The sequence below is a fragment of the Heterodontus francisci genome, chromosome 10, assembly GCF_036365525.1.
Source record: "Heterodontus francisci isolate sHetFra1 chromosome 10, sHetFra1.hap1, whole genome shotgun sequence".
Taxonomy (NCBI): domain Eukaryota; kingdom Metazoa; phylum Chordata; class Chondrichthyes; order Heterodontiformes; family Heterodontidae; genus Heterodontus; species Heterodontus francisci.
The window spans coordinates 27,614,175-27,686,263 of NC_090380.1; the positions used below are offsets into that span (position 1 = coordinate 27,614,175).

Here is a 72,089-nt window from a genome sequence, read left to right on the forward strand (position 1 = left end):
AAACCCGAGGATAGAAAGTGGGAGAGTGAAAGTAAGGCAAGTAGCCGGGGACAAGAAGGAGCAGCTGGGAATGCCCCAGGATCTCCTCCTAAGGCCAGAAAAGAAGATGCTGAGGGTAGGTGAGGTCCACAAGTTGAAGTGTTATCATTGCCACAAGGTGGGATATCTTCGTTCAGAATGCTGGAAGTTGTGAGGTAAACCCATGGGACTTGTTGGGGTACACAAAGTTAATGCAGAGAAAGCAGCTCTGACTGAGAGTACAGCAGATCAGGCTGTAGCATTGATGGCAGGACTAAAACCAGACATAAAAACTAAAGTGAGTGTAGAGGTTGATTATAAGATACCTGAAAATTATAATGAATTCTTGTCAAAAGGAAAAATAACTCTATATCCCTCAAGTAAAGCAGACAAACCTATCATTATACTTAGGGATACAGGAGCAACCCATACTCTTTTGCTAGTGAAAGGTATAACATTTCCACCAGAGAGCACACTGAACGCTAAAGTTTTAGTTAATGGTATTGGTGGGGAGTACATACCTTTGTATCGAGTGCACCTAGAATATGACCTAATGTCTGGGATGGTAACTGTAAGAGTTGTCCATAGTTTGCCAGTAGAGGGAATTGACATACTCCTAGGGAATGATTTGGCTGGAGCAAGAGTATCAGTTTCTCCTGTAGTCACAGAGTGAAGTTAAAGAAACAGAACAATTACAGGAACAAGTTCCAGAAATATTTCCTGCGTATGTAGTAACCCGAGAAATGGCTAAGCAAGTTCCATTGTCGGAGGTAAAAGTGGCACCATAAACAGATAGCTGAGTATCTGAAACTTTCCTTGGGGATTTAGATAATCCAAATGAGATGTATAACAAGTCTTCTTTAATTGCAGCACAACAAGCTGATCCAAAGTTACATGGAATAGCACTGTCGGCTCTGACAGAAGCTGAGGCAAAAAGAGTTCCAGAAGGCTATTATGTTTAAAACGTGGTTTTGAGGAGGAAATGGAGACCGCCTCATAGACCTACGGACGAAGACTGGATGATTGTTTGACAAGTAGTGGTACCACCTAAATATCACCAGAAATTATTAAGGTTAGCACATGACATTCCTCTAGCAGGACATATGGGAATCCGGAAGACCAAATCACATATAAGTCAACATTATTACTGGCTAGGCCTTACAAAGGACGTGAAGCAGTTTTGTAAGACATGCCATATGTGCCAAATGGTGGGAAAACCGCAACGTACCATAAAACAGGCACCCCTAATTCCCATACCAGTTATTGAGGAACCATTTAGTAGGGTATTGGTAGACTGTGTAGGACCCTTGCCAGAAACAAAAGCAGGACATTAATATATACTCACTATCATGGATATGGCTACTCGATTTCTAGAGCCCATTCTCATAGAGAAGTTAACCCAATTCTTTACAAGATAAGGATTACCACTTGAAGTTCAATCAGATCATGGTTCTAATTTTTTGTCTAAAATATTTCAAGAAGTCATGAGTAATTTGGTTATCGAACAGTTAAAATCTTCAGCATATCACCCACAGACACAGGGAGCTTTAGAAAGGTACCATCAAACTCTCAAAACAATGGTTAGAGCTGTCACGAATATCCCCATGATTGGGAGAAAGGGCTAGACTTTCTTTTATTTGCCACTAATGATTCACCGAATGAGTGTACAGGTTTTAGTCCTTTCGAATTGGTTTACGGACATGAAATAAGAGGTCCTCTAAAACTCATCAAAGATGGGTTCTTAGAGCAAAGGAATCAACCTTCGATACTAGACTATGTATCTGTGTTCCAGAAAGGCTCATGAAAGCTTGCAATGTGGCTCAGGAACACCTTAAAGCATCCCAAGCCATTATGAAAAAATGGGCAGACAAGAATGCAAAGATCCGAAATTTTCAACCAGGGGATGAAGTATTAGTATTATTACCTTTACAGGGTGAACCATTAAAAGCACGGTTCAGTGGTCCATATAAAGTGGTCAAAAGAGTTGGTAAGGTAAATTACTTGATTGACACCCTGATCACTGGAAAAAGAATCGGCGGTGTCATATCAATATGTTAAAGCAATATTATCGCAGGGAGAAGGATAAGCCAGTACAGGTATGTCAGGTAATGGAGACTGTTGAGAAGGAAAAGGATAGTGAGGATAAGGCAGAAGGAGGCCTATACAATTCACAAATTGAACCTATTATCCGGCTAGCTAATACAGAATGACTAGGAAAATTGGACGACATGCTTTTGTACTTAGATGCAGAACAATGAGAAGACCTAACAAGGCTGCTCACAGCTTTAAAAAAGTCTGTAGGGATAAGCCAGGATTTACAACCTTCGCCACACATGATGAGGATGTAGGGGAATCCGTTCCTTTAAAACAGCATTCTTACTGCTTAAGTTCAGACAAGCAGGCCCAAGTAAAAGCAGAAATCCAATACATGCTGGAAAACAACTTAATTGAACCTAGTCAAAGCAGTTGGAGTTCACCAATAGTATTAGTGCCTAAACTTGATGGGTCAACCCGACTTTGCATAGACTACAGAAAAGTCAATACAGTAACAAATGCAGACTCATTATTCATTAAGAGATACAGCACTGAAACAGGCCCTTCGGCCCACCGGGTCTGTGCCAACCAACAACCACCCATTTATACTAACCCTACAGTAATCCCATATGCCCTACCACCTACCTACACTAGGGGCAATTTATAACGGCCAATTTACCTATCACCTGCAAGTCTTTTGGCAGTGGGAGGAAACCGGAGCACCCGGCGAATACCCACGCTGACACAGGGAGAACTTGCAAACTCCGCACAGGCAGTACCCAGAATTGAACCCAGGTCCCTGGAGCTGTGAGGCTGCGGTGCTAACCACTGCGCCACTGTGCCGCCCTACCCAATTCCTCGCTTAGAAGACTATATTGACAGCATGGGCAGTGCCATGTGTTTTACAGAGATAAATTTGTTAAAGAGATACTGTTGAAGTCCTTTGACACCCCAAGATAAGGAAGAATCAGTTTTTGTCACACTGGACAGGGTTTTCCAGTGTCAAGTGATACCACACAGATTAATGGATACTCAAAAAACTTCTCAGACACTAGTGAACCCTGTAGTGGCCAGTGTTCCGAACTGTACAGTTCACCTTGCTGATGTACTGGTCGACAGAGACACTTGGAAGGAACACATGAAACAACTGGGAGACAATGTTAGAAAGATTGTAATTGGTTGATGGGAACAACCTTTGTGGAATATTCAGATGGAGCTTATTGTTACAGCCTATTCACTTGAAGATTGTACACATTTCATGAAAAAACAATGTTAAAGCCGATGCTTTGTCACAAATTTAACCTTATTGAGTTACATGGATAACGATGGTACAGGGCAAAATTGTGTTAACTAGCAGTGGAGTGAATGATGGGCATGAATGCGAAAATATGTTTAACATGTTTTTTCAATTGCTAGTTTACATTGTAATGAAACACATTCAAGAATGGCGTTTCATTACGCCAAGGGCGGAGCTGTCACAAGGGTTTGGTTTTTTAATTTGAAAGCTTAGAATTCTGGGCTGAATTTTATCCGGGCACCGCGCTCCGTGGCGGAGCCCTTTAAACTCAGTGGGATGCCCGCATTTAGCGGCCGGCGAGGCGCCCCAACGATATTTTGCGTGGGGGCTCATTTCAGTAGTGAGGGCGGAGCGCCCGTCCCCGATGACATGTATGGGCAGCCTCCGCGTCCCCGGCAACGGCGAGATTCTTTTTTTTTATTCATTCAGGGGATGTGGGCCTCGCTGGCTAGGCCAACATTTATTGCCCATCCCTAATTGCCCTTGAGGAGGTGGTGGTGAGCTGCCTTCTTGAACCACTGCAATCCATGTGAGGTAGGTACACCCTCAGTGCTGTCAGGAAGGGAGTTCCAGGATTTTGACGCAGCGACAGTGAAGGAACGGCGATATAGTTCCAAGTCAGGATAGTGTGTGACTTGGAGGGGAACTTGCAGGGGGTCATGTTCCCATGTATTTGCTTCCCTTGTTATTCTAGTTAGTAGGGTCGCGGGTTTGGAAGGTGCTGTCTAAGGAGCCTTGGTGCGTTGCTGCAGTGCATCTTGTAGGTGGTACACACTGCTGCCACTGTACGTCGGTGGTGGAGCGAGTGAATGTTTGTGGATGGGGTGCCAGTCAAGCGGGCTGCTTTGTCCTGGATGGTGTTGAGCTTCTTGAGCTGCACCTATCAAGGTAAATGGAGAGTATTCCATCACACTCCTGACTTGTGCCTTGTAGATGGTGGACAGGCTTTGGGGAGTCAGGAGATGAGTTACTCGCCACAGGATTCCTAGCCTCTGACCTGCTCTTGTAGCCACAGTATTTATATGGCTACTTCAGTTCAGTTTCTGGTCAATGGTAGCCCCTAGGGTGTTGATAGTGGGGGATTCATCAATGGTAATGCCATTGAATGTCATGGGGAAATGGGTTAGATTCTGTCTTGTTTGAGATGGTCATTGTATGGCACTTGTGTGGTGCGAAAGCTACTTGCCACTTATTAGCCCAAGTCTGGATATTGTCCAGGTCTTGCTGCATTTTTACACGGACTTTCAGTATCTGAGGAGTCGTGAATGGAGCTGAACATTGTGTAATCATCAGCGAACATCCCCACTTCTGACCTTATGATTGAAGGAAAGTCATTGATGAAGCAGTTGAAGATGGTTGGGTTAGGACACTACCCTGAGGAACTCCTACAGTGATGTCCTGGAGCTCAGATGATTGACCTCCAACAACCACAACCATCTTCCTTTGCATTAGGTATGACTCCAACCAGTGGAGAGTTTTCCCCCTGATTCCCATTGACTCCAGTTTTGCTAGGGCTCCTTGATGCCATACTCAGTCAAATGCTGCCTTGATGTCAAGGGCAGTCACTCTCACCTCACCTCTTGAGTTCAGCTCTTTTGTCCATGTTTGAACCAAGGCTGTAATGAGGTCAGGAGCTGAGTGGCCCTGGCGGAACCCAAACTGAGCGTCACTGAGCAGGTTATTGCGAAGCAAGTGCTGCTTGATGGCACTGTTGATGACACTTTCCATCACTTTACTGATGATTGAGAGTAGGCTGATGGTGCGGTAATTGGCCGTGTTGTACTTGTCCTGCTTTTTGTGTACAGAACATATCTGGGCAATTTTCCACATTGCCGGGTAGATGCCAGTGTTGTCGCTATACTGGAACAGCTTGGGCGCAGCAAGTTCTGGAGCCCAGATCTTCAGTACTATAGCCTGGAATGCTGTCAGGGCCCATAGCCTTTGCAGTACCCAGTGCCTTCAGTCGTTTCTTGATATCACGCGGAGTGAATCGAATTGGCTGAGGTCTGGCACCTGTGATGCTGGGGACTTCAGGAGGAGGCTGAGATGGATCATCAACTCGGCACTTCTGGCTGAAGATTGTTGCAAATGCTTCTGCCTTATCTTACGCACTGATGTGGTGGGCTCCCCCATCATTAAGGATGGGGATATTTGTGGAGCCACCTCCTCCAGTTAGCTGTTTAATTGTCCACCACCATTCATGGCTGGATGTGGCAGGACTGCAGACCTTAGATCTGATCCGTTGGTTATGGGATCGCTTAGCTCTGTCTATTGCATGTTGCTTACGCAGTTTGGCACGCAAGTAGTCCTCTGTTGTAGCTTCACCAGGTTGACACCTCATTTTGAGAAATGCCTGGTGCTACTCCTGGCATGCCCTCCTGCACTCTTCATTGAACCAGGGTTGGTCTCCTGGCTTGATGGTAACGGTAGAGTGGGGGATATGCCAGGCCATGAGGTTATAGTTTGTGGTTGAGTATAATTCTGCTGCTGCTGATGGCCCACAGCGCCTCATGGATGCCCAGTTTTGCAATGCTAGATCTGTTCGAAATCTATCCCATTTAGCACAGTGATAGTGCCACACAACACGATGGACGGTATCCTCAATGTGAAGGTGGGACATCGTCTCCACAAGGACTGTGCAGTGGTCACTCCTACCAATACTGTCATGAACTGATGCATCTGCGGCAGGCAGATCGGTGAGGACGAGATCAAGTATGTTTTTCCCTCTTGTTGGTTCCCTCACCACCTGCCGCAGACCCAGTCTAGCAACTATGCCCTTTAGGACTCTGCCAGCTCGGTCAGTAGTGGTGCTACCGATCTACTCTTGGTGATGGACATTGAAGTCCCCCATCCAGAGTACATTCTGCGCCCTTGCCATCCTCAGTGCTTCCTCCAAGTGGTGTTCAACCTGGAGGAGTGCTGACTCATCAGGTGAGGGACGGCGGTAGGTGGTAATCAGCAGGAGGTTTCCTTGTCCATGTTTGACCTGATGCCATGAGACTTCATGGGGTCCGGAGTCGATGTTGAGGACTTCCAGGGCAACTCCCTCCCGACTGTATACCACTGTGCTGCCAGCGCTGGTGAGTCTGAACTGCCGGTGCAACAGGACATACCCGGGGATAGTGATGGCAGTGTCTGGGACATTGTCTGTCAGGTATTCTGAAAGCTCAAGAAAGCTTCTATTGCTAGACTGCTATTTCGAAACCCAAGTAGATCTGTTGTTACACCCTTTGCTGATAGATCTGTGTGATGCCTGCTGCAGACAAAGTGCCATAAATGACCACCTGTCACAGACTGTTCATCAACCTCGACTGGAGAGATGTTGAGTGGCATCTGACTATTCGACTCTGGGACACCTCACTGACCCAGAAATATCCTACCAGAATGTGACAACCTAATTATTTTATTATTCCTAAGAAACACTTGTAATGCAAAACATCCTTTTAAAACCAGTTAACCTTTTTTAAAAATGTATTTGTGTGTGCACGAGGGTTAGGAAGAATAAGAAGTTTTAAAAGAATCTTTTCACATATAGAGTTATCTCATTATTGTTTAAGACTTAGTGTATTAGTAAATAGTTAATTTTGTTGTTGTTTAAAGTATCCTGGTTGGGTGTTCTTTATTCTGGGGGACAAATAGAGTATTTACTTTGGCTCTTTTCTGGTAGGTGGGAAACTTTACTAATATACTGTGACCTGTGGAGTCGTGGGACTGAATTAACAGTGCATTTCCCTCCGCTTTGGTTGTAACAGTAGTCACTGTTGAAATGTAGGAAACACAGCAAACTCCCACAAACAGCAATGAAATAAATGACCAGATAGTCTTTTTATTAATGATGTTGCTTGAAGAATAAAAATTGGCCAGGATACCAGCGAGAAGCCCCCTACTCTTCTTCGAAAGAGTAACATGGGATCTTTTACGCCCAGCTCAGAGGGAAGACGAGTCCTCGGTTTGATGTCTCATGATTGTTAATTATTTTCAACAACTAATTCAAAGTCAAGCAGTGTGCATTTGGACAGATGATACCACAATATATCACTACATCAACAGACACGGTGCCTCTCATTCTCATACTCCTTTTGGCTGGAACATTAGTATCTAGTCTATGGAAGTTTCTTTTAGTTTAGCATCCAACCAGGGTGGACAATACAAATGCCCTCAATCAGCACACAGTTCATCACCATGGATGGAATCTCAAACAGAAATAGTTCTGAGCATTTTTGACGGCATTTTGAAAAATAAGAATCTGAAGGGATATAAAATGGGCTGTCGATTCACTATCACCCGTTGTATACTATCACATAATGTCAAGATCTATCCCACTGATGGTGACTGACCTGATGTGTATTTCCAGCTTTGTCTGTATTTATTTTAGTCTTTCAGCATTTCTACGATCATGCTTTGAATAGTTTTCAGTTTTATACTTGGGATTGAAAAGATGACCAATGTGCATTGTTCCTTTTATTACATGAGTCTTAGGGAGTTTCTGTCTAAAAGATAAGAAACAGCGGTGATGATTATACCAACTGCACTGTGTACCTTTATGTAACCACAGAAATAATTAGATTGCCAAGGTCAGCTATGTAATTATTATTATATGCAGCAGTACAATGAATAAACAGAATGTTCTGTGAAGTATCTTAAACAGGATGAATATGGTCAGATATACATCAAGACTATTGCTGACATGGTAGTTAGCTAATACCCTAATTGCACTAAACCATAATTTAACAATACCAACGGAAAGGCTTATTTTAAAACAATGATTCATAGATTAACATTGCCTACAGACAAGACAATTTTAAAGAAATACATAAAAGCTATGTAATAAACTATTTAACTATAGGGCGGCACAGTGGCGCAGTGGTTAGCACCGCAGCCCCACAGCTCCAGGGACCCGGGTTCAATTCTGGGTACTGTCTGTGTGGAATTTGCAAGTTCTCCCTGTGTGCATCTGCGTGGGTTTCCTCCGGGTGCTCCGGTTTCCTCCCACCGCCAAAGACTTGCAGGTGATAGGTAAATTGGCTGTTATAAATTGCCCCTAGTGTAGGTAGGTGGTAGGGCATATGGGATTACTGTAGGGTTAGTATAAATGGGTGGTTGCTGGTAGGCACAGACTCGGTGGGCCGAAGGGCCTGTTTCAGTGCTGTATCTCTAAATAAATAAAATATAAATAAATATAGTAATAAAATCAAAATACTACAGATGCGTGAAATCTGAAACAAAAGCCGAAAATGCTTGTAACACTCAGCAGGCCAGACAGCATCTGTGGAGAGAGAAACAGAGTCAATGTTTCAGTTGTGGTTTTTAACTATCAACTGGTTAACTATAAAATAATGTCCTGAAAATGTTTCCTGCACAAAATTGACTGCAAGTGGAAAAATATCTTCAAGGATACAACTCTGCAACCCTCTGTTAAAACATCTATACTAATAGTAGCGATCCATTAGATGTAGTGCTGGCAATTAATGTAGAAGTATTTGCAATTTGTCTGCTGTTAATTATAGCTGTCATGGATCCCAAAAATAGAAATAACCATAGTTATATTTAAAGCTAAACTCAGGGAAAACCCTTACATACAGTGATACTTTTTCAAGAACATATGGTATGGCAAGCCAAAGAAAGGTAATCTTATAAAATATTTTCTTAGTGAAATTCCTTATTAGAATATATCAAAAATTCACAAATACAAAGGCCTAGAAATTCATTGATTGGTAAAACAAGCACCTGATCATTCAATAGGGCAAGCGGCAGCACGCATATAATCTGCGCTAAACATGGTGGTGCCTGCCATATTTGTAAAGGCTCCAGTAATGGTGCCAGGGTCTGCACCTGAAGCTGTTGTTAGGTCCTTTTCATATTCCAATAGGGGTTAGGAGAGGGTTCTCATGCCTATTTGAGGCCCCTTTCCTGAAATTGAGTTGCCCTGAACACTGTTAGTGCCGGGCTTGGGCTTGCTGCATTCAGGAAAACCATGTCTACATATGGCCTAGCCAGGAGTCCTTAAAGGGACTGATGGAGGCTGCCACCAATAAGGTATGTTTTAAATAAAAAAGATAACAATCTGGAGCTGAGAAGAGTGGGAGTGATACATTCAGCTCCACAGCAGTCCCGAAAACCATTGCTGGCTCCCAATTTCTGCTCCCGATCGCTCCCCTCCATCTTGTTTCCACGAGAACCACTTAGCTTCAGACCTCACTACGGCCTAGTCCAAGAATGGACAAATTAAGCTGAATTCCAGAGGTGAGGTGAGTGACTGAACATGACAGAGAGCATTTGATTGAGTGTGGCATCAAGGAACCCTAGTAAAATTGAAGTCAATGGGAAACAGGAGGAAAACACTTCACTGGCTGGAGGCATACCTAGTACAAAGGAACATGGTTGTGGCTGTTGGAAACCATTAATCTGAGCCCCAGGACCTGATTGCAGGAGTTCCACAAGGAAGTGTCCTAGGCCCAATCATCGTCAGCTGCTTCATCAATGACCTTTGCTCCATTATAAGGTGAAAAGTGGGGATGTTCACTGATGATTGTGTACAGTGTTCGATGCCATCTGCAACTCCTCTGATAATGAAGCAGTACGTGCCTGCATGCAGCAAGACTTGGACAACATTCAGACTTGAGATGATAAGTCATTGAATCATTTATGGCACAGAAGGAGACCATTTGGCCCATCGAGCCCATGATACTCTCCACGGAGCAATCCAGTCAGTCTCACTGCCCCACTTGATCCCCGTAGCCCAGCAAGTTTATTTCCTTCAAATGCACATCCAATTTCCTTTTGAAATCATTGATTGTCTCCACTTCCACCACCCTTGTGGGGCAGCGAGTTCCAGGGCATTACCAACCCACATTCCCCACTATGTCTTGCCCAAAACCTTTAATCTGTGCCTCCAAGTCCTTGTACCATTAATCAATAGGAATAGTTTTTCTTTGTCTAACTTATCTAAGCCTGTCATAATCTTGTACACCTCTATTAAATCTCCGCACAAACTCCTTTGTTCCAAGGAGAACAAACCCAGCCTTTCCAACCTATCCTTATAACTAAAATCCCCCATCCTTGGAATCATTCTGGTAAATCTCCTCTGCACCCTCTCAAGGACCCTCAAATCCTTCCTGCAGTGTGGTGACCAGAACTGGACGCTATATGCCAGTTGGGGCCTAACCAGAGCTTTATAAAGGTTCAGCATAACTAATAAGTGGCAAGTACCCTTTGTGCCACACAAGCACCAGGCAATAACCATCTCCAATGAGAGAGTCTAACCATCTCCCCTTGATATTCAACAATTACCATTGCTGAGTTCCCCATCCTGGGGATCATCAATAACCAGAAACTTAACTGGACCAGCCACATGGATACTGTGGCTATAAAAGCAGGCAGAGGCAGGATATTCTGCATTGAGTGACTCAAATCCTGAATCCCCAAACCCTTTTCATCATCTATAAGGCACAAGTCAGGGGTGTGATGGAATATTCTCTACTTGCCTGGATGTGTGCAGCTCCAACAACACTCAAGAAGCTCGACACCATCCATGCCAAAGCAGCCTGCTTGATTGGCATCCCATCAACCACCTTAATGATTCACTGCTTGCATCACTGGTACACAGTGGCTGCAGTGTGTGTCATCTACAAGATGCACTGCAGCAACTCACCAAGGCTCCTTGAACAACACCTCCCAAACCCACAACCTCTACCACATAGAAGGACAAGGCAAACAGATGCATGGGAATACTACCACCTGCAAGTTCCCCTCCAAGTCACACACAATCCTGACTTTGAAATATATTGCTTCATTGTCACTGGATCTAAATCATTGAACTCCCTACCTAACAGCACTATGGAAATACCTTCACCATGTGACCTGGAGTACTCTAAGAATGCGGCTCACCAACAACTTCTCAAGGATGATTAGGGATGGACAATAAATGCTGGCCTTGCCAGCGAAGCCCATATCCCATGAATGAATAAAAAAAAGTCCCACTCACCCCCTCCCGATGACTGCCCTCCCTGCTTCGTTGGGATTACCTGAGGGTTACTGCCAGGGAAGCACCCGGCACAATTTTGTCTTCGCCAAACCAATGAGTTATCTTTGTATGTGCGACTGGCATCTGCAGCTCGTTGACATTGGCTCGATGCCTAATTTTGGGTGAGCCTTGAGCCTCCAGCTTCTGCTGCATGCCACCTACTTCGGGCCTGAAAACGGAGAGAAACATATTTTCACCCCAAGAACTGTACAGATTTAAAGAATGAGTTTGTAAATGGCCTCTTCCAGTAGTTTTAATTTTCAGGCTAGTTCATTTGTATGGCAATCATTCTGCGATTTTAAGGATTACCAGCTCTCAAAGAATGGTTTCCATTTATCATTATATTTTGAGGATGTTAACAAAACAAAAGCACAAATGATTTACTTTAAGTATCTCAGAAAAATGCTGTTTCTTGCTAAATTGACGTTACCTACCTGTCATTTTAAAGACCTATACAAAAGGATAGCTATCAATGGGGAGTGACACCTAGGTAGAGGAGGCCATTTCAAGTCCTGTGTGGGTGAAAAGGAAAGTAGGGACAGTATATTAAGGATGTTAGATACTGTTAAAGAAAGAAAGACTGCGCATATATATATATATATATAGCACCTTTCAGGACCTCGCAAAGCACTTTACCGCCAATGAGGCACTTTTGAAGTGTAGTCACTGTTGTAATATAGGACGTGTGGCAGCCAAAACTAGAGTATTACACTTAAATAAATCCAATTATAAACTATGAGGGGCGAGTTGACTAAGGTAGATTGGGAAATTAGATAAAAAGGTATGACAGTAGATAGGCAATGGCAAACATTTAAAGAAATATTTCCTAATTCTCAACGAATATACATTCCATTGAGAAATAAAAGCTCCACGGGAAAAGTGATCCATCTGTGGCCAACTAAAGAGGTCAAGGACAGTATTAGATTAAAAGAAGAGACTTATAATGTTGCCAAGAAGAGCAGTATCAGCCTGATGATTGGGAGACTGTTAGAAACCATCAAAGAATAACCAAAAATTGACAAGGGAGAAAATAGAATGAGAGTAAACTAGAAAGAAATAGATTGTAAGAGGTTCTGCAAGTTTGTAAGAAGGTAGAGTTGCAAAAGTAAACATGGATCCCTTAGCGGCTGCGACAGGAGAAATTATAATGGGGAATAAGAAAATGCAGAGACATTAATCAAATATTTTGTGTCTCTTTTCACAGTGGAATGCACAAAAAACATACCAGAAATAGAGGGGGAACCAAGGCTCTAAAGAGAATAAGGAACTTAAAGTAATTAATATTAATAAAGATAAAGTACTAGAGAAATTAATAGGGCTAAAAGCCAACAAATCCCCTGGACCTAATGGTCTACATCCTAGGGTTCTAAAAGAGGTGGCTACAGTGATAATGGATGCAGTGGTTGTGATCTTCCAAAATTCCCTAGATTCTGGAACCGTCCCAGTGGATTGGAAAGTAACAATGCAACACTGCGATTCGAAAAAGGAGGGAGAGAGAAAACAGGGGACTACAGGCCAATTAGCCTGTAATCATTCATCAGTCATTGGGAAAATGCTAAAATTCATTATTAATGAAGTGGTTTCAGGGTACTGAGAAAATCATAATCTGATTATGCAAGATCACCATGGTTTTATGAAAGGGAAATCATGTTTGACAAAGCTTTTTGAGGGTGTAACTAGCAAGAGGTAGATAAAGTGGAGCAGTGGACGTAGTATATTTGGATTTAAAAAGGCATTTGATAGGGCGCCATATGAAAGGTTGTTGCACAAGATAAAGGCTCCTGGAGTTGCAGAATATATATGAGCATGGATTGAGGATTGGTTAAAGGACAGAAAATAGAGTATGAATAAATGGGACATTTTTGGTTGACAAGCTGTTAAGTGGGTGCTGCAAGAATCAGTGCTAGGGCCTCAGCTATTTATAATCTATGTTAATGACTTAGATGAAGGGACCAAGAGTAATATATCTAGGTTTTCTGACAATACAATGCTAGGAGGGAAAGTAAGGTGTAAGGAGGACGCAAAGATTTGCAAAGGGATAGAGATTGGTTAAGTGAGTGGGGAAGATGGTGGCAGATGAGGTATAATGTGGGGAAATGTGATGTTATTCACTTTAGCAGGAAGAATAGAAAACAGAATATTTTTAAATGGTGAGAAACTATTATATGTTGGGGGTCAGAGGGATTTGGGTGTCTTTATACATGAAACACATGAAGTTAACATGCAGGAACAGCAAGCAATTAGGAAGACAAATGGTATATTGGCCTTTATTGCAAGGAGGTTGGAGTACAAGAGTAAGGAAGTCTTGCTGCAATTGTACAGGGCTTTGGTGAGACCACACCTGGAGTAGTGTGTACAGTTTTTATCTTCATACCTAAGGAAGTATATACTTGCCTTAGCAGGGGGTGCAACAAAGGTTCACCAGGTTGATATTTGGAACGAGAGGGTAATTCTTTGAAGAGAGATTGACTAGAATGGGCCTATCCTCTCTGGAACTTAGAAGAATGAAAGATTCTGATAGGGCTTGACAGGAAGACGCTGAGAGGCTGTTTCCCCCGGCTGGAGAGTCTAAAACTAGATGGCATAGTGTAAGGATAAGGGGTCAGCCATTTTGGACTGAGGGAGAAATTCCTTCACTCAGAGGGTTATGAATTCTCTATCACAGAGGCCATGGACGCTCAGTCGTTGAGTACATTCAAGGCTAAGGTCGATACATTTTTGGACTTGAAGGGACTCAAGGGATATGGAGATTGGGCAGAAACGTGGAGTTGAGATTGATGATCAGCCATGATCTTACTGAATGGTGGAACAAGTTCAATGAGTCATATGACCTACACCTGCTCTGATTTCTTATCTTCTTTTGTTGTTATGTTATTAAATGAGAGAATTGTGTTAGAATGTAAACTGGATGCTTACAACAATCAATCTCATCAAGAACATTTATAGTGTCCTTTAGGATTTAGAATCAATCCCCATTAATTAACTAAAAGTAATTTCTCTTATGTACAGCCAAGAAAGCATTATGGGAAAAACCAGGTTTTCATCTTCATAAACAATAATTACTTGCAAGATTCTGGCAAGAGACACAGTTATCTTTCCACATTAATTTTCTCTAATTAATGTATTTCAAAGGAAAATAAACTTGGGTTTTAAATTATCAAATTATATTTATGCAGGACTATACTTCCTTATTTTCATTACAAATAGCGTCCAATCCTCCTCTAGCCAGCATCTGAAAATGACAAATTAAGGAAATAACCTAACAAAAGCATAAATGATTTTCTCCAAGAATCACAGAAGAAATGTTACTGCTTTACTGGCATTATGCAAAATAATAAAGAGAATGCTTTCACTCAGAGAAGTTGCAACACTATAATAGGTGCTAAGCTAGAAAGTGGTTGATACCAAAATATCCAATTTGGAAGGCTGAGTGTGTGTGCAACTTCCGTGCTAGAAATGCTCCAGCTGCCATATGATAAAAGAAGAAAAGGAAGTGTCAAGGGCCTGTACTTGAAACAGGCATTGGACCCTTTCCATATGCTTATAAGGGGTCTAATGCCTGTTTAAGGCTCCTTTTGTAAAATTAGTCTACCTCAAATGCAGCCAATACTGGACCAGCTGATTCAGGAAAACATGTAGGCTAGCCAATAGTCTTTAAAGTTTGTTGAAAAATACTGAATTTGGAGCCAGGAGGAACAGGGGTGTTCCTTCCACCTCCACTGCAGTGCTGAAGAACGTTGCCGGCTACAGCTCGGCCCATCATAATCGCCTCCCTCTCTTATCACCCCACTCCCTCCAGATTGCCTCATCCTTCCCTCTGCTGTTGATCACTCCCCCCAGACCTATCTGAGGGTCACTGCTGTACCGACTCAAGATCCATTGCCGATTTGCTGGTGGGCTGCCTGGAGATGCCCCGTAAGTGTCCGCAGCTTGCTGGTCTCATCTAAATAACTAAGTCCCAATATTGGGGATGCCTTGGGCCTACCTGTTCCAGTGCAGGAATTGTTCCCTGCACTCACCTTGCATCAACCAGCTAGCGCAAACCAATTTATGGAACGTAGGATCCTAGGATGCTGAATTATTATTAGATGACACCTGTAATTCCCAGGAGCCTTTCTGCAACAATTTGTATATTGTGCACAAATTTCAGTATCAACTGCTATCTCAGTTTAATATTCTTACATAATTATCTAACAAATTGCTTATTTGTGACGGTACTAGTTTCCACCATTAATTTTTATCTACATCTTCACTTGATGCAAGAGATTCTGTAAATATGACAAGTGAGTAGCTTAACCTTTTAATGTCCTCTCTCTCAGCAGTGCAGAATTTGCACACGGCTCCATCTAGCAGCTGGCAGATAGTGTGAAGAATTTATTTCTGACACTAGAAGTGACCTTGTGACCAGCACCCCAAAGACTCAAATCTGTGATCATGCATTTCAGAAGAAAGTGTACTATCCTCTGTATTACAAAACCGTCATACATACCCTTTATCACCACAAACACACTTCATGCAAAGACAGCTCCCTTTAACTTACAGAATCAGTTAATTTTGCCCTGACACTAACAACAGATATGAGTGAGGTTCTGCATGGGCACTTCGTTTGTAGCACCTTGTGGCTCAGTAGCACCACTATTTACCAAGCTGGCTGAGTCCTGAAGGACATATCTGCAAGACTTAGCCTGCAGCAGGGGGTGAGGGAGCCAACACAAGGGGAAAACCCTCTTTTTAAAAAATTGTTTCAATGGATGTGGGCATCACTGGCAAGACCAGCCCTAATTGTCCTTGAGAATGTGGTGGTGAGCTGCCTTCTTGAACCGCTGCAATCTATCTGGTGTGGGTACACCCACAGTGCTGATAGGGAGGGAGTTCCAGGATTTTGATCCAGCAACAGTGAAGGAACGATGATATATTTCCAAGTCAGGATGGTGGGTGGCTTGCAGATGGTGATGTTCCCACGTGCCTGCTGCCCTTGTCCTTCTAGGTGGAAGAGGCCATGGATTTGGAAGATGCTGTCGAAGGAGGCATGGTGAGTTGCTGCAGTGCGTCTTGCATATGGTACACACTGCTGCCACTATGCGTCGGTGGTGGAGGGAGTGAATGTTTAAGGTTGAGGATGGGTGCCGATAAAGTGGACAGCTTTGTCCTGGATGGTGTTGAGCTTGCTAAGTGTTGTTGGAGCCGCACTCATCCAGGCAAGTGGAGAGTATTCCATCACACTCCTGACTTGTGCCTTGTAGATGGTGGACAGGCTTTGGGCAGTCAGGAGGTGGGTTACTTGCTGCAGAATCCCAGCCTCTGACCTGCTCTTACAAGCACAGTATTTCTGTGCCTCTTCCAGTTTAGTTTCTGGTCAATGATAACCCGTAGGATGTTGATAGTGGGGGATCCAGCAACAGTAATGTTGTTGAATGTCATGGGGAGATGGTTAGATTCTCTCTTGTTGGAGATGGTCCTTGCCTGGCACTTGTTTGGCAAAAATGTTACTTGGCACATATCAGCCCAAGCCTGAATCTTGTTCAGGTCTTGCAGCTTATGGCCACGATCTGCTTCAGTATCTGAGGAGTTGTGAATGGCACTGAAAATTGTACAATCATCTGTAAACATCCCCATTTCTGACCTTATGATGGAGGGAAGGTCATTGATGAAGCAGCTGAAGATAGTTGGCCCTAGGATACTACCCTGAGGAAATCCTGCAGCAGTGTCCTGGGGATGAGATGATTGGCCTCCAACAACCACAACCATCTTCCTTTGTGCTAAGTATGATTCCACCCAGTGGAGAGTTTTCAACCTGATGCTCATTGACTTCAATTGGCTAGGGCTCCTTGATGCCACACTTGGTCAAATACAGCCTTGATATCAAGAGCAATCTCTCTCATCTCACCTCTTGAGTTCAGCTCTTTGGACCAAGGCTGAAATTAGGTCTGGAGTTGAGTGGTGCTGGCAGAACCCAAACTGAGCATTGGTGAGCAGCTTATTGGTGAGTAAGTGCTGCTTGATAGCACTGTCAATAACACCTTCCATTACTTTGCTGATGATGAGAGTAGACTGATGAGGCTGTAAATGGCCAGGTTGGATTTGTCCTGCTTTTTGAGGACAGGACATATCTGGGCAATTTTCCACATTGTCAGGTGGATAGTAGCGGTGTCGCTGTACTGGAACAGCTTGACTAGGGCTATGGTTAGTTCTGGCGCATGAGGTCAGAAGTGGGGATGTTTGCTGATGATTGCATAGTATTCAGTTCCATTCACACCTCCTCAGATACTGAAGCAGTCCGTGCCTGCATGCAGCAAGACTTGGATGACATTCAGACTTGGCTTGATAAGTGGCAAGTAACAGTCACAGCACACAAGTGCCAGGCAATGACAATCTTCAACAACAGAGAATCTAACCCTCCCCTCTTGACATTCAATGGCATTACCATTGCTGAATCCCCCACCATCAACATCCTGGGGATGACCACTGCCCATAAACATAACTGGACCGGCCATACAAGTGCTGTAGCTGCAAGAGAAGGTCAGAGGCTGGGAATTCTGTAGCGAGTAACTCACCTCCTGACTCTCCAAAGCCTTTCCACCATCTACAAGTCAGGAGTGTGATGAAATACTCCCCACTATGCTGGATGAGTGCAGCTCTAACAACATTCAAGAAGCTCAACGCTGTCCAGGATAAAGCAGCCTACTTGATTAGCACCCCATCCACCACTTTAAACATTCACTCCCTCCACCACTGGCACACCGTGGCTGCAGTGTGTACCATATACAAGATGCACTAGATCACCTCACCAAGGCTCCTTAAACAGCATCTCCCAAATCTGCAACCTCTACCACCTTGAAGATCGAGGGCAGCAGGCGCATTGGAACACCACGGCCTTCAGGTTCCCCTCCAAGTCACACACCATCCTGACTTGGAAGTATATCATCGTTCCTTCACTATCGCTGGGTCAAAATTCTGGAAGTCTCTTCCAAACAGCATTGTGGGTGTACCTACACCATATGGACTGCAACAGTTCAAGAAGGCGGCTCACCGCCACCTTCTCAATGGCAGTGAGAGATGAGCAATAAATGCTGACCTTGCCAGTGATGCCCACATTCCATGAATGAATAAAAAATAAACCTTGGGTAATGAATAATACAACAAATTCTACCGAGGCAGTTGAACTTAGGTATTAGGCAGGGGTAGAGTTGGATAGTTAAGCTTCTGATTTTATAAACTGCTTCAGCTACCCAGAATGCTTCTGCTGTTAATATGCTCTATTTTGTATAATGGTTCTATCTATTCACAACCATCTTAATTCTTTCTTTTCTTCATTATTCTGGAGTTTCACTACCACAGCTACCCTCTCCCTTTCATCTATTTGGAGCAGGATAGCCAATCAACTTTTTTTATTTTATGTAATATGTTAAGTCGTAATTATCCTTTCAGTTACATCAATATTCAGATGGTCTAAAGTGATTAATTTATTAATTTGACTAACTTTTATCTGAAGACTTAAATAATTTTAAATAAGAAAAGAGTAACTAAAGCTGGTGTTGGTCCTCTAGAGAGTGAGTCTGGGGAATTAATAATGGAAAACAAGGAAATGGTGGAGGCATTGAACAGGCATTTTTGTCTGTTTTCATAGTAGAAACCTTAGAAAACTTCCCAAAGATACTTGAAAATCAAGAGGTGAAAGGGAGGGAGGAACTTAAAACAATCACCATCACCTGGGAAAAGGTGCTGGGAAAACTATTAGAATGACAAGTCCCCAGGACCAGATGGCTTTTATCCTAGGGTCTTAAAAGAAGTGGCTGCACAGACAGTAGAGGCTTTGCTTATAATCTTCCAAAATTCCTTAGATTCTGGAAGGGTTCCAGCAGATTGGAAAATAGCAAATGTAACAGCTTTATTTAAGAAAGGAGAGACACAGAAATCAGGAAACTAGGCCAGTTAGCCTAAGATCTGTCATAGGGAAATTGCTAGAATCCATTATTAAGGAGGTTGTAGCAGGATACTTAGAAAATCATAATGGGATCAGACAGAATCAATGTGGTTTTGTGAAAGGGAAATCGTGTTTAACTAATTTATTAGAGTTCTTCAAGGAAGTAACAAGCAAGGTGGATAAAGGGGAACCTGTAGATGAGGTGTACTTGGATTTCCAAAAGGCATTTAATAAGGTGCCACATCACATGTTACTAAACAAGATAAGAGCACATGGTGTAAGGGGTAACATATTAGCATGGATAAAGGACTGGTTAGCTAACAGGAAGCAGAGAGTAGGGATAAATGGGTCTTTTTCAGGTTGGCAAGCTGTAACTAGTGGAATGCCACAGGGATCATTCCTGGGGCCTCAACTATTTACACTCTATATCAATGACTTGAACGAAGCGACCGAATGTATGGTAGCTAAATTTGCTGATGACACCAAGATAGGAAGGAAAGTAAGTTGTCAAAAGGAGGTAAAGAGTCTACAAAGGGATAAAGATAGGTTAAGTGAGTGGGCAAAAATTTGGCAAATGGAGTATAATGTGGGAAAATGTGAACTTATCCACTTTGGCAGGAAGAATAAAAAGTATACTATTTAATTGAAGAGAAATTGCAGAACTCGGTGGTACAGAGGGATCTGGGTGTCCTGGTACATGAATCACAAAAAGTTAGTATGCAGGTACAACAAGTGATTAGGAAGACAAATTTTATGTTGGCATTTATCGCAAGCGCAATCGAGTATAAAGTTAGGGAAGTTTAACTGCAGCTGTACAGGACCTTGGTGAGACCACATCTGGAGTACTGTGTACAGTTTTGGTCTCTTTATTTGAAAAAGGATATAATTGCTTTAGAAGCAGTTCAGAGAAGGTTCACTCGACTCATTCCAGGGATGAAGGGCTTATCTTATGAAGAAAGGTTGAACAGTTTGGGCCTATGCCCATTGGAGTTTAGAAGAATGAGAGGTGATCTTATTAAAACATACAAGATCCTGAGGGGACTTGATAGAGTGGATACTGAGAGGATGCTTCCTCTTGTGGGGGAGACTAGAACTAGGGGACAAAGTTTAAGAAGAAGATGTCTCCCTTTTAAGACAGAGATGAGAAGAAATTTTTTTCTCTCAAAGGGTCGTTAATCTGTAGAATTCTCTTCTCCAGAAAGCCTTGGGGGCATTCACCTCCTTTTGAAAGCACATCTGTTCATACATTACAGGAATGCTATATTTATCCAGCATTTCCTATCCATTATACTTCTCCTAGCTGTCACAGTTTAAGAATCGAATTTGTGTCACACTTCAAAAAAGGATGAAAAAAAAACAAAGACAGCCATTTCACATAGGAACCAGAATGTAAGGACTCTCTTAGCAAACCATAATAGCCCCAGAAAGTAATGAAACTTTAAACTGACCCAGTATTTACATAGATGTAATTAGGCTATGTGTCCTTAACGAGTCATGGCTTCTCATCAGCAGGTCATTGAATTTATTCAGGGCTGAGTTAGATAGATTTTTGATAGACAAGGGAGTCAAGGGTTATGGGGGCAGACAGGAAAGTTGAGTTGAGACCACAACAGCCATGATCTTCTCGAATGGTGGGGCAGGCCCAATGGGCCGAATGGCCTAGTCCTGCTCTTAAGTCCTATGTTCCTATGTATATAGATTATATGCAGTAATGGTCAACATGAAAGAGTAAGCCATTTACTATTTGAACAAAGATATCTTTATTGCTAATTTGCCAAGTTGTATTTTTAATAAGACGATCAAATCCTGAGCCTGCTTAATTTATCAGTTAAGGTTTTCTTTTGCAGTAATTCATTAAAAAATAATTTTATTGACTAGCTCTCTTGCTAACAATGTAAGTGGTGTATTTGGGATCACATTGTCAAGCATATAAACTATCCTGCTGAGAATTTCGTATACCAATACAATAGCATTTTATGTAAAAAACTATAATGTATTAAGTGATTGAAAGTGTTGTTGGAAAATGATCAGGAAACACCTTTCAGTGAAACCTATGGTTTATAAAGCACTAGTTAGACCAAAGCTAGATCATTCACCTCCTTTTGAAAGCACATCTGTTCATACATTATAGAAATGCTATATTTAGCCAGAATTTCCTATCCCCTTTACTTCTCCTCTTCTGACCGTCACAGTTCAAGAATCAAATTTGTATCACACTTCAAAAAAGGATGAAAAAAAAGGCAGCCATTTCACATAGGAACTAGAATGTAAGGACTCTCTTAGCAAACCATAATAGCCCCGGAAAGTAATGAAACTTTAAACTGACTCAGTATTTACATAGATGTAATTAGGCTGTGTCCTTCAGGAGTCACGGCTTCTCATCATCAGCAGAATAATGCCTCCTGCATTATGAAGTTTAACATGGTCTTTATAAAAAACATGTGATCTGGCTGGCAGTGAGCAATGCCAACAGAGATCTGCTAATATATATGTGTATGTTTTAAGTTACACTTCCAATGTCACAAAAGCAAATTTGTCTTTTTTTAAAGTTTTAAAAAGAAAGAAAGCCAACAATTTCTTAGTGGTTTGTTCTGACCTTGGATGGAACCAGGGATTTATAAGCAGCTGAAATCTACAAAGAAATTATCCTCTAATTGACCCTCGAATGTCATTGGACTCTTGATTGATCTCAGAATACCCATTATACCCTTTAGTTACCTTGGAAGCAGAGTGATAGGTTACACATTATACTTTTGTAATGCTCACATCCTTCTAAACCAGCATGTCCTCTAATCTACCATGAGCAATATGATGTGAAGTCAAGTTGTATTGATAAAATATTTTGAATCCTATCAAATGTAAATTGTTATGACCAAGGCGGGAGAAGTGCACTGTTTATTCTTGTTCCACTTCTCCACAGGTCGCAAAATATATTAACATTTTTGCCAACTTACTGATACAGTCAATCATAGACTCTTTTATTATCCCAGAATAAAACACACCAACCAAATTTCTTTAATAAACAACAAAAATCAGTTTATTATAAAACAAGTCTTAACCTGTAATGAAGTAAAGCATAAACACACAGATTGAAATATTAAAGTTCCCTTTTTACCTTAGCCCCTCACACTTACACACACACACATACACTGGTTAACTGGAAAAATAAAGAGATTTTTGTTTTTAGAGCTCTATTACAGACAAAAACCACTTGGGCTGAATACTTGCTCATTCTTGAGGAAACAGCAGATGAGATATGTTGTGCTCCAAAGCTGGCATACAATCTGGCCTCTGAGTACATGTAGACGGATCACTGGGATCTTTTAGAACAGTTCTTTTCAGGTGGTCATAGAGAGATACAGCACTGAAACAGGCCCTTTGGCCCACCTAGTCTGTGCCAACCATCAACCACCCATTTATACTAATCCTACATTAACCCCATATTCCCTACCATTCTCCCACCACCTACCTACACTAGGGACAATTTACAATGGCCAATTTACCTATCAACCTGAAAGTCTTTGGCGGTGGGAGGAAACCGGAGCACCCGGCGGAAACCCACGTGGTCACAGGGAGAACTTGCAAACTCTGCACAGGCAGTACCCAGAACCGAACCCAGGTCGCTGGAGCTGAGAGGCTGCGGTGCTAATCACTGCACCACTGTGCTGCCCCTGGTGTTGAGAATTAATTTAGCAGGCTTTTCTTCAAAGGCAGGAGACAAGATGAGTTGACACAGTGGACTTCTCTGGGTCTTTTAGAGAGGTGCTGGAAAGCTGAGCTGGGTTGTGGTCTTCTCTCCTTCCTTGGGAATTCTCTTCTCTCTTTGGAAGTTCTCTCCCTTTTTATACAGTTCAACCCCAACTAAAAATAATTCAAAAGCAAAACCAACAACAGGAGGTCAACCTTTTGATCTCCATCAATCTTGACCCGTCACTTCTTTGTAAACAACTTCTCCAGATGTCCAACGTTCTCTGTTGTTTATTGAGCTGGAAGTCAGGTGGTTTCCCAGAAAGCCTTGTTGTTATTGCTGGAAGTCAGGTGGTTTCCCGGAAAGGCTTGTTTTCATCACAAGCCCTCCCATTTTAAAAACATTTCCAGGGACTGTTATTCAAAGTCAAGTGACCTTTACGTGTCCCCCTTTGAAAACCCGAAAGTTTAACATTTCTTTAATCTTTCAAAAATGAATCCTCAAAAAATATATAAAACAAACACAGAAGCATTTTTGTAACAAAATATATTAATTATGTGCAATTATTTAATCAAATTCATCTAATTTTACATGTAATTTTTGTGGTAGTCTATTTATTATAACCCTTATGGAGTTCATAATCCCTCATTGACTTTGAATAACAGAGCGAACCAAGGTGTTTTAAACAAACTAATATAAATAATTGTACTCCAGTCCAAGAATTGAACACTTTCTTAGAAAGTAAGTTTAAATACACAGGGTTAGACATTCCTCCCTGTTCCTGCCCATTTTTGTCCCTGCTACTCCTAGAATATTTTCTGTACCTGACAGTGGGTGGTAAATATGCCCATCCATGTTTGCTGGCATATTCGAATGGCATGTTAATGAAGAAAATATATCATCCAATCCTCATTAAAGTCTAAGCAACACTGGGCATTAGGAATACCTTTGCATTCCAGCAATGGGATTGACATTTGGGAAGTGTTGATCCCATGCACAATGACATTAGAAGTTTTGCTCATAGAAAAGTGAAGGCTAATAAGTGTGGCAGTGATTTACCAGACAGTAATTAATCAAGAGATGGATAGGTGCAGCTCCAACAGCATTCAAGAAGCTCAACACCATCCAGGACAAAGCAGCCCGCTTGATTGACACCCCATCTACAAACATTCACTCCCTTCACCACCGACGCACAGTGGCAGCAGTGTGTACCATCTACAAGATGCACTGCAGCAAGGCACCAAGGGCCCTTAGACAGCACCTTCCAAACCTGCGACTTCTACCACATAGAAGGACAAGGGCAGCAATTGCATGGGAACACCACCTCCTGCAAGTCCCCCTCCAAGCCATACACCATCCTGACTTGGAACTATATCGCCATTCCTTCACTGTCGCTGGGACAAAATCCTGGAACTTCCTTCCGAACAGCTCTGTGGGTATACCAACCCCACATTGACAGCAGGAGTTCAAGAAGGCAGCTCACTTTCACCTTCCCAAGTGCAATTAGGGATGGGCAATAAATGCTGGCCTTGTCAGTGACATCCATATCCCACGAACAAATAAAAAAAAAGATTCTTGCTCAAGTGGCTTATGAATGCAATTAAATTCCAAGAATTTTTCCCTCTTTAATTTGGGAGATTTTTTTGTGCTGTTGCAGATGAGACATGTTTGTACACTTTCCCATTTCAAACATCAGGATCCCCTCAGACACCCAAATCAGGTATTGTGCAACCAACAGTAGTTTACAGCATTCTCAGCTCTACCCTGAAAATGTATTTCAACACCAACCACAGAAGCGAACCTCCGACCTCATAAATATTTCCAGTTGCTATGCCAGCCACCCTCCTGAGATTGTCAGTTAATATCAATAATATTAATATTGGTTTGTGATGTGGGCTAACATTATTAATTGGGCTAAGGCTATTAGAACCTCAAAAATGAATTAGGGCCTTAAATAGCTGACACAAATTTATTCTTTACATGTTGATTAACTGTCACTATAACAACTAAATGCAGCAAAAATACTAGAATGTAAGGGGAAGGGTGATTCTGATGTAGGAACAGATGGTATATGCCATTGCATGGTAAGTACTGTTGTGAGGGTTTTCAGCATTTGATAATTAAGGTATAAATTCTGGGTATATTGTATAATGTTGAGTAAGACGATTTTACAGTTTTACACCATGTGAATTTGCTCTGAAAAGAGTAATTGTTTCATTGAAATAAGAATTCTTAAGAACTGGCCTCGACGTTTCAAGCTCACTCTGCCCATTGTCTAGAGGAATAACTGAAACAGGTGGAAACATTAGGTTTATATGTGGTGAAGAATGGGAATGTGGACGGGATCTTACTGCTAATAGGTCATTACATGTTCTAGCTATTGGTTAGCTAATTGTGTTCTTTGATAGGTCCTACATGCTATTGTTCTTGCTGCTGATTGGTCAGCTATTGTGTCTCATGGTAAGTCCAATCATACTATTGTTCTAAAAACAAGAAATGCTGGAACCACTCAGCAGGTCTGGCAGCATCTGTGGAAAGAGAAGTAGAGTTAACGTTTCGGGTCAGTGACCCTTCATCATACTATTGTTCTAGTTGGGTATGTTGCACCGTCCACCAAGACTGGCCGGCTCATCAGTGATTTCTGGCTACCCCTACTCAAGAAATACATCACCACCTGCTCTCAGCTAACATACCGTAAAATCGTCTTCCTCAACGTTACAAGTCTCACGGTGAAAACCTTCAAATATATTGTATAGGGTTCGCAAATTTTTTTTTTTAAATTGCTGCTTTGAATGCAGACATCACTGTCAAGACCGGTACTTATTGCCTATCCCTTAGTTGGCTTTGAGAAGGTGGCGGTGATCCTTCTGGAACTACTGCAGTCCATATGGTGAAGATGCGTCCACAATTATATTAGGTAGGGAGTGCCACGACTTCGACCCAGCAACAGTGATATTAAAGTTTCGGTTATATTATAATTGACATGTCCCACTTGACATGTTGTAGATGTTCTAATTTACAAGGATCATTGCAAGATCGAGTTAACGCAGATTCATTAGAATTTTAAAGTCAAATTCAATCCATAATATTTATTCTGGAGCGCAATCAAGGGGCGTGGTATAATTACTATAACTGAGGCCGTAGTTTATTTTAATGTTGCGTGTCTTAAACTACAGTTGAAGGTTTTCGGCTATATCTCCCATTGGGAAGCTTCAGAAGGGATGTCCACACAAATAGACGGCAGCAAAATACAGCAGCAGACAAACGTTTACACTTTTTTAACGGTTGAGTTTCTTCTGGAGGGGATTTCCAGCAATTAGTCATGTAAACGTGTTCATAATATTTATTCTTTTTTTGAAAAATGGAAGAGGCAGAACATTCTTGCAAATTCTAAACAACATTTACCACACAGCAACGTTTCAGACGTCCTATACCTTCACCCTTAGTTGATGTATCAGTCAGCACCGGAATTCTGCATGTTTCAATAGTTTGGTGTTCTAGTAACGCCTTTTTGAATCCGTCAGTTGATTGTAATATCTACTACTATGTCAAACAAACTGAAAACATTCGCCTAGCATATGATACCAAATTGGAGCGAACCAGAAGAATAAATAATTGCTTTATAAACATTATGTTGCTGTCCTTCCAATTACCATAATTTTAAAATTTGTCAGTTATATATATCCTTACTCAAAACCGACATCCATTTCCCGTTCACGATTTCAGTAATGGACACAGCAGCTGATAGAGTTGCCTTGCGATGAAGACCTACTCACAAGAGTATTAAAACTGTGTGTAAGCTCAGGAATCGAAACTATCCGCTACGGTGCGTTTACAGACTTCTCGTCACACAATATGCTGTTTGAAACTCGACTTTTCTTTTCCTTGATTAGCTATTTCCACGTTGGTGCTTTTTAACATTTCTGTTTGACAATTTTCTCATGAAGGACAGATGTGATATTTTTAGTTTGAAAAATGTGTTTATATACAGGCCTGATCAAACTTCTCAATTTCAAAAAACAAATTCCTATAGCATAACTATAAATCCTTCAGCCGCGAACAAGTTCTTAAATATAATCCGTACCATATAATCGGTACGATGAACAAGACATCATTTTAAACAATTAGCACTTCAATTTTTGCATAAAGCCCGTTGGAATGGAAACCCTCGGTTGATGTCTTCTACTAAGTCCTGAATGAATGTGTGTATATATATTCAGCACAATTTGTGACCATGTTATTAATAAAGTCACTGATTTGTATTGTACAAATTTGGATTTGCATTTACACTGGAGGTTTATCTAACGAAGGCATCGAGTTCTAAACATGTTTTGCCCAATTTAATTGAATTATACTTGGCAGTTCGATTGGACTTATATTGCGAGGTCCTTTGTGTGCACGACACACGGATCCAGCGTAAATCAATCAAAATAAGTGCACATCGCCTTTTGCATTCCAGATATGTGACCTAGGATAGTAGCAAGGTACAATTTAAGGAGGATTTAGTATTAATGAGAGTAAAATTATTTCTTGCTTTCTGTGGTTTTGGTTACAAGTTTCATACCTTCCTGTTCTTTTTCTGTTAGGTCACGTAGTGTTATTGATCTTGTAATCCGAATGAAAAGGCCCTGTCTATGGCACAAGGCTTTTACCGTGTTAAGGGGCTAGGAGACAACAGTATGCAATGAGCATTCATTATGACCAGTGCTCCCTGTTCTATAATCCTTAGACAATAAAAAGCCCAATTATACAGCATAACAACAGTTTGATTTCGTTTCCTGGATCATCTATGTATGTCAATCAGTTGTGTACAAAGGAGGATTATTTTAAATGGTTTTGTTGAGAGGGAAAGGGGGAAGAAATACAAAGCTGAACGTGAGCAGAAATGAAACTATTGCACGTTTTGAGATTGCTGTGGGGAAAACAATTTGACATTAACTTCCAACGAGTTAAGTGTCAAATTATATGGTAGTTTGCAATATTGCAGCATTTCATATGAAAAAAACAATTTTTTACAATACTGGACATTTAAGGCTGGTTGGTTGTGAGTGAGTTAGCCAGCAACTCGAAGTTTCTTATCTCGTCCAGACTGCCAATGGGAGACACGGCAGGGAAATAGAGCGAGATTCCACTCATTTTTTGTGACACTTCCTCAGCTAAGTGGAATCAGGAACAGACCTGGGAGCCGCACTCTCAAAAGTGGAAATCGCAAAGGGCAGTAAAAATGAACAAAAATAGTGAGTCAATGAAAACAGAATACTGCCGATGCTGGAAATCTGAAATAAAAAACAGGAAATGCAGGAAATAATCAGCAGGTCTGGCAGCATCTGTGGAGAGAGAAAGAGAGTTAATGTTTCAGATCTGTGACCTTTCATCAGAACTCCAAAAATACTGACATCCTGTTTCGTGTCCCATGGAAACGCCTTGTAACATGGAGCTCTCTCGGAAACAGGGACAACAGAGGCTACATTAACAGCAATAGTGCGGCAGTGTTTTGGGGTCCTTAACCCTTTATCAAGAAGTTGACCAGTTAACATTCCTCATGTCATAGTCATTTACGGATCCGAAGGAGGCCAATCGAGCCCATTCCGTGCTGACTTTTAGTTGTTCTTTTGCTCTTCGATAAACCGCAGGCGCCGCCAATCTCTCACGAGAGCTTTCGGTTGTTATACTGTCTTGGGGTGGGTTTGTGGAGTATTGACCACATCGCTGACCAGAAACCTTTCTGCTTAAACTGCGGCTGAGTTGCTGTCCATATATATGGTTTGGAATTAAAACACAGGGATAGCACGAAACCATAGAAGGGCTAAATATCAATGGAAGAGGAAGCAGATAAATAGGATAAATATATGAACTTGCACAGATGCCTACTGACAACAGATACACCAATCCGAAGGCATTTTCACACTCCAATACGATGAAAGATGTCAATTGGAATTAATTAATTATTCTACACAATTTCCACACCCTTTCTCCTGCTTTTAAACTACGTATATTTCTATGAAAAATAGATAAGCACCCAGCTATCCCGCGCAAGATGTGGCTGTAGCTGTTTATTATTGATAATTTACAGATCAGTTTGACTCGGTCAAAAAGCGGGCGCCTTGCTCTCAAAAAACTTGTAAGATGAGTTTTGTTTCTGGTTTCTTCGCCTCCTTCTCCACCCCCGTAATCGTTAGCAATTCCGAGCGAGAAGCCTTTTATCTAGTTACGAATTTGAAATCATTGCGGGGATGGAACAGTCGCTTTCAGGGGATACTTTAGTTACTTTAACTTCTAATACTTCCGAATATAAATGAGTTGAAATAATGCGGGAAACAGCAACGCCTGAAATGACAGTGCTCGGCTGAACAAATTTGCTCTTTAACGAAATTGCAGTCCTTGAGATCAGTATTAGAAACCTGTTAGCTGGAAAACGGCAAGGTAGTAGGGAGGGGGGGGGGGGGGGGGGGGTGGGGGGATGGTCTGAGCCTGTTGTTTTGAGCCATTCGTTGACAGAAAATCTAAAAGCACTTGCAACAGTTTTTTTTAAACGGGCGGTCACATTGCTGACGGTTTCACCATAAATACCTACAGAATGAGAATTTTTGGAAACACTCAGCAGGTATGGCAGCACCTGTAGAGAGAGAAACAGAATTACTGTTTCAGGTTTCCTCCTGTTTCATGATCTAATTGAATTTTAAACAGATTGGAGGGGCTTACCGTTCTCCTCCTGTTTCCTGGGTAAGGCGGAGGGTGGGGGTGCTGGTTGAAGGTGGTGGTGCGGTTCGGAGGGGTTAAGTTGTTAAATAACCTGTAGAAAGGGAATGGGCGGTTTGGCAGAAACGTCCCCAATGACAGGAGGCACCTGGAGCTTGGAAAGAAGCCCGAGAGGCGATGCTGACTGATCGGTACTCCTGCAGCTCTTCCCCACCCACTACTACACCTACCCTTGGCTCTCAAGGAGAAGGATTCCGCGGCTTGGAGAAAAAAGAAAACTCATTCAGCTCAAGATACCAACCGAAGGCAGCCCGCTCCTGATAAAGATCTACAGAGAGGTTAAAAAGGGAAAGGTGACATTTTCCCTGTGGCAACCCGTATTCATAAAGGTTATCAAGACTCCAAATGTACCCGGGCACCAACTCAGCTGCAATTGCAGAAGTGCCGGAAAATACAGACTTTTTTTTTTAAAGTACTGCACTAAAACTGATTAGAAACCTGATGGCATATTTTGTGGAGCAATTTAATTCATACAGTAATGTATAATAATCCCAACCAACAATACAAGTGACAATAAACTGTCTAAGACGGCAGCAGAAGGAATTTAGAAATTTGAAATAAAGACTTATTACTGACAAAACTAGCCAGTAATAAAGCTAAAATAATAGCACGGATATAATGACTATCACCAAGTGTAATATAATGATGTGATAATTATGGCATCAATAGTAATAAATAGTAAGACAAAGATCGGCTACATCCACACTGTATATTCACTTTAATATTGAAATGTTCTGTTCTATTTTTAAAAAATAATTCGATTCATTCAATAGTTGTCTAGAATTGGGAAGTGATGAGTAATTCATCTTGATGTCCTGTTTGGTTCATTGGTTTAACTGGGTCCGTAAGATTGGCCCCTTTTTTCTCTCCCTTGACTGGCAACTGCCAATTCTCATGAAATGACCTACTGGTTTTCTTTAAAAAGAATTCGCAGGTTAAAACGTTGAAATGTAAGGTCTGTAATAAAGGAACGCAACAACAATCTGTGCTGCTTCCAGCGAGCACCTTGCAATGTCTGCGTCATAACAGAACTTCTTAGAAACGTCTCAGGTATATACATAAAATCATTTGAGATTTGGATTGCGTGCGCAATCTATGAATGAAAATGAAGTCACAAAAAATCCAAACTCGTTGCGGTGTTCCGCTGCTCATTCTTGGGTTTACTAAAATACTGAGAACTGATCTATCAGAGCTGCATACAGTAATTTCCATACCCAAGAATGCTGCTCTTTATATTGGCAGCGAATGCGGGGCCAATCCAATTGTTCATAATACATTTATTATGGTATTCAGTGTTTGTAATTTCCCGCCTTTGCTCTCACCTTTTTTCTCCTTAAACATATTTGTTCTCTTCCTGTTCACTATTTTATCAGATCGTGACACTTTTTTTTTGTAAATTAGTGATGGCTCCGTCACTTTTAACCGAGAAATGCTTTTTAACAAATAAACTTAATACTTTCCATTCCCGATGCCGGAAGAGGCTGCAGGATCCTCCGATTGAAAATGGAGTTAAAAAAAAAATCCTGCAAGGTCATAGCAGAACTGAACGTTTCTCCAAAGAAAAGGGGGTATCATAGTAGAGTCACTCCCACTTGTCCCTTATTTATTTTTGGACAGTACATGGAAATAGTCATCAACAGTAGCAGAACTGCAGTACGATAATAAATCATTCATGGACCTGGATTGCTGAAGTCATTGAGTTCTGATGAAGGGTCACTGACCTGAAACGTTAGCTCTGCTTCTCTCTCCACAGATGCTGCCAGACCTGCTGAGTATTTCAAGCATTTCTTGTTTGTGGTTCAGATTTCCAGCATCTGCAGTATTTTGCTTTTATTTTAGCGTTTATTTGATCACGCTGTTCGTCCTAAATCCTTTAAGTGCACATCCTTAGTACACATTTTTCAAGCTGTCAGGTACAATCTCTTTTCCCGTTTCTAGATGAGCGACCAAGCAATTGTAATAAAAATCACTTCCCAGTATAGGAAGACTATATAGCAAGAGAGATCAATAACTAGAAGTACCTTTCTATAACTTGGAATGTTGACCTCTGTCTTTGCCTGAAGTTCCTGACTCCATGATCTGTAGGCCAAAACGAGCAATGCAAGTGTTCCGGAATTAAGACGAATGCTTGTAGTTTTTGGACAACATTGGCCATTCCAGGCAGAGAGAGATAGGAGATGGTTAGCTGGGGGTATATGTTGGAGTAGAATCCCGGGGAGGCTGGTGAGGTGGACAATAAGATCTTCAAGTTGCCTTCACTGACAGCCCTGTTTTTTCGTACTTTTATATATATTTAATTAAAAATCACCTTATATCAATTGAACGTTTTCTTTTTAAAGAAGCATATTATTCCAAGTTTCCTTTCCTCTGTATTTCCGACCTCATTAAATGTTGATATTTGCTCTGTTTATCTAGTTAGGTTCTTAATGATGTCATATTTTCAGAGACAGCACTCATCTAGCCAAATATAAAATAAGAACCCAGTTTTCTTGTCATCATTTTCAACTGGTACCATATCAGTAATTTCAAAATTATACCTGTTGCAGTGTGACTTTTTTTCCCCTTTAGATAAGCTTTCCGCTTTGGATCATCCTTGCCCTTTGAACCAGAAAATAAGTAAATGATTATTAGTTTTAAATAGCAAGTCGCGATACTACTACAGATCAGCAACATTTGATATAATGCACCACACTTACTAGCAGCTTTTATGAATTTGATGTTCAGATTGTACATTGTATTGTCTTCGTAGATATTGTGAATTAAAAAAATAATCTTAGGATAGGGATGTCACTAACAAGGTCAACATTTCTTAGAATCAACAGAATTTTATATAGCACAGAAAGAGGTAATTTGGCTCCTCATGCCTGTGCCAGCTCTGAAAGAGCTAATTAGTCCCACTGCTCTTTCCCCATAGCCCTGCAAATTGTTCCTTTTCAAATATTTATCTAATTCCCTTTTGAAAATTGCTACTGATTCTGATTCCACCAGTGTTTCAGGCAATGCATTCCAGATCATAATAACTTGCTATGTAAAAAAAAACCTCATCTCCCCTCTGGTTCCTTTTCCATCACCTTAAATTTGTGTTGTCTGGTTACTGACCCTCCTGCCAGTGGAAAGAGTTTTTTTTATATGTTCTCGATCAAAACCCTTCAAAATTTTGAACACCTCCAATACATCTCCCTTTAACCTTCTCTGCTCTAAGGAGAACAACCCCAGTTTCCCTAATCTCTCCACTTATTGAAGTCTCTCCCTCATCCCTAGTACCATTCTAGTAAATCTCCTATGTGCCCTCGCCAAGGCCTTGATATCCTTTCTAAAGTGTGGTGCCTGGAATTGGACACAATATTCCAGCTGAGGCCTAACCAGTGATTTATAGAGGTTTAGCAAAACCTCCTTACTTTTATACTCTATGCTTCTATTTATAAAACCAAGAATCCAATTTGCTTTTTTAACAGCCTTCTCAACTTGTCCTGCCACCTTTAAGAATTTGTGCACATGAATTCCTATGTCTCTTTGTTCCTGCAACCCCTTTAAAATTGTACCATGTAGTTTTTATTGTAGTACCATTTTCTTTGGGGGTCGGTTAGCTTAATTGGCTAGACAGCTAAAAAGACAGCTAAAAAGACACCAACAGCATGGGTTTAATCCCCGTACTGGCTGTGGTAGTTCATGGAGGCCTGCCTTCTCACCTTGCCCCATGCTTGAGTGGTGTCCCTCAAGCTATACATTACCAACTGTCTCTCTCTAATGGACAGAGATGCCTATGGTCCTTTGGGACAATGGCTAACACAGCAACAACCATTTTGTTTATATTTATTGCTCGTCCCTAGTTTCCTTTGAGCAGGCAGTGACAGTCCTTCTTCTTGACCCACTGCAGTCTTTGTGGTGAAAGTGCTCGCGCAGTGCTGAGAGGTAGGGACTTCTAGTATTTTAATACAGTGATATATGTCCAAGTCAGGATAATGTGTGAATTTGAGGGGAACTTGGAGGTGGGTATGTTCCCATGTGCCTGCTGCTCTTGTGCTTCTAGGTGGTGGAGATCATGGGGTTGGAAGGTGCTATCGAAGAATACAATTACAAACCCTGTATTTAAAGGATGTAGTTCAAAGATATAAAATAAAGGACCTGAAATAAATGTAACGCTGATTTACCAATCAAGAGATCAAATGAAATCTGAGCACATGAAGTGGGCACTAACTGATGGAATTCATTATACAGATATAGTAAATGCTTGCTATAGCTGATGTGGTACTATTGCAAAACTGCTGATTATCAACTGGAAGTTAGTAAATAGCCATTCTGCTAAATATTTCAAGATAGATTTTTGAAATGGTTGAACCATTCCTTCAGCAAAATTATTCTATATTCTGCTGAGGATTAACTTTGTGAAATAATTATGAACAGAAAGTACTTTGGTGTGTCATGAAAACCCTACATGCCAAATGGGAAATATTAATTTCATTGGTTGGAACCTTGCCTTAGACTTTTGCTGGAAATTCTTACAAATAACTTCTTTTAAAAAGCAAATTGGCAGCCAAGATGGCCACTGCAATTTACATTTGAAACACCAAAGGACCAGACTGGCGACAACACGACTGACTCAACCTAGCCAGAACAATGGGGTGCTATCTCATTAAATTACCTGAAATGGCCTTATCAGTATGGTCATCAAGGGCCATTGACACCATTGACTTTGAAAGAGCCAAACCCCACCAAGTGTGACTGGACAGCTTAAGGGGTAAAGCCTTGAATATCAGAGAAGCTACCAGCAGGACTTCATTAAAACACAAAGAGGTTTGGAAATGTCATGTGACTGCTTGTGCAGCTCTGGAGAGACTAAGTTTTATCACTGAGAAAGCAGAAAACAGTAACTGAGAAGCCATCCACAAAGCAGCTCCCTCTCTTTCCAGTAAAGATCCAGAGAAGCCCCGGTTGCAACTGGTAAAGCCTCCAGCCTACAGACCACCACCACCAACAACTAGAGGACAAAGATCAAACCCCCTCTTTGCCTGAGAAGCAAGCCCGCAACTGTGCACGTGGCCCAGCGAGAAACTTTTTTTTAGCCTTTCAAGGGATGTAGGCGTTGCTGGCTAGGACAGCATTTATTGCCCATCCTCCCTAATTGCCCTAGAGAAGATGGTGGTGAGCTGCCTTCTTGAACCGCTGCAGTCCATGTGGGGTAGGTACACCCACAGTGCTGTTAGGAAGGGAGTTCCAGGATTTTGACCCAGCGATAGTGAAGGAACGGCAATATAGTTCTAAGTCAGGATGGTGTGTGGCTTGAAGGGGAACTTGCAGATGGTGGTGTTCCCATGCATCTGCTGTCCTTGTCCTTTTAAGCGTAGAGGTTGTGGATTTGGGAGGTGCTGTCGAAGGAGCCTTGGTGCATTGCTGCAATGCATCTTTTAAATGGTACATACTACTATCACTGTGTGTCGGTGGAGGAGGGGGTGAATGTTTGTAGATGGGGTGCCAATTAAGTGGGCTGCTTTGTCCTGGTTGGTGTTGCTGGAGCTGCACCCATCCAGGCAAGTGGAGTGTATTCCATCACACTCCTGACTTGTGCCTTGTAGATAGTGGACAGGCTCTGGGTCGTCAGGAGGTGAGTTACTCGCCACAGGATTCCTAGCCTCTGCCCTGTTCTTGTAGCCACGGTTTTTATATGGCTACTGAAGTTCAGTTTCTGGTCAATGGTAACTCACAGGATGTTGATAGTGGGGGATTCAGCGATCGTAATGCCATTGAATGTCAAGGGGAGATGGTTAGATCTTTTCTTGTTTGAGATGGACATTGCCCGGCACTTGTGTGGCACGAATGTTATTTTCCACTTACCAACCCAAGCTTGGATATTGTCCAGGTCTTGCCGTATTTCTACACAGACTGCTTCAGTACCTGAGGAGTCGCGATTGGTGCTGAACATTCAGGACTACAATTTCAACTGAGGACTCTGGGACTAATATTCAGTATTTAAATTCCATTTATTCTAAACTCTACTTCAACTACCCAACTCTGTTTTCCCTCTGTAATCTATTTGTGTGTGTGTGTGACTCTTGTGTGAATGAGTGCGTGAATACATAGCCTATTTTTAGTAATTTTAACTGGTTTAGAGTGTTAAGAATAATAAATTTACATTGTTCTTGTTTAAACTCAAGTAAACCTGTCTCATTGGTTCTTTGGCAATTATATTAGAAGAACTTGAGCAAGCGGTCACTCAGGTGGTAAGTTCAATCACTGTGTTAAAAAAGGATAAACCCTATTGCAGTCAAACCAGAGACGGGGCGAAAGGGGAGCCTGTGACCCCTTCCTCATTAGGCCGTAACAGGTGTCTCTACTCAAAACTGTCAATGATCCTTGATTGTATTAGTAATTATTATTACAAGTACATAGTAATGATCTAGTTTTTATTCAGCTGTAGTGAATTTTCTAATTAGATCTGATTATGAAAAATATTTCTCTGTGAACCTTTGATATTTGATTAATGATTATGGAGCTTGTGAAATTGCTGGAAAATTATCACTTATTAGAAAACAAAGGATGAAAAGGGTGCACATAAAGTTAAAGGAGCAATAAAAGAGAAATGAGGAAGAATGTGCAAAAGAAAGACAATAATGACATGTAAGTGACATAGAAAGAATGAAAAGATGTAATAGATGTCCAAAGATGCACCTGTACAGGCTGTGGAAGTTTAAAATGTTGGAGACCAATTTTTTTCTTTGTTGAAACATTTTTGTAAACCATAGATATAGAAAAAAATAATGGTCCAAGAGACACATTGAAAAAAACAGAAGGATTAGGATGGTAAGCAATTTAAGTGGGAAAAAGGTGATATGTTCATGTAACATTCCTCTATTTGCTATTTTAACAGATATAACCCATTTAAAATCAATATAACACATTCATGCCTCCTTTAAAATGACAGCCTAAGGAATGTCATACAAAAACATTAAGCATAGGCCCCTTAATATTGTCAATATCCATTTTTATGAATGAATGGCATAACATTTATCCAGCCTATCATTCTTTAGGTAGAACACAACAACAAATATTTAGAGTCTGCTATCAGTGATAGACTCAAATTTAGGTGAACTCTGTTAAAGCCTAGGGTTAAAGGCTGGAAAGTAACACCAGCAATGATTATTTTACAGTAGTTGTGTACCAATGATATATCAATCTTGACTCATCAACTGTGGAAGATTAAAAAGAGTTTGCAGTTGGTAAGATATCCTAAGAATGAAGCGAAAATATCATCACCTCATTTCCATTTTAAGTGTTTCAGTTTTAGTAATCAAATGGACAAATTAAATTCAGATTACACGAAGAGGTCGCTGGTTGTCAGGTTTCATTATACAGATATTGTAAATGCTGTACACTAAGTGGTGCGAGATTATGTCAAAACATTAAAACCTCCTTCAAGACTGATATATTTGAGTAAACTTTTGATCACCCCTTCTAATCTCTCCCTTCTGACTCTGTGTCCATTTTCCTTACATTAATTTGTGATATGCCTTGGGGTGTTTCTTATGTTAAATCTGCTAGATAAATGCAAATTGTTGTTGATTCATAATGACAGGCATTCGCCATGTGTGGAAGATTAGAATTTGGCAGAACGTTAAAGATATGAGCTCAAATGGCCCAAGGATGTTTTAGATTGGAGAAAAATGTTTGCTGCAACACCCAAAATATATTCCAGATGTTCTGCCAAACTAGGGGCGACAATTTACTGAGTAAATTATTATTGATGCTTTTGTCATGTATGGGAGCAGTGGGCTTATTTTGGCAGGAAATATGGGGTATTTCCACATATCTAGTGCTCTTGTGATGACATGATGACATGCAATCTTTGCGTGCTTATTGTGTTAATTTTCTTCTGATGAGCATTAGATGTGATAATGAAAACTGAACAACATAAGATCCAGAAGAAAACCACTTATGTTCGTATTTTAAGATGATAGGAGCAGAAGTAAAATGATCACCAAAGCCCATTAATTTCTCCATTTAACCACTAATGTTGGTTTCTTACTGGATCTGTGACCTCATTTTACCTAAGTGGTGCTTAAAGGGCAGGCAGTTGTCCGAGTCACTTCCATTGATTTTGAGGATCATGAGCCTGAGAGCTCTGTGCATGCATGTTTGTGACTTTGGCATGTCCTCATGCAAATTTGTCCATCTAGGAGTAACAATCAACTTGATTCACTTTCTAATATAATATAAATTAATATTTCAAGTTGCTTGTGCTTAATTACTTTTTCATTTTTGTTACACAGGAAAGAGAAAGAATAGAGGTAATGAATAATTAAGCAAAATATGGACAGAAAGCAAGAAAAATCCTTAAGCTTGATCATTAATACTTAAAGGGTTGTGTACAAAATCTAGACGGATATTGCAGTGCAGTACTGAGGGCGTGCTGCACTGTTGGCAGTGCCATTTCTCGGGTGAGACATTAAACCAATCTGCCCTCTCAGATTGACGTAAGTGATCCTATGGCAAAATTTGAAGAAGGACAAGAGAGTTCTCCCCGTTGCCTGGCAAATATTTATCCTTTAACCAACAACATGTTGATGAAGGGAATGCAGTGGATGTTGTCTATATGGATTTTAAAAAAGCGTTCGATAAAGTACCACATAAAAGGTTGGTTAACAAAATTGAGACTTGGAATAGGAAGGTCAGTGTCCAATTGGATAAAAAAAATTGGCTTAAGAACAGAAAATGGCGAGTTGTGGTAAATGGTTGTTTTTCAGACTGAAGGATTGCAGACAATGGTTAGCACTAGGACCACTGATTTTTTTGCTATATATAAATGACTTGGATCTTGGAATACAGAGTAGAATGTCAAAGTTTTTATTACAAGGTTAGGTTGGAAAAGATGGGGTTGTTCTCCCTGGAGCAATGGAGATGGAGAGAAGATTTGATAGAGGTGTACAAGATTATGACAGGCTTAGGTAAGTTAGACAAGACAAAACTGTTCCCATTAACTGATGATACAGGGACTAGGGGACATAGATTGAAGGTTTTGGGCAGAGATGCAGGGGGAATGTGAGGAAGAACATTTTTGTGCAGCGAGTGATAATGACCTAGAACTTGCTGCCCACGAGGGTGGTGTAAGCAGAGACAATCAATGATTTCAAAAGGAAATTGAATGGGCACTTGAAAGAAATAAACCCGCAGGGCTATGGGGATCAAGTGGGGGAGTGGGACTGACTAGATTGCTCTGCGGACAGCCAGAATGGACACGATGGGCTGAATGGCCTCCTTCTGTGCTGTGAATGACTCTATGACTCTATCAATAAAAACAGAATATCTGGTCATTATCACATTGCTGGTAGTGGCACCTTGTTGTGTGCAAATTGGCTGCCATGATTCCTACATTACAGCGGTGACTACACTTCAGAAGTACTGCATTGGCTCTGAAGCACTTTGGGACATCCTGAGATTGTGAAAGATGCTATATAAATGCAAGTTTTTTTCAGTAGCAAAATAACCACCAGGAACTCTTTCAGCTGTTCAAGTAATTTCTGGATAAACTATGAGTTTACCTGGGCGTGAAAGTATGTAAAGTACATTGAACGTCACAAATAAAATGACTTAAAGTGGCTTAAAGATACCCGTTAGCAATTGCTCTACAAATAGTAAATGGTTACACTGATGTAAAAACATCTGGAGGCAGCTGAATTTGGGAGTGTTCCCAGGAGTTTGGGATGCTGTCTGAGGTTGTTATCCTACTTTCCTTGGAAGTATTTTTCAGAAAACAGCAATGTGGCTGCCACTCAACATTGAATACTGTAATACCGTAGGGGTATCAAGAATAAGCTTTATATTTTAATGCAAGAATTAATTAAAAGTAATAAGCAAAGTATGGGCTTAAAAGAACTTAGAGCTCACATTCAGATTTGTAAAGAAAATCAGAGTTATTTGAGCCACAAGTCACTGTGTTTTTATTTTTAAAAGTGTTTTTATTTTAATATATCTTGATAAATGAAGAGAGCATATACAAAGACCAAAGACTCTGGGAAGTCATTTCTTAAACATTATAATTTATGCCATTCACCATATAAAAATAACAAACACATTTACTATCAGCTGAGACTATACATTTTTAACAGCATATTCGTAACATTTTGTAATATGTTTAATATTCATCATCTGATTTTATCTGTATTTCAAAGTATACTTTAATTTTTATATTGCAGAAATTAAAAAAAAATCTCCTTAGTTGAAGCAGATTTAAAGGCCACTTCTTCAAAATCACATCTTTACAGATAACTCACCCACAGCCTACTCCTTGGCTAATTCCACTGAAGGATCTATTTTTGGTTTGTCTGAGGAGGAGATGAAGACAAAGAAACATTGGAAGAGAAAGGTAAAAAAACAGCGTCAGTGGTGGATTACCAAAATAAAAAGACGTGCTAACATTAAAACTCCAGATTGTTTTAGTATCTTTATATTTTAATCCGATTTAATGATAATTATATATTATAACACAGGTCACAACAGTTTCAGATGTGGTAAGATATATTACAGATTTGTGATTAAATAATTCTTTTACACAGGGGAAGTTTCATACTTATAATTTATCAACGTGGTCCAGTGGTAACACTTTTGCCTCTGAGTCAAGTTCTGTTCTGGAGTCTTAAAGCATAATCCAGGTTGACACTCAAGTGCAGTACTGAGGGAGTGTTGCACTGTCAGAGGTGCAACTTTTCAGATATGACATTAAACCGAGGTCCCATGTGCCTCTCAGGTGGTCATAAAAGATCCTATGGCGCTATTTTGAAGAAGAGCAGTGGACTTGTCCCTGGAGTCCTGACCAATATTTATCCCTCAGAAACCATCACTAAAACAGATTATTCAGCGTTGCACTTTGTGGGAGCTTGCTGTGCACAAATTAGCTGCTGCATTTCTTACATTACAACAGTGACTACACTTCAAAAGTACTTCATTGGCTCTAAAGTGCTTTCGGGCATCTTGAGACCATGAAAGATGCTTTATAAATGTAAGTTTTTATTTTTCATGGTGCACATTAAGTTCTGTAAGATTGCTGGTTGGCTTATTTTATCAGCCACCTCACTTAACTTATTTAGTTATTGCAGTCAATTGTGCCTGTGATTAAATAACTCAGATCATTCCGCACTACACATCATTTTTAGCTGAGAAGGTCTTGTTCCATTGGTACTCAGTAATTGGCTGCAAGGATACGCATGAGAATGGTGTGAGATTGCTCACCCTGTCATTTTCCTTTCCTCTCTCTGGGGAGGTACCTCCATTCTATGCCTGCATCTACCAAGCTGTCTGAAATTGGTAACTGATCATGGGAGATGGGTAGAGGTTTGGGGTGGGGTGGGGGGATGTTTTCCTCTGTTTGCTATTTGTAGCAAAATTGTAAATGTGCTCATAATTTTCTTGTTTTATGATTCAAGTTTTCCTATAAATAGACAGGGAATCTGTCATGCTCTAAAATGAACAAAGTGCAACTGTAACTCCATGTTATACATCACCCTGGTGTAGCCAGTAACTTTCCTGATGGTTAATACCATGCAATTGTGCTGGAAAATGTAGCAAACCACTTTGAGTAGCATTTGGGAATCCATAACACATTCATAATGTGAAACTTCCAAATTCATTGCATAGTTAATGTGCGTAAAACAAAACTTAAGCTCTTATAAATTTTACAACACTATTATAAAGTGTAATTGTAAGAATACAAATATAGCACAAAATTTAAAATAAACAGGAAAAAAATCTTGAGTTTGCCAAATTCAGGTAGCAAATGCAGACATAAGTAATTGGCTGGGAAACATCCGGTGTTCTCCCTTTTTATTATACTTCTGTCATCTATATTTTCCTCCTCAAATCTCAATAAGCTCATGTTTTTTTCAATTTAAGTCAATCAACTTCTGTCAGCCTTTGTCTGCCACTGACTCTATACGATTTTCAATCAGGAGGAAATAGCTGACATTGGGACTTGACATTCAAGAAATCTGCACTGAAGTAAGCAGCTCTGGTGAGTGTTTTGCACAGTCTCCACATATGAGCAAGCATGCACAAAATGCTAATGAACTTGAGGCTTGTGATGGCTGATATAGGCAGTGCAGGCACTACAGAACATTTAGCAGTAAAGTGTAGTAGGGAAAACAGTGCAATATTTCTGTTGTAGATATGGAATGCATCAAGATGTGGAGTACACCAGGATGTAGAGTACATCTGAATGTAGAGTACACCAGGATGTAGAGAGCACCTCGATATGGAATGTACTAGGATAGGGAGCACACCACGACTGGAGTGCACCATGATGTGCAGTGCAGCAGAATGTGGAATATACGAGAATATGCGGTACACCCTGATGTGCAGTATACCAAGACGTGGAGTGCACCATAATGCAGAAAGAACAAAAGAATTGTATTTATATAGCACCGTTCATGACCTCAGGAAGTTCCAAAGCGCTTTACAGACAATGAAGTACTTTTGAAATGTAAGGTAGGAAACACAGCAGTCAATTTGCACACCAAGCTCCCACAAGCAAAGTGCGAATGACCCGATATTCTGGTTTGGTCATGTTGATTGCAGGATAAATATTGTCTGGGACACTGGGGAGAACTCACCTGCTCCTCTTTGAAATAGTGTCATGGGATTTTTTATATCCACCTGAGAGAGCAACCAGGGCCTTGGTTTAACGTCTCATCCCTCCCAGCGTTGACCTCCATGGTGGGCCGTTGCCGGACCCATATTCCGGCCCCCTCTGCTACAAGCCCGACATCATGGGCTTGGTAAAATCCAGCCTGACATCTCCAACAGTGTAGTGCTTCCTCAGTGTGGAGTTCCAGATGTGGAGTACACGAGGATGTGGCATACTCCTGAATGAGAAGTACACCAGGATGTAGGGCACAGCAGAATATGGAGTATACCAGATAGGGAATACACCAGGATGTGGAATGCATGAAAATGTGAACTACACTTGGATGTGGAATATCCAGGCTGTGGAGCACACCAGGGTTTTCAGTATATCCAGGATGTTGTATGCATCAGGATGTGGAATGTACCAGGATATGGAGTACATCAGGATGTTTCCACTTGTGGGGAAGAGCAAAATTAGAGGCCATCAATATAGGATAGTCACCAAGAAATCAAATAGGGAATTCAGAAGAAACTTCTTTACCCAGAGAATGATGAGAATGTGGAACTCATTACAAGGAGTGGTTGAAGTGAATAGTATAGATGCATTTAAGGGAAGGCTATATAAGCATTTGAGGGAGAATGGAATAGTGAGTAATGCTGACAAAGTCAGATGAGGAAAAATTGAAGAAGGCTTGAGTGGAATATGAATGCCAGTATGGACTGGTTGGGCCAAATGGACTGTTTCTGTGCTGCATATCCTATTTAATCCTATGAAATGCAAGGATGTGAAAAGTAGCAGGATGTGGAGTATACTGGATGTTGAATAGGTCAGTATGTGGACTACACCTGAAAGTGGAGTACAGCAGGATGTGGAGTACACCAGAATGTGGTGTATACCCAAATGTAGACTATACCTGGATGTGGAGTACTTCAGAATGTGGAGTATATTCAAATGTAAACTACACCAGGATGTGGAGTATGCCCAAATGTGGAGTACAGCAGGATGCAAGGCTCCTGAATAAGGAATAGACCTGGATGTGGAGTACCAGGGAGCGGCGTACACCAGGATATGAAGTGCTCCAGGACATGGAATATTCCAGATGTATGGTACACCGGGATGTGGAGTACACTCGGATCTGGGGTTGATGTGGTTGTGGAGTACACCAGATGTGTAGTACACCAGGATGTGGAATACTTCAAATGTGCAGTACACCAGGTTGTGGAGTACACCAGGATGTGATGTGCCAGGATGCAGAATAGACACAGATGTGTAATACACCCAGATATGGAGTACAGTAGGGTGAGACATGCACCAGGATCTGGAGTATACCAAGGATGTGAAGTACACCAGAATGTGGAGTACACTGGGATGTGGAGTATAGCAGGATGTGAGGCTCCAGAATATGGGGTACACCTGGACTGGCTGAAGCTGAACCAGATTTTTCGCAACCTTGGTGTTATATTTGACCCTGAGATGAGCTTCCAACCACATGTCTGCATCATCTCTAAGGCTGCCTATTTCATCTCCATATGACTGCCTGACTTTGCCCCTGCCCCTGCTCATCTGCTGCTGAAACCCTCATTCATGCCTTTGTCATCCCTAGACCCCTAGACTTGACTATTCTAATGCATACCTGACCAGCCTGCCATATTTTCCCCTTTGTAAACTTGAGATCATCCAAAACTCTGGTGCCCATGTCCTAACTCGCACCAAGACACCCAATGCCTAGAGTATAAGAGCAGGAGGCTATTCTTTTCTTTAGCCTCCTTGTCTTGAGAGACAATGGGCAAGCGCCTGGAGGTGGTCAGTGGTTTGTGGAGCAGCACCTGGAGTGGCTATAAAGGCCAATTCTAGAGTGACAGGCTCTTCCACAGGTGCTGCAGAAAAATTTGTTTGTCGGGGCTGTTCCACAGTTGGCTTTCCCCTTGCGCTTCTGTCTTTTTTCCTGCCAACTGCTAAGTCTCTTCGACTCGCCACACTTTTGCCCCGCCTTTATGGCTGCCCGCCAGCTCTGGCGATCGCTGGCAACTGACTGCCACGACTTGTGATCAATGTCACAGGACTTCATGTCGCGTTTGCAGACGTCTTTAAAGCGGAGACATGGACGGCCGGTGGGTCTGATACCCGTGGCGAGCTCGCTGTACAATGTGTCTTTGGGGATCCTGCCATCTTCCATGCGGCTCACATGGCCAAGCCATCTCAAGCGCCGCTGAGTCAGTAGTGTGTATAAGCTGGGGATGTTGGCCGCCTCGAGGACTTCTATGTTGGAGATACGGTCCTGCCACCTGATGCCAAGTATTCTCCGGAGGCAGCGAAGATGGAATGAATTGAGACGTCGCTCTTGGCTGACATACGTTGTCCAGGTCTCGCTGCTATAGAGCAAGGTGCTGAGGACACAGGCTTGATACACTCGGACTTTTGTGTTCTAGAACAGTGTAAAACACTAGAGAGCCCACAGCTATAGTACTGCTTACACTTCTGGTCACTGCATTACAGGAAGGAGGTGATCACAGATTTACGAGGATGTTGCCAAGAATGGAAAATTATAGCTATGAGGGAAGATTAGATAGGCTAGGTTATTTTCTTTGGACCAGAGGAGACTGAGAGGAGATTTAATTGAGGTGTATAAAATTATGACAAGCCCAGATAGAGTGGCTAGGAAGGACCTATTTTCATTAGCAGAGTGCTCAATAACGAGGGGCCATAGACTTAAAATAATTGGTGGAAGGATTAGAGGGAGTTGAGTAATTTTTTCACCCAGTGGGTGGTGGGTGTCTGGAACTCATTGCCTGAGATAGCAGAAACAGAAAACCTCATGACATTTAGAAAACACTTGGATATGCACTTGAGGTGCCGTATCCTACAGGGCTACGGACCAAGAGCTGGAAGATGGGATTAGACTGTATAGCTGTTTTTTGGTGGCGTGGACATTATGATCATAAGATCGTAAGAAATAGGAGCAGGAGTAGGCCATTCAGCCCCTCAAGCTTGCTCCACCATTCAATAAGATCATGGCTGATTTGATTGTGGCCTTAACTCCACTTTCTTGCCTGCCACCCATATCCCTTGACTTCATTGTAGATCAATAACCTGTCTAACTCAACCTTGAATATATTCAATGACCCAGCCTCCACTGTTGTCTGGAGAAGACAATTCCAAACACTAACGGCCCTCCAAGAGAAAAATTTCCTCCTTAGCTCCATCTTAAATAGGAGAACCCTTATTTTGAAACAGGGCCCCCTAGTTCCCCATGAGGGAAGACATTGTCTTAACATCTACCCTCAGAATCTTATATGTTTCAATAAGATCACCTCTCATTCTTCTAAAATCCAATGAGTATAGGCCCAACCTGCTCAACCTTTCCTCATAAGACAACATCTTCATCCCAGGAATCAGCCGAGTGAACCTTCTCTGAACTGCTTCCAATGCAAATATATCCCTCCTTAAGTAAGGAGACCAAAACTGTACACAGTACTCTAGGTATGGTCTCACCACTGCCCTGTACAGTTGAAGCAAAACTTCCCTACTTTTATACTTCATCCCCCTTGCAATAAATGCCAAAATTCCATTTGCCTTCCTAATTACCTGCTGTACCTGCATGCTAACATTTTGTGATTCATATAGAAGGACCTCCAGATCCCTCTGTACTGCAGCATTCTGCACTCTCTCTCTCCATTTAAATAATATTCTGCTTTTCCATTCTTCTTGCCAAAGTGGACAACCTCACATTTCGTATTCTATCTGCCAAATTTTTGCCCACTCACTTTACCTATCTATATCTCCTTTGAGACACTTTGTGTCCTCCTCGCAACTTGCTTTCCTGCCTATCTTCGTATTGTCAGCAAATTTGGCTACAATACACTCTGTCCTTTATCCAAGTTATTAATATAGATTGTAAATAGTTGAGACCCAGCACTGACCCCTGAAAATGCCCCATTTATCCCTGACTCTCTGCTTTCAGTTAGTTAGCCAATCCTCTAACCATACTAATATATTACACCCAACACCATGAGCTCTTATCTTTTATCTAACTGGAAGAGTCAGTAATTAGGAAGGCAAATGGAATTTTGGCATTTATTGCAAGGGGGATGGAGTTTAAAAGTAGTGAAGTTTTGCTACAACTGTACAGGGCAGTGGTGAGACCATACCTGGAGTGTTGTGTACAGTTTTGGTCTCCTTACTCAAGGAGGGATATACTTACCTTTTATGTGGCACCTTATCAAATGCTTTTTGGAAATCCAAATACATTATATTTATTGGTTTCTCTTTATCCACCCTGCTTGATACATCCTCAAAGAACAAGAATAAATTTGTCAAACACAATTTCCCTGTTGTAAAACCATGTTGACTCTGCCTGATTGCATTATAATTTTCTAAATAAAAACAGAAAGTGCTGGAAATACTCAACAGGTCTTGCCGCATCTGCGGAAGGAGAAATAGAGTTAACTTTTCAGGTCAATGCCCTTTCATCAGAACTGGCAAAGTTTAGAAATGTAATAGGTTTTGAGCAAGTGAAAGGGGGGAGGGGGAAGAAGAACAAAAGGGAAGGTCTGTGATAGGGTGGAGGGCAGGAGAGATTAAATTACAACGATGTTGTGGAATAAAAGGCAAAGGGAGTACTAATAGTTGTAGTAAAAGACAAAGCATTTGTCCAGAGAGGGTGTTAATGACAGAATAATGAACAGCTCTGTCTGACAGCAAAAACATGAAAAACAAATTTAAGATCAAAAATCAAAATGGTGGTCATGGTCTGAAATTGTTGTACTCAATGTTGAGTCCAGAGGGTTGTAAATTACCATGTGCTACTTGCTCTGTGGCATTGGTTCCGATGATTCTATGGACCATCACATTGAGGGCATTGTGGGGATTCAGACATGCTAGTTCTCTGCCAGTCCTGTGGGTTTCCCACCTGTTGGGCTGGATTTTATGCCGTCTCGGCCAGCTGGAGATCCCTAGCACGATTCTACGGCGCCAGGCCAATTAACAGCCCAGCGCCGGGATCCCTGTCCCTTTAAAGATGGGGATCCTGCCTCCAAGAGGTGCCAGCCTATCACAGGGCCGGCAGCTCAGCATTATTGGCAGCACAACCGGGAGCAGTAGCCACTGCCAGTACTAGACCCAGCGCTAGAGTCTGAATCCAAAGTGAATGAGGCGGGGTTGCCAGGGCCAGTCCGGCAGGTCCCAGCGAGGTGGTTCAGGGAGGTGCATGTTTTCCCAGAGGGGGCCCTCCATGGGCCACAGATTGTCCATGGAGGAGGCCCCCCGAAGCCTGCAGGGAGGTTGCCTCGTTTTACTGGGCGACCTCCCTACATGGCGGAGGCTCCCCCTGCTGCTGGTTAAATCCCAGCGGCAGCAGGGAGGGAGCCCTTAAGTGGCCGTTAATAGGTCACTTAAGGACCTCAGTTGGCCTCTAGATGGGAAGGCTGTCTTTGGCCTATCCCGGCCCCGACAAAATACCATTGCAATGGTGAGGCAATGGGCCCTCCACCCCTTGCCTCCCATCAGAATTCTATGGGCCCCTTTGCCTCTGAGCCCATCTCGGGGGCCCCATAAAATTCAGTCCATTGTGTGCCATCTTGTCCTGCAAGAGAGAGGGCAGAATGTCAGTGGCTGTATGTTAGTGTGCTTTGGTGATATGCCTGTCTTAGCTGAATAGTTGTAGGGTTGCACAGGCGTGTAGAGGCCTGTGTTTGCTGGCATGATTGGACCTTGTGTGAGGGTGAGGTGTAGTGTAAGGATATTAATGGTGAGTCCTGAGTGGCAGCGTGTGTTGCTAGGTGAGTGATGGTTGTGTGGTGCATTGAACAATGTGAGAGGTGGGTGGTGTGATGGGTAAGAGATGTGATGTGCTGATGTATTTACTCAACCTTGACCACTTGAGTGAGGTCATTAAACATCTTTCGGCTTCTCTGCCTTGTCCTGGGTGTGACACTCTGGGCATTAACTGCTCTTACCACTTGCTCCCAATCCCTTCTGAGGCTTATTTGTGAAGGCTTCCTGGGCTTCCTGCGCAGCCCCACCCCCGGCAGACACATGGCTTATTTCTTGGCCTGCTCCTCTCTGACCAGTGCCTTCAGGGCAGCATCACCGAAATGGGGAGCTCTTTATCTGGCGTGGTGTAACATTCCCCTTGTCTCTCAGTGCTCCAAAGACAAGGTGGCAGATGAAGTATTATGTGGGAAAGCGTGAAATTATTTACTTTAGTAGTAAGAACAGAAAAGCAGAATATTTTTAAAAGGTGTGAAACTTCTAAATGTTGATGTCCAGAGAGACTTGAGTGTAAGTGGAGAGAGACAAAAGAATGCTGTGGGGTACAGAGGGATCTGGGTGTCCTTGTACATGAATCACAAAACATGCAGGTACAGCAAGTAATTAGAAAGGCAAATGGAATGTTTGCCTTTATTGCAAGGGGGATGAAGTATAAAAGTAGGGAAGTTTTGCAACAACTGTACTGGGCATTGGTGAGACCACACCTAGAGTACTACGTGCAGTTTTAGTTTTATTTCAGAAGGGATATACTTGCATTGGAAGCAGTTCAGAGAAGGTTCACCAGATTGCTTCCAGGAATGAAGGGTTGTCTTATGAGGAAAGGCTGAGGAGGTCGGGCCTATACTTATCGGAGTTTAGAAGAATGAGGGGTGATCTTATTGAAGCATATAAGATTCTGAGGGGGCTTGACAGAGTAGATGCTGAGAGGAAATTTCTCTCATGGGGGAATCTAGAACTAGGGGGCACAGTTTCAGAATAAAGGGGCCTCCCATTTAAGATGGAAATGAGGAGGAAATTTCTTCTCTCAGAGGGTTGTTAATCTTTGGAATTGTCTACCCCATAGAACATTGGAGGCTGGATCATTGAATATATTTGAAGTTGAGTTAGACAGATTTTTAATCTACAAGGGAGTCAAGGGTTATGGGTGGCAGGCAGGAAAGTGGAGTTAAGGCCACAATCAGATCAGCTATGATCTTATTGAATGGTGGAGCAGACTTGAGGGGCTGAATGGCCTACTTCTGCTCCTATTTCTTTTGTTATTATGTTCTTATGTACTTGTACAAGGAACACAGAAAGTTAGCATTAAAGTGCAGCAAGCAATGAGGAAGATAAATGGCATGTTGAACTTTATTGCAAGGGATTGGAGTACAAAAATAAGGAAGTCTTGCTACAATTGTACAAGGCTTTGATGAGACCCCACCTGGAGTACTGTGTGCAGTTTTGATCTCCATATTTAAAGAAGGTTTACTTGCATTGGAGGCAGTACAGCAAAGGTTCATTAGATTGGTTCCTGGGATGAGAGGTTTATTCTATGATGAGAGGCTAAGTAAATTGGTCCTATATGGTCTGGAGTTTAGAAGAATGAGAGGTGATCTCATTGAAACATACAAGATTCTGAAGGGGCTTGAGATGGTAGACACTGAGAGGTTGTTTCCCTAGATGGGGAATCTAAAACATGCGGGCACAGTCACAGGAAGAGGGATCGATCAATTAGGAATAAAATGAGGAGAAACTTTTTCACTCAAAGGGTTGTGAATCTTTGCAATTATCTACCCCAGAGGGTTGTGGCTGCTCCATTGTTGAGTATATTTAAAGCTGAGATAGACCGATTTTTGGTCTCTCAGGAAATCAAGGGATATGGGGAGTGGGCAGGAAAGTGGAGTTGAGGCAGAAGATCAGCCATGATTGCATTGAATGGCGGAGCAGGTTCAAGGGGCCATTTGGTCTACTCCTGCTCCTAAATTCTTATGTTCTTGTATTCAAAGTGACTTTTTAGCAGCCTCCAGTACATTGCAGCAACTTCCTTTTTATAAGGACTGTGTCTTTGAAAAGGGAAGGCTGCCTGGAACATGTGGATTCTTCAGCCCCCTGTGGTGTGTAGAGGCCGCTGGCAGCACAACAGAGACCAGTTCAGCATGGGAAATACTCAGGGCCATGCTACAATCAGGAGATGAATTGGGTACATGAATTTCACGCACTACCCACCTCATTTCGAACCGGCGTGGACTGGTCACAAATTGTGACCCACATCTCAACCCCCGCACTCAAAAACTGGGCTAACCAATTTCTCACCCAATATGATTAGGCAGAGTCAACATGGCTTTATGAAAAGGAAATCGTGTTTGACAAATCTATTGGAATTTTTTGAGGAGCTAACGGGCAGGGTAGGTACAGGGGAATTAGCAGATGTAGTGTATTTGGATTTGCAAAAGGCATTCAATAAGGTGCCACACGAAAGATTGTTGCACAAGGTATCAGCTCATGAGTTTGCGGTAATATATTAACTCGGAGAGAGGATTGGTTAAAGAACAACAAACAGAGAGTAGGAATAAACGGGTCATTTTTGGGTTGGGAGGCTGTTACTAGTGGGGTATAGTGCAAGGTTCAGTGCTGGGGCCTCAGCTATTTACAATCTATATTAATAACTTAAATGAAGGGACTGAGTGTGTTGTATCCAAGTTTGCTGACAATACAAAGCTAGGTAGGAAAGTAAGCTATAAGGAAGATGCAAAGGGCAGAATTTTAACTACCAAGGGGAGGCGGGTTGGGGTGCAGGTGGAGTGGGGTCGTGGTGGGTGGGGGGCAGTTAAAGCCCTGAAAAGTGGTATTGGGTTGGGAACCTGCCATGATCCCCCTCCCTTCCAGACATACCCTGGGTGGGTTTGCAGATGAGCAGGGAAACCAGTGGAGCTGTTGGGTAAGTAATTAAAATATTCAAAGAGGCAATTAACCATGGATTTAATTCAGCATTCTGGCTTTAACAGCCAGCGCACTGGTTTCCTAAGCTGTGCAGAACTCGCCAGGGTCAACCAGGTGCGAACACAGGGAGGAGTGATTCTTCAGTGAAACTGAGAGTCTGGGAAGCCTTCAAACAGTGAAACTGATAGTGGCAGCCATGCCTAGGTGAGAGGCGGCTGTTCACAGCACATCTGAGAGTGTGCTGTTATTGCTTGACAGATGATTGCCAACTTCTTGGAAGTTAGTTCACCTGTCTTGGACTTCAATCACCTTGATCTGCACTTCCCTGCTGTCAGCCTTCACCATGAGAGCAGCTTATCCAGCTCTACCTCGTACCTCTGATGAGGAACAAGAGGAGCAGCACCAGTAAAGCTGACAGTGGCATTAGCTGCCTTCTCCTTAGCCACATGACACTCCACAGGACAAAAGGGTTGGACATAGAGATCCAGCTTGAAGGAGGCAAGATCCCCAACACAGGGTCTGATGGCAACTATCTGTCTTGGGAGACGATGGACTGTGCCTGGGGTGTATGTCACTTTTGGACTGAACATCATCTGTTGTGGCTGGTGTACTTCTGTATTTAGCACTCTGTCCTGTCAGGAGGTGCCCAATATCTATCTAAGGCAGTGGAGTTGGAAGCTGTTCGACCACTTTTCTTGGCTTGCATAAGTTGTCCATGCTTCGCTACTGTAAAGGAGGGTGCTAAGAGCACAAGCCTGGTACTCGCAGAGCTTTGTATTTTCAGTTAGTTTGCTGTTGGTTCACATTCACCTCCTCAACATTTACATGACAGCTGCAGCCTTGGCAATCCTGGTGCTGATTTCAGCATCAAATAACAGGTTGCTGGTGATTTTTGTTCCAAGGTATGTGAAGCTGTCGACGACCTCCAATCGAGGTCAGTAGGAGAGCATTTAGGAGACAGTGATCATTGTATCATAAGTTTTAGGCCAACTATGGAAAAGGAAAAAGAACAATCCAGAGCAAGAATAATGAACTGGGGGAAAGCCAACTTCAATGGGCTAAGAATGGAGCTGCGGCAAATAAATTGGAGTCAAAAGTTGGCAGGACAAACAGTAGCTGAACAATGGGCTACCTTCAAAGGAGAGATAGTTCGGGCACAGTCAAGGTATATTCCGTCAAAGAGGAAAGGTAGGGCAAACAAATCCAGAGCTCGTGGATGACAAAAGAGGTAGAGATTAAGGTAAAGAAGAAAAAGTGCCCTTATGACAGATGCCAGGTAGAAAATACTATTGAGAACCAGGCTGAATATAGAAGGTCCAGCGGGGAAGTGAAAAAGTAAATAAAAGAAGCAAAGAGAGAGCATGAAAAGAGACTGGCAGCTAGAATTAAAGGAAATCCCTAAGTTTTCTATAGACATATAAGTAGTTAAAGGATGGTAAAAGGAGGAGTGGAGCTGATTAGGGACCATAAAGAGGATTTACACATGGAGGCAGAGGGCATAGCTGAGATATTAAATGAATACTTTGCACCTGTCTTTACCAAGGAAGAAGATGCAAGCCAGGCAATAGTGAAAGAGGAGGGAATTCAGACACTAGAGGGGTTTAAAACTGATAAAAAGGATGTATTAGATAGGCTGTCTGTACTAAAAGTGGATAAGGCACCAGGACCGGATGAGATGCATCCAAGGATACTGAGGGAAATGAGGGTAGAAATCGCAGAGGTACTGGCCATAATTTTTCAGTCTTCTTTAGACTCAGGGGTGGTGCGAGAGGACTGGAGAATTGCAAATGTTACACCCTTGTTCAAAAAAGGGTGTAAAGATAAGCCCAGCAACAACAGGCCAGTCAGTTTAACTTTGGTAGCGGGAAACTTCTAGAAAAAATAATTTGTAACAAAATTAATAGTCACATGGACAAATGCAGGTTAATTGAGGAAAGCCAGCATGGATTTCTTAAGGGAAAATTATGTTTAACTAACTTGCTGGAGTTTTTTGATTTTTTTTGTGTCATCCTGTTCCCTGTAAGGACTCCATCCCATTCTCCCAGTTTCTCCATCTCGGAAGCATCTGTTTTGATGATGCAACCTTCCACCACAGTGCTTCTGACTTGTCTGCCTTTATCCTCAACCGTGGACTCCCCCCCACTGTGATTGACACGGCCCTCAACCGTGCCCAACCTATTTCCCGCACTTCTCCCCTCCCTCCCAGAAATGCAACAGGGTTCCCTTGTCCTCACTTTCCACCCCACCAGCCTCCACATCCAAAGGATCATCCTTCATCATTTCTGCCACCTCCAGCGTGATGCCACCACCAAACACATCATCCCTTCCCCTCCCCTGTCAGCATTCTGAAGGGATTGTCCCCTCCGCACCACCTTGGTCCACTCCTCCATCACCTCCGAAACCTCGTCCCCTTCCCATGGCACCTTCCCTTGCAATTGCAGGAGGTGTAGTACTTGCCCTTTTACCTCCTCTCTCCTCACCATCCAAGGCCCCAAACACTCCTTCCAGGTGAAGCAGCAATTTACTTATATTTCCTTCAATTTAGTATACTGTATTCGCTGCTCACAATGCGGCTGCTTCTATACTGGGGAGACCAAATGCAGATTGGGTGACTGCATTGTGGAACACCTCCGCTCAGTCCAAAAGCATGACCCCGAGCTTCCAGTTGCTTGCCATTTCAACAACCCCCGCCCTGCTCTCATGCCCACATGTCTGTCTTTGGCCTGCTCCAGTGTTCCAGTGAACATTGACGCAAGCTCGGGTTCAACTGAAGCATTCAAAAGGGAATTAGATAATTATATGAAAAGGAAGAATGTGTTTGGTGGTGGCATCACGCTGGAGGTGGCAGAAATGGCAGAGGATGATCCTTTGAATACAGAGGTTGGTACGGTGGAAGGTGAGGACAAGGGGAACCCTATTGTGGTTCTGGGAGGGAGGGGAAGGGGTGAGAGCAGAAGTGCATGAACTGGGGCAGAAACGGTCAAGGGTCCTTTCAACCACGGTGGGAGCAGGGGAGGGATTCCTCAGTTGAGGAAAAAAGACATATCAGAAGCGCTGGTATGGAAGGGTGCATCATTAGAAAAGATGCAGTGGAGATGGAGAAACTGGGAGAATGGAATGGAGTCCTTACAGATATCTGAAACAGATATGTTGGATAGCACAATGCAGTAGTTTTTTGATCCTACCTAGATGAACTGATAAAATGCCACCTGAGAGAAAACATAGAACAATGTGACAGATTTTCAACTTGCCATCCGGGCATAAAACTGGCATGGTGGATAGACCATCTTTCTCTAATACAAGGGCCAACCTGCAATGCTGGAGTTAGACCAGGGCAGCAAATTGGAAATTTACCCCTGTGTATATTTCAATAACAGTGATAAAATCTGGAAAACTGGAATTCCTAAAAATATTAATCAATCCATGTATCCCCAATCTTGCCAGAATGAAAGCGGATTTTGGATTGATATTGCACCTTTCATGTCTTCTGGTTGTCCTGAAGTGCTTCACAGTCAATGTATTGGATTTGAATACATCACCTAGGCTGATACTTCAGTGCTGTACTGAGGGAGTGCTGTGTTGTCAGAGGTGCCATCTTTCAGATAAGACATTAAACTGAGGTCCCACCTGCCCTCTCAGTTGGACATAAAAAAAATCTCATGGTACAATTTCAATGAAGAGCAGAGGTCTTCTCTGGAGAGAAGGCAGGGGAATGGAACTGAGGGAATTGCTCTTTCAGAGGGCCAGTGCAGACACAATGGGCCAAATGGCTTCCTTCTGCACTGTAACGATTCTGTGATTCTGTGGAGGTGAGGTCAAGGATCACCCATGGCCTTAGTACAGGATCGAGGGGCCATATGGCCTATTCCTGCTCCTATTTCTTATCTTATGAGTACAACAAAATGGGAAGGACACCGGAATGTGGAAAATGCCCAGATGTAGTGCAATTCCGTATGCCGAGCACAATAGGATGCGGAGTACACCAGATGGGGAATATATCAGGATTTAGAATGCACCAGGGCATGGCGCACACTAAGAGAGGCGAATACCCAGCTGTAGAATGCACCTGGAGATGGAATACACCAGGATATGGAGTACACCAGAACGTGCAGCATACTAGAATGTGGAATATGATGATGGGGAGCAAATTCATTGTTGTTTTTGCCTACAAAACAGCTTCAAAACTAGTAAAAGAAATGAAAGAAATTGCATTTATAAACCCCTTTCATGACCTCAGCATGTCCTAAAGTGCATTGCAGCTAATGAAATACTTTTGCAGTGGATTCTTTGTTGTAATGAAGGAAACACAGCCACCAATATGCACACAGCAAGATCCCACAAATAGCTGTGGGATATTGATCAAATAATCAGTTTTTTGTTGACATTGATGTTGGTTGAGAGGTAAATATTGGCCCAAGACACTTGGGAGAAGACCCCTGCTCTTCTTTGAAATAGTGAGATTATTTTTTTATTTTCCACCAGACCAACCCAGCAGCAAAGAGCATCAGGGATAGAGATGCCCAAAAAGGTAAATTTGACATTTTAAAAAATTTTCCTTGTGGTTTCAGGAGTGCTTATGCCTCCTTATGCTATGATCCCCTCTGTGACCAGGGATGTTTCTAAGAATATAGGATATATGTTACATCGGATGTACAGCACAGAAACAGGCCATTCAGCCCAACCAGTCCATGCTGGCATTTATGCTCCAATCGAGCCTCCTCCCATCCTTCCTCATCTAAATCTATCTTTGTAACCATCTGTTTCCTTCTCCCTCATATGCCTGTCCAGCTTCCCCTTAAATGTATCTATACTATTTGCTTCAATCACTCCCTATGAAAGGTGAAAAGGAGTTATATGAATGCAAGATCTTTTATTTGCAAGAATCCACCTCCTTTTGTTGACTTGTCTTAACCAACTTTGATTTATTCTAGTGGTCTCCAGCTTTTGATCTGGGCTCAGATTCAGTTCCCTGACCACTTATCTGTGGTTACAACATCAGGATGGGATATCTGGTTGACCACTAAGTAGTTGTCAGGCAGTAGTCTTGCAAACCAGCCTCCTCAGAGTTTTCTCTTGCTGAATTCCCTGCTACAAGTGCAGTCTTCTATACACGATCATTTTCCATAATTTGAATACATACTTTGGGAAAATGTTACATATATATAGGCTCTCTACTTTTTATGTTAACTCAGAACCAATTGAAAAATGTTGAAATTTGCGTCTGAACCATAACACCAACAAAATGCTGCATTCGTGCCCACCATTTGCACTAGCTCTTTCTTTGAAAGGACAACAGGGTGAAGCTTCAGATCATACATCCCCAACCTTTGGCACTGGCATGGCTATCTGGCATGGCGTGTGGTTAATTCCCTTCTTCTGTGCAGCCCCTAATTATCTAAGACAGACATATTCTAATACTAATCTTTGAAACTGTGCCAAGATTTAACCTGATTTTGCTCTGATAGAACATTTTGAATGAAATAATAAAGGAAAGCAGTAATATAATCCAGATTTTGGAACAAAATGACAAAAAAAACTACAAAACTCACAAAAAGTCCACTGAAAATGGAAAACATTTCATAACCAAATAGTGGCACAAATTACATACATCTATAAAATGTTAAAATTATGAGATAATAAATGAATGAAATGCTATATATTGTAAATTGTGGTGAACCTTTATGTTATTTCTTACTCACATCTCAAGCAGGTATGAGTCAATTATAATTCATTTCTAGATTATAAATATTGAGACACACAGTTAATATGACATATCCAACTTTGAATTTAACAGAAGAAAGGTCTTTTTTCTCAAATTTAGAATATGCAGTAATGTCCCATTGTATTAATATAGGTGGACATGATAATCAATAATTTGGAATACTATTTATACCCCTATTGTACCCATTTATAATAGCACTGAAAAAAAACTTCACAACATCACTGGAAAGCTGCTTGCACATACGAAGGCTACACCTTCTGACCAACAACTACAAAACGCAAACAAAAACAAGAAATGCTGGAATCACTCAGCAGGTCTGGCAGCATCTGTGGAAAGAGAAGCAGAGTTAACGTTTCGGGTCAGTGACCCTTACAAAACGTATATCTCCTTATAAAACTTGAGATTGCACTGCGTGTGCGCCATTTCTTTTAGAAGCATCATTCAATGTGATCTCAAAAGTGGGCCTACAAAACAGGCTTTGTTGGGGCTGAGAGAAGAGGCGCTTTAAGGTGGGAAAGCAACCTAATATGTCTTGTTTTTTGCTTTGTGTTAATGGTTGATATTGACACGTTATGATTGTGTGCATGAACTAGTGTGTGGCGGGGAGGCCTCACTGAGCGTCTGAAAGGTTTTAAAGAAGATTCATATGAGCTTTTCCCATATTTGAAACTTTTTCTATGAAGAGCCCAAACATTGATAGGACATTCTTACAATTCTACAGCCAATAAGCCCACTTAGTTCATATTCCTGCAAATGTTAATTCTGTACTGTTCATTCACTATAGCCCAAAAATTATATTTCATTGCCTTACAAGGCATAGGTTTTTCTTGAATTCTCTGCCCCACTAGTCTCTGGATGCTGGGACAATTGAAGAATTCAAGACTGAAATCAATAGGTATTTATTAGGTAGGGGTATCAAGGGTCATGGAAAAAAAATTGAGTTTAGGTACAGAGCAGCCATTAGTCATGATGTGATTGAATAATGGAGCAGGCTCAAGGGGCTGTATAGCCTATCCTTGCATGATAAGATTTTCCCTGCAGGCTTCAGGACCCTGCCGACAGGCTCAAATGGGGGTCAGAGGTCCGCACTGTGTAAGGAAATAGTCAATCACCTGTGATTTTCCCTAAATTGGCCAATAAAAGGCCAGAGGGCGGGCTTACCGTTCAATTCAGGACAGCAGGTAGGTTCTCGAAGCTGGAGCTTGGAAGCAGCAGCAACAACATGCCCTTACGATTAATGAGGGAGAGGGCACCCCAAGATGGAGGCGCCCTCTCTCCAACTTATTAAAATAAAAAAAAGACCTTTGCTGCCGAGCCACCATTATTGGGGTTGAGTCTCTGCACAGGGTGGCCTGCAGCTGAACCCAGGCAGGGAGGGCCTCTAAGCCTGCCTGGAGCACTGACCCCTCCCCCAAGATCTGCAGCTGGGAGGCCGCCTCCAGGCAGCTGCCCTGTTGCCTGCCACTTGCGAGAACCTGGAGGCTGACTGGAAAATCCCAGTCGGCCTCTGACACTAGGTCTCAGTATTTCAATCGGCCCTTAATTAGTTTCATCGGCTACCCGCCATTTTTGGACGGATAGCCCTGCTGTCGCCCTCATCCGGCCTCCGGGAAAATGGCCCAGGGACAGAATGGAGCAGGGGAACCGGCACACCAGCCAGTGGTGTGAAATACCGCACTTGCCCAACTCCGTGCCTGCTCCTATTGCGTTAAAAATTCAGCCCTATGTTTTTATTATCTTAGGTATATCTTGAATATTTTAAAATTCTGTAAATAAAACCGATCAGACTATAGTAGTTCCTTTGAATATGTTTATTTGAAAAGGAGAGTGCAATTTCTTGAAAACGCTCCCAAATATTTTAGCTATCTGACACATAGGTCATTAAAATAAATTGGCATTTCTTTCACTGGACCTTTAGGAATGCCTATCTGCAAACACTAAGCTACAGTACTTCAATTAGTATTAAATCACTACCTTTATTGTGGATGACTGGGGCTCTGTCACATCTGAAGATATGAGTCATAATCAGAAAATTAGTTTAATCATACAAGTTAACAATAGTAAACATCACAAATGATGGAGAAAAAAGCAGAGTTAGCATTTCATCAGAACTGAGTATTGCCAGTATTTTCTGTTGTTGTTTCAGATTTCCAGCATCCGCAGTATTTTGCTTTTGTATCACAAGTTTTAGGTTTGTTATGAGAGAACGTGTGTGAAATAATCATTGGTACTCCCAAAGCAAACAATTTCTGTTTCATTTTCTGGGACTTCTCACTACCAATTACTGGTGTTGTCCTGTGCCACTGTATCATTTATCAGTTTTTATTTTGTTATTTTAGATTTAAGACAGATCTATTTGCGAGGCTTTAGTTATGAAGAGACACTGGAAAAAAATGTCTTTTTTCAACAGAAAGTAAGACATGCATTTATATAGCGTCTTTCATTACCTCAGGATGCCCCAAAGCACTTTACAGGCAATGAAGTACTTTTGAAGTGTAGTTGTTCCTGCTGTAATGTAGGAAACATGGCAGCCAATTTGCATACAGCAAGGTTCGATAAACAACAATGTGATAATGACCAGATAATCTGTTCTCATGATGTTGGTTGAGGAATAAATCTTGGCCAGGACACTAGGGCGAACCCCCCCCCCCCCCCCCGCTCTTCTTCTGTGTCATGGGATCTTCTACGTCCACCTTCTCTTACATTCAACATTGAAGGTTTGAGGATCTCTGATATAAGTACTTAAGATTCTGGAGAGTTGGTAACTAGAGGGCTTAAATTTAAGATCATCACAGAAAGAATGAAGGGAGGGGATAGGAGTTTTTTATGTGGAGGACAGTTAGGACATGGAATGCTATTACCAGAAGCAATGGTAGCTTAACATAGCTTTTAAAAAGGAAATGGATGAAGAAAAATATAAAAGGTTCTGAGAGCCAGTAGAGGGAAGGTAGACTATTGGTCTCATTTCGTGCTGTAAGATTCTGTTGTTCTTTGATTCTATTTAGATGTTAATAAACTATTTCTGGCAGATTTCTTTAATCCATTTGAAAAGTTCCTCAATGTTACAAAAACTGAGTTTACTTCATGCTTCCATGGAAATGGAACCTCGGATTGTTAAAATATCTTGTTCTTTTACATTTTCTGGTACAAAGTAACTGCAGTGTCACAGAATTCATGACTGGCCTCACAGGATGTTTAACATAACCTGTGTGTGGGTAAAGTTGGGGAGGGGAAATTCCTTCCATCTTGAGTTTAGTCATTGCTTTCTGCAGAGTCAGTGGGACTTACATCTTACTAGAAAGGAAATTGGCAACTTTTCTGATCACAGAGCCACAAGATCAAGTAGACAGATTATACATTAAGGTTAATTAAAACAAAATATAAGTCTATAACATTTTTACAATTGACTTTCAGAGCTCCCTAATTGTCTGAACTATGTTGAAGGGACACACACTAAACCCACAAGATCCCTGCAGACCTTTTTGTCTGAGTAAGTTCTACACTTTCCAATTAATGGTTTGATTGCTTCATATTGATCCAATTCACACATCTGGTAAAAATAAATAACTATATTAAGTTTGATCCATATATATCTTGTGCTTTAGGAGGAATCGCTGATTTTGCTTACTTGGTTGGGATGTTTGCAGAGGGAGTTCAACAAAGTTGGCTCAACTGATCAAAACTGCACAGTGCAGCAATGTTAATTTTCTGTCCAGTACTCTTTTTATCTCACAGGTGGGATGGGAATAGCACAGAGAAGTACTGAGTATTTCCACAGGATTTCTAACCTCTTATTTATTTTACCAAATACTAAATGAATGCATACTGTCACGCTAGTCCCCCACCTGCCAAGAATGAGGCACATTAATTTTGTCATGAACATTGATTTTAAACTGTTACTGGAGTGAAGAAAGGACTTGTTAAACAGATCAGCCATGGCTGGAAAAGACATTTGCAAATTAACAGATGGTGATTGGAAGGACAATGGACCATTCCCTGACACATTCAACCCACAATGGACCTTGATCACCAGGTATTGTGTGTAAGAGGGGCATTCCAGAGATTGCTAAGGTGATACAATTCAAGCCGTGGTCAGACCAGTTAGTCACATGAGTTTTTCTGAATTGTACAAACAGTTTGAACCTAGAGACTGTTTGTTTGCTCCTGGACTGAGAAAATTTCTCCTGTCTGCTCCAATCTCTTTCTCACAAGCTTCTGAATCCACTGAAGACACATGGACCCCAAGAGAGAAAAGTTTCCTGCAGCGAACAAGGTTTAAGAAGAATACTGGGCCCCAACGAAAAGCAAGATCTACCTACAATCAAGGACTCTACAGTGAGCTCGAAGAACCGTAACAAAACTTCTTCAGATATTGCCTCAAACTTTTCCACTTTATTTTTCTTCTGCTCTTTTCTGTCTCTATTTGCATGTGTGTATCGTGTATGCATGCTAGGGTGGTGTGTCATGTATCTGTAGGCATCAACCGCATTAGAGTTTAAGTTCAAGTTTATAAATTTCAACTTTTCTCCATTAGACCTAAGAAAACCTGTTTATGCTGGTTTCTTTGCCTTATAATTGGAAAGCAGTGAACAAGGATTCACCAAGGGGGAGCTAAAAACAGTGTGTTTAAAATTAAACCCTGTTACGGTAAGACCAGGTGAAGGCTGAGAGGGACCCCTAGACATCTGGTCGTAACAACACACTGATGTTTTTACATTTTTATAGAGATTCACCAGGATGTTGCCTGGGCTGGAGCATTTCAGCTATGAAGAGAGACTGAAAAGGCTAGGGTTGTTTTCCTTAGAGCAGAGAAGGCTGAGGGGAGATATGATTGAGGTATACACAATTATGAGGGGCATTGATAGGTTAGATAGTAAGAAACTTTTTCCCTTAGTGGAGGGATCAGTAACTAGGGGGCATAGATTTAAGGTAAGGGGCAGGAGGTTTAGAGGGGATTTGAGGAAAACATTTTCACCCAGAGGGTGGTTGGAATCTGGAACACACTGCCTGAAGTGGTGGTAGAGGCAGGAATCCTCACAACATTTAAGAAGTATTTAGATGAGCACTTGAAATGCAATAGCATACAAGGCTATGGGCCAAGTGCTGGGAAATGGGATTAGAATAGTTATGTGCTTGATGGCTGGCACAGACACGATGGGCTGTAGGGCCTGTTTCTGTGCTGTATAACTCTATGACTCTATATCAGGAAAGATTGGCCTGGTCGGGGCTCACATTTCTGGAAAATAGAGGCCATATGAAATTTGTCTTTAAAATTATGGAGGGATTTGATAGTGTGGATGTGTAGAACAAGAGAGCAAGAATGTAAGATAGCTGCTGACAAATCTAATAAAGAGTTTTTGAGGAATTTCCTTACACAGGGAATGATGGAAATGTGAAACCCGCTGCCTCATGTTGTGGTTGAAGCATATAGTATTGATACATTTAAGGGGAGGCTTGATGTATTCATGAAGAAGAAGAGACTGCAGGATTTTGGGGGCAGGGTGCAAAGAGGTAATTAGTATGAAAGGAATGTCACACCCACATAATTTGAATTTATGAACTATAAAATGAACTTATGAAGTAAACCCGAAATGGACAATTTTCTTGTAAACAAAATGGAGTAAGAGGTCAGGTGACCCTTCCTTTCCTGCCAATACACATCGAACTATGAGAACCCTGAGCTAATTTTTATGTCTGGAGAAGGCATTTAAATATAAATGACCTTTCTGGACACATCCCTGAGAAATCATTAAAATGCAAACGACCTTTTCTCTGGAAATGGCTGCTTCTCTCCAACTGATAGGGTTAACAATGATGTTGCAGACTTTTTGACTCCAAACTCAAATTCCAAAGAATGGATGTGAAAAGCCCCTACTTTATCCAGGTGAGATGAGGATGAATGACACCTGGACTCCATTGTCTATCAATGGCCTCATTATCAGAAAATATTTATCGGGACAATGGAAAGAGAAACTATGGTCACATGTCAGAAGCTAGGTTTCTGATAAGGAACTTTAGTAAAGGCATATTCTGGGCAGACAAAGGAGATCCATCTATACCATCAAAAAGAAGGGACCCTGCCTAAGATTACCAGCTTTGGCCTACATGTAGGCAGTGACTGGAATTGGTCCTTGAACTCCCTACCTGAGAAATCGTACCAGACCTCGTCATTGACCTTTGGCTGGAATATAACGAGCAGTCGCACCATTTCAAGTCTAACCCCGGGGAAAAGCAAGTTTAACGGAGAACTCTTTACTAATCATCAGATCTAATGCATGATATCTCTATAATATCTATCTTTTCTTGAGTGTGTGTGTATCTGTATGAGTATGAGAGTGGACATTGTTGTGTATAATTCAGGTGTTGTATAATAAAGATTTATCTTTCTTTTAAACTTATGAGAAAACATATCATTTGTCTGTTCTTGACAATTAAAGCACTCAGGGGTTAAAAAACACCTTTTTTTAACAAACGTTATCTTCGGTCAGTTGAGAGGTGAAAAAGGGGAAACCATCCCTATCATCTGTCACCTATCCGTAACAGGAGTGTAAACACTGGCATAGACCAGTTGACCCAAATGGCCTTTCTCCATGCTGTAGATTTTATGTAATGCCATGTAATATCACTCTCTGTTGGTAGCAACAGTTGGTTAAACTGAAATTTTGTTGATGGTAGGATAGCCCACTGCTGAGATGCTGACTTTAACAAAGTCTTTCTCAGGTCATATTGTTACGACCAGGTGAGGAAGGGGTCTCAGGCTCCCCTTTCGACCCTTCTCTGGTGTGATCGCAACAGGTTTTATCTTTTTTAACGTGATTTAACTTACCACCTCAGTGAGCACTTGCTCCTGATCCTCTAATATAATTGCAAATGAACCAATGAGACAGGTTTTCCTGAGTTTAAACAAGAAAGATGTAAGTTTATTAACCTGATCACTCTAAGCAGGTTAAAAAGTACTAAACTACACTAGGCATCCATGCCCCACATTCACACAAGACACACACACACACACACACACACAGATAGATTACAGAGGGAAAAACAGAGTTGGGAGGTTGGAGTAGAGTCTGTAATAAATGTAATTCAAATGCTGACTCTCAGTCCCAGAGTTCTTAGTTGAAATTGTAGTCCTGAAGTCCTTGCTGGACCACGTGCACAGTTCGGGCTTGCTTCTCAGCTTCCAGAAGACAGAAGAGGGGCTTTATCCTTGTCCCCTAGTTGCTGGCTGTGCTGGGCTGTAGGTGTGAGGCTTAGTAGTTGCAGCTGAGGCTTCTCTGGGCCTTTTCTGGAGAGAGGGAGAGAGGAGAGAGAATGCAGCCCCCTTGAAGACTTACAGTTATAGTCTGCCTTCTGAGTCACAATTCACAATCTCTAGAGTGGCCCAAGCAGTTACATGATATGACCACCTCTTTGTGTGTGGCTCTTTCAAAGTCAATGGATATCGATTGCTTTTGACGACCAGCATTGACAAGGCTATTTAAGATAATTGAATCAGAGAGCACCCATTGTTCTGGCTAGGCTACGTCAATTATATCTGTCTCCAGTCTAATCCTTTGTTTTTTTTCATATGCAAATGTTCACGGCCATCTTGTCTGCTAGCTGTTCTGTTTAAAAGTTATTTGTAACAATTTCCAGTAAAAGTCTCAGGCGAAGTTCCACACAAAGAAATTAATATTTTCCATTTGGCATGTGGGTTTTTCATTACAATATAAATCCAGCATTCTGACAGACTAGCAATTGGATGATCATATACAAGATAGAATAGAAAAACACAGTTTAAGTAAAAATAGTCATAATTGAATATAGTGGGCTACAGAATGGCATTCTCCACTCCACCTTGTGCCAAGTCTTTGTCCAGGAGCCTAAATGCTCACTGCTTGTTCATTGTTACCTAATTCAACTGGAGCTCCAGCATTGTGCTCAATCTAAACAGACCAATAATTTGCTAAGATTAAATTAGCTTCAGTAACCTGTCTGGCATACGCCATTGTCTGAGTTTCAAAGAAAGGCATTTACAATCCATTTCCTTCAGTGCTGAATACTGTGGACTTTCCCTGCAACTTTAGTGATGTAAATATTTAAAAATCACAGATTAAAGGCACAGTATCCATTTTGTAAGCTTTAACAATCTAAACTTCCTCATGATGTTAAAAGAACTTAATGCAAATTTAGTGAAATAAGATGACACAATAGCAGTAGTATATGTGTGACACACGCTAGCATATTTGTCAAGGAGCTTTGTTTTATCACTTTGAAGAGTCTGGCAGGACAACAAGAGGGATACATGCAATATTCTGTATGACTAATGTGTCTGAAGAAGTTATAAAAAACCTCAGTGGCTCAGTAACATACATTCGTAAATGTCTTTACACTGGCATTGTGGTAAGATATGATTTGGCAAATTTTCAAAACAACTGACACATTATGAGACGTGTTAGCCAAGCTACAAAATGCAGCAAACATTAAAAAGTACAAGGGCATATGATGCAGCTAAACAAATGCAACTGAAGTTGGTTTTTGATGGCAGCGTTGTCATCCTGTACCACACCTAAAGGTTTAATTCTGAATGTTGGTAATATTTTCGATCTGACTCAAGGATACACTCAGATAATTCTGTCACTAAAAACAAACTGGTTAGTATTTTGAACAGTTCTTTTTCAGCGTGCACCCAAATAACATTTTTCGACTACAAAAAGATGAAATGATATTTCAAAACAAAAAAGAACCTTACAATAGGTAAAAACAGGAGCTCAAATATTATTTTTATTTACCAGGGAATTATTATTTCCACCCTTATATTCTTAATGGTGTTTCAAAAGTGGAATTGCCCAAAAATAATTCTAGGATACCAGAATATTCTCAATAAGGTCTTTTAGGCTGAATACAGGAGTGTAAAAGTACTGTTTAATTTACCGGAAGCATTCATATGAAAACAAATTTTACTGACAGAAATAACATAATTCTCACAGCTAGCAAAACCGAACTCTATCTATATCTCTCTTCATGCAGCTCAATTCCTGTTAAGCAGTATGGTTTGCTGCATTTCTGAGAAACTCTCCAACCCTGTTTCCTTCCTATTTCTGCTTGAACTGTCTGTCCATTCCCTCAATTGACTTCAGTGCCCCAGTGCTGGTACTCAGAGATTCCCTATTGAAATAGATATGATACAATGACAAGAATTGACTTCAACAGCTCCAATTTTGCATCAGGATAAAAGGTGAAAACTCTAGTCTAGTATTTCACAATTTAGAGAACAAAGCCATTTTGTAAGATAAGCACTCAGTTAAAAAATGTGTAGTGTGAGTCTTACTTGCCACTTATCAGCCCAAGCCCAGATGTTGTCCAACCCTTGCTGCATGTGGGTACAGACTGCTTCATTATCTGAGGATTTGCAAATGGAACTGAACATCACAATCATCAATAAACATCCCCACTTCTGACCTTATGTTGAGGAAAGGTCATCGATGAGCAGCTGGAGATGGTTGGACCTAGGACACTTGTGTGTTAAGAAAAATTGTAGTGCCCCACACGGCGTTTAAATATTGTTGCAGTAAAGATTTCTGTAGTAATGTTTTAGTAAAAGAACAACTCGAATTTATATAGCACCTTTCACGATCTCTAGCCATCCAAAAGCACTTTACAGCCAATTGATTACTTTTGAATGTGGTCATCTTTGTAATGTAGGAAACGCAGCAACCTGTTTGCTCACAGCAAAGTACCACTGACAGCACTGAGTTAATGATTAGCTCATCTGATTTTTAGGTGTTTGTTGAAAAAATGTTGGCCAGAATATCAGGTAAACGCCCCTACTCTTCTTCAAAATAGTGCCATGGGATCTTTTATACTCATCTGAGAGGGCAGACAGGTCTTTAGTTTAACATTTCATCTGAAAGACCACAATTGCGACACTGCAGTGCTTCCTTGGTACACACAGGAGTGAGCCTAATTTATGTGCTGAAGTTTCCGCAGTGGGACTTGAAAACCATAACCTTCTAACTAAAAGGTGTGAAGATGGTGGCACAGTGGTAATGCCACTGAACTAGTAATCCAGTGGCCCAGGCTAAAGCCCTGGGGACATGGGTTCAAAGCCTACCACAGCTGCTGATGGAATGTAAATTCAATTAATTAATACAAATCTGGAATTACAAGTTAGTCTCAATATGGTGCCATGAAACTATAATTGTTTGAAAAATCCATCTGGTTCACTAATGCACTTTAGGGAAGGAAATCTGCCATCCTTACCTGGTCTGGCCTACATGTGACTCCAGACCCTCAGCAATGTGGTTGACTCTTAACTGCCCTCTGAAATGGCCTAGCAAGCCCTCAGTTGTCAAGGGGATTTAGGGATGGGCAACAAATGCTGCCTTTGCCAGTGAAGCCCACATCCCATGAAATAATAAAAAAAATGCTACCACTGTCAAGGCTGACACTTATTAACAAAAATAATGAATGGGATGCAATTAGAACAATGCATTCTGAGGCATTATACATGCAAATTAGTTGATGTGGCAACAATAGATAAAATTAAACCTGTAAGTGACAGCAAGTTGGATTCTTAAAATGTAAAAGCACACATGCTGTAATATCATTTTGGTATTATACAGTCTGGTGGCATTTTAGTAAATTTTTTATCATGATTGCTTATAGGCAAACTTCAGTTATAAAAATGGCAGCATATCGCTATAATACTTTTCATTTAACCAATCATTTCCTTGATGAAAAGTGCACGGCAAAACTTAGTAAGAAGTGGAAAGTATGTTAAAACAAAATTGTAGATTTCTTTTACAGTTTGAAGATATAGCAGAAAAATTACAATATTTCTTTAAATAGATTAATTGTAATGCATTAACTGTAGGTGGCAGCAGGGGTGGGGTTTGTAGGGGTGGAGGAGTGGCAGGGTAAAGGGGATTTCTAACTGACAGCTGCTTGTTTTGTGCCTGAAAAACAATGGCTCTGGCAAAAGAAAATCAGGTGGGGGTCTTGGACACCCGTTTGACTGCCTGATTTATTTTCCAGCAGATCTTTAAATGGGCACCCAGCTCTCCTCGGGTGGGAGGGAGGCCTCTTATATATGCAATTCAGGGTCTTACACAGGTTATATGACCCCAAACAATTTTCGTGGGCGCCTGGTAAAGGCTTGTGATTTGCATGCTAGTCCCAGTGTTTCCACGCATTACATGGCCTAACCAACTTTCCTTAAATGAACTCCTGCAGGCTGCTTAGATAAGTTGAGTTTTTTAAAAGATTTGGGCTCTTCGCACCCCTAAAAAAAACTCCCGGCCCTCCAGGTTTGCCAACCATTTTCTGCAGAACCAGGAGCAATATGATGAGTGGGAGAAGTGCCATGAGAAGAGCACCCAACAAAGGGGTGAATGAAAGTGGGGACTTTACTCTGGGCAAAGAGGAAAAGATTGTTTCCACTGGTGGATAAATGGGGATAAAAGGGATGGAGGCCGAGGATTCTCACTGGAAGAACCAAAGGAGAAGGAAAGTTCTTGAGTTGAGGACTATTAGAACATGGGATGGTTTACCAAAAGTGGCTGCTGAGACCACACATGATCAGACATCACATGATCAGATATCATGTGGCGAGAGCATCATGTGATCAAACCTACAGGAATGCCCCCAACCGGAATTGGCAACTCTGTGGCCCGCTGCTGGCCTTGTCTCGCCTCCCTCTCCCTGGGATCTGCTGCCCCCTCCCCCATTAGGCCCTGCCACCACTCCAAACTGGCAAACCGCAGCAGAACGCCCATAAGGCAGTCCAGTCTCTGTTAGTCAGCAGGCCCAGCTGCTAAACAGATATCAACTCACTGACAGGCACACAACCACGATGTCTGCAATGCGTGTAGCTGCTGAGTGACTGCATTACAAAAGTGCCACAGTATTGCCGAGAGAGGCAATTGATTGCCTCAGACACAATTTCAAGCCACACGTGTGTTTAATTTTACAGCTGCATTTTTTAACGACTTGCAAGCACCAGCCCTTTAGTAGTATTCAACATATCTAAATGTATGAGCACACTTTCTTATAGCTTGCTTGCTGAGCACACAGCAGAACTCCAGATTTAGGCTACAGGGTTAACAGCAAGTGACAAGTTCACATATAGGTCAACAGATATTTTACACTGGACCTCCCTCATTCAATAGGCCAGTTTGTTCCCCGTGGGGCTGATACAACAGTTTGTAATGACAAGCAAAAATTTATTCCTGATCCAATTCTAATTGTTGAAAAATCATAAAATATTACAGCACAGAAGGAGACCATTCAACCCATCTTGCCTGTCCTGGATTTTTGTGAGAGCTATCCAATTAGCAGTAAATATGGTATACCAAATTGAAATAGGTGCAAATAAATCACTAGGCTGGATTTTGTAATTGCGCTGCCGGTGTGCAAAATGTCGACCATTCCGCATGTGACATTCGCAGCTGTCCCGCCGCGATTATGTGGCAGGCGGCCACTTACCATAAAGACGGCGGCCGTCCACCCCAATCACGTGATGGGGCGGCATTGGCGATGCCGTGAACGGTGCCACCAGGCTGCCAGCCCTGCATTTACTCTACTTGCATTCAAGACCAGTTTGTTGTAGCAACACTTCTTCGGTTTGGCATTAGTTTGCATCTCAGCAAACATCCCCCCAGGCATTATTGCAAACATGGCAGATGTAAGAGCAAGGGTGGCCTCACAGTTCAGTGATTCCTCCCTGCTGATTCTCCTCCAGGCTGCAAGGGAAAGGCGACAGGTCCTCTTCTCCAGCGATGGCAAGCCTGGAAGGAGATCGCAGAGGAGGTCAGCAACCATGGGGTCACCCGGCGTAACTGGGTCCAGTGCAGGCCCAATGACCTCCTACACTCAGCGAAGGTGTTACGCATTTCCACATAGCTTGCTGTGATCCGCTTGCCCACAAGTGCACGGTTGACATAGCCATCCTAATGATAGGAGGGTCATATCATAATGATAGCAGATTACTGACTGCATAAGTGAGACCAGTCTCCCTAGTTTGTATTTTAGCTTAGTTTAGACCCATGACAGAGAGAGTCAATACGAGAGCAGCGACATCCCCCAGGTGCAGAAGAGGGGCTCATGTTAGCATTGACATGCTGTAGAGAAGTTTGGAACTTAACAGTAACTGCATCCTTGATCTTTCAGGACAAGAGGGCCCACAACAGCAGGGAGGCGACCAGGACCGGTGGCGGGTGGCCGACCTGCGGCCTCTGTCACAGGCCAAGGAGGAGGTGCTGGTATTAGCCGGGAGCCAAGGAGCATGTGCCATATCCAACATCGAGCTGAGGGTTCCAGTTGAAGTGAGTGATTATTGCCAAACACAGAATGAACGAAAATTACATTTTATATAGAAACGCTATGCTGTCATCATTGCGACATGTGTACCATAACACCTAAACATCTGTTCTTAACATTGTATCATGCAGGGCGGCGCTCGCAAATGCTTGCAGACACCAAGGAAACATGACAACCTCTGAGTACGAGTTACACTTAGAGGATGCATGGTTCCATGATACTCCTGCATCTTCCACCAGCGCAGACGCTCTCACCTCGGTGGGTATTGGATCGGCATTAGTTTCAGGGTCACAAGCTGGTGAGAACACCACACACGCGCCCAAGCAGCTGACTGAGGCTGAGACAGCCGAGGCCTCTGATAGTTGGAGGACTGTGGGTGACCAGGCCCATTGTTTAGCCCCAGGCTGATGATGAGCCTCTGGTGTTGACAGCACAAGGCATGCTGGAGCTGCAGGGAGAGGCCAGAGGCCATGCGCAGCCATGAGCAGACAATGGAGGAGTCCATCCATGCCATGACTGCTGCCATGCATGTGAGCGCATGGCTTAATTCATTGTGAGGTTAACAACCCTGATGGAGAACCACATTCCACAGATGCGCAATGACCTGCAAACCCTCGCGTTGGCCATGACTTCAAATCAGCGGTGGCAGGGCGAGAGAAGGACCAGGAGCCTGGAGAGTGTTCCCACTCCTAGTCTTTCTCTGGAGAGCAGGGAGGTTCCAACGAGCCTTTAGAGGGAGGAGAAGAGGCTGCGCTCCGCATCTGGGGTCTCCGCTCAGAGTGGTTCGAGTGTGGACACGGGCTCCTCAGCTCCTCTGCCAGTGAGTCCAGCTCCAGCAGCTGCAATGCCTGAGGACAGTTTTGCACCATTGCAGGAAGCCTTCAGGCAGCCGGGGCCCTCCAGGCCTCAGGCACCCGGAGGACGACCGCCGAAGTCATCCCTGGCCAAGGGGCGTCCTGATCAATTGCCTGCCTCCAGTCCAGCTGTCAGTGCAGAGGTAACACCGCGAAGGAGCACCCACAAATGTATTAAAAAGATACCTTGACACATATGGGTATTCATGGGTGAGACTGATAAGTCATGTGTACTTTAATTAAATGTATTTTCCTGCCAATCATCAGCCTTTATTGTCTGAAACCCACATTGTACCATGGAGTAATTATGTGTCTTTCAATTCCATCATAAGCCTTACAGTATTGCCAGTGTGACCACTGACAACGTCAGTATGCCAATTTGCATGATGTTTAATGCACAAATTATGTCACATGGGCAATGGCTCAGTTTGTTGTGGCCAGTCATGCTGGAGAGACAGATGTTACAGAGGCAAAGGACTTGAGACTACATGCATGATGATGAGTTTTGTTAGCAAACATATTTATTGAACTTTATGGATTGTGGAAGCGCTCAATTATCACTCTCTGCTTTGCCTCCCTTGCTCACTGCTCACCATGTCTGGCCTCCATCACTGCTCTCTGATTTCCCATGCGTGGTTCTCCTTGTGTGCCCTCTGTGTTCTCTTTATCGGAGGATGTCTCATGCTCCCATACTTCTTCATCTTACAAGACCCCCCCCCTCCCCTTATTATGCAGAACTCAGCAGACTACAACGATATGCGCAACCCTGTATGATGCATACTGAAGAGCTCCATGAGATCCAGCGAGGCAGCAGAACTGCATCTTCAGAACACCAAAAGTCCGCTCGATGGTCGCTCAGGTGGAGCCGTGGCAGGCGTTGTAACGCTGTTCAGCATCATTGCTGGGGTTCCTCACTGGCGTCAGAAGCCATGTCATCAAGGGGTAGCCCTTATCCCTAAGAATCCTCCCCTAAAGGTGAGCAGGGGGAGTGAAAAGCAATGGCACCTGGGACTAGCACATATGTACATATCATGGCATCTGCCCAGGAAGTAGGCAGACACTTGTAGGAAGCACTTTTTGTGGTCGCACACTACTTGGACATTGATGGAATGAAACCTCTTTGTTTATGAAGGCGGCTCGTTGGTCTGTGGGAGCATTGATGGCCACTTGGCC

General features: G+C 42.1%; 1 long non-coding RNA gene across 1 annotated transcript; it reads right to left on the reverse strand.

Annotated features, from left to right (window-relative positions):
- Positions 1 to 7,229: 7,229 nt before the first annotated feature.
- Positions 7,230 to 58,311, reverse strand: LOC137374364 (uncharacterized). The gene is made up of 7 exons (XR_010975808.1): positions 57,925 to 58,311; positions 40,009 to 40,059; positions 32,281 to 32,341; positions 31,765 to 31,963; positions 26,675 to 27,452; positions 11,374 to 11,541; positions 7,230 to 8,615 (listed from the first exon to the last, which is right to left on the reverse strand). It is a non-coding gene; the product is annotated as an uncharacterized lncRNA (long non-coding RNA).
- Positions 58,312 to 72,089: the final 13,778 nt, after the last annotated feature.